Source organism: Oncorhynchus mykiss, chromosome 2 (assembly GCF_013265735.2).
Source record: "Oncorhynchus mykiss isolate Arlee chromosome 2, USDA_OmykA_1.1, whole genome shotgun sequence".
In the NCBI taxonomy this organism is placed as follows: domain Eukaryota; kingdom Metazoa; phylum Chordata; class Actinopteri; order Salmoniformes; family Salmonidae; genus Oncorhynchus; species Oncorhynchus mykiss.
The window spans coordinates 77,774,369-77,846,457 of record NC_048566.1 but is presented as its reverse complement, the minus strand read 5'-3'; the positions used below and the strand labels follow the sequence as shown (position 1 = coordinate 77,846,457).

Genomic DNA, 72,089 nt, shown 5'->3' with positions numbered 1-72,089 from the left:
CTTTCAGACTCAGAAATCTCCAGAATTTCCACATTTGTGAGTTGTCTCTTTTTGAAAGACATTGCTAATGGTACAGCTTAGCTCATTAGCTACATACATTAACAACACACTGAATGGCTCAGAGTGGGAGTGAGAGGTTACGTAATTGACTGTCGGCACGCGTCATTTATATCAATAAATCACTATCAGAAAATGTTTTGTGTGGTAATTATTTATATATTTACTGTTTTATTCACATGTTTTCAATTACAAGTGACAAATCATTCATTCCAATTCTTGCATAGATTGTAATGGGCACATATTATGTGTGTAAAATACTTTTTTGAAGGTTGTACTGATTATGATGAGCCAAGCTAATTCCAGCTAAGTGTGTGGAGCCATGTTTGTTGACTGACATACAATATATTCTGGGTTTCATGTAATCGTCTGTTGGACCAAAGATGCTATAACAAAATGAGGTGAGTAAGGGTTCACTAATTTTTTGAGGACTTCTGGAAATGAATGGTGGGATGTGAACGATGGTAGACAACACCACCCCCCCCCCCCCCCCCCCCCCCATACTATAAACAGACCAAACTCATCGTGTCTCCTCTTATTACCTTTGGTTTCTGTGAGGGGAAAAAAGCATGGCAGCGTGCAGAAACTTTCCATTTCTAGAGAGTGTTTTACTCAATTATTACCCGTGATGTGATGAATTATAAATAGTCATTTCTATTAGCTAATTCATATTGTAGTTTGTCAGCAAGAGTTATACAAATATGACCGCTTGTGTTACTTTCCTCAGTTAGCGCTCGGACAAATGTAGCCTATCTTTTTCCGGTTAGGATGATTGTGTTATGCTATAGATACTTCTGTGAATGTCTGAACATTCTGGACATAGCTTTGTAAGGACTGTGTTTGTGTAAATAGTTTCTGAAAAAAGTGTGGCCAGCTCAAATGCTGGTGGTTGTGTGACACTGGCCGTTCTAAATAAACGTTCTACTCACACCGGTTGGAGCGTACGCTACAGGGACCACTGTAGAATGATCACACCGGTTGGAGCGTACGCTGCAGGGACCACTGTAGAATGATCACACCAGTTGGAGCGTACGCTGCAGGGACCACTACAGAATGATCACACCGGTTGGAGCGTACGCTGCAGGGACCACTGTAGAATGATCACACCGGTTGGAGCGTACGCTAGAGGGACCACTGTAGAATGATCACACCGGTTGGAGCGTACGCTGCAGGGACCACTGTAGAATGATCACACCGGTTGGAGCGTACGCTGCAGGGACCACTGTAGAATGATCACACCGGTTGGAGCGTACGCTGCAGGGACCACTGTAGAATGATCACACCGGTTGGAGCGTACGCTACAGGGACCACTGTAGAATGATCTCACCCGTGTGTTGGTACATGTGAAAAGGTTAACTATTTGCACATCGTTACAACGCTGTATAAAGACATAATATGACATTTGAAATGTCTTTCTTTTTTTTACTTCTGTAAGTGTAATGTTTACTGTTCATTTTTGTTTATTATCTACTTCACTTGCTTTGTTTCCCATGACAATAAAGCCCTTAATTGAAATTTAATTGAGAGTGAGTGAGTGAGTGAGTGAGTGAGTGAGTGAGTGAGTGAGTGAGTGAGTGAGTGAGTGAGTGAGTGAGTGAGTGAGTGAGTGAGAGAGAGAGAGAGAGAGAGAGAGAGAGAGAGAGAGAGAGGATAGAAAGCTAGTAAAACATGGCCCACAAGGGACCTGCATAGATATCTGGCCAATCATCAGAACAGGAGGCTGTGTCCTAATAGTTTTGAATCGCATCTTTTCCTCATCCTCTTTCCCTGACAAGTTTATCTTCTGTTTTGAACACTGATCTGACAGGACTAGATAGGTTAACAGTTAAGAGTGTTGGGTCAGTAACCAAAAGGTTGCTGGTTTGAATCCCTGAACCGACTAGGTGAAAAATCTTTTCATGTGCCCTTAAGCTATTAACCCAGATTAACCATAAACCAGGGAAGAAGAGAGCAATGAAGGGGGAAGTTGTAGAATTGTGATATGACTGTTCCTGGAGTCTCCCATTGAGGGAAGATAACAGATTAAAACCTTTCCATGGGCAGTTTGTCAGCAATCTCACTGTTTCTCTTATGGTCTCCAGGATTAGGAGAGATCTTATGAAACGGTGCTATATTCGCTCTCTCGCATTCTCTGATTGTGTATATGTATGTTGTGTTTGCTCAGGAGGTTGTGGTCTAGCCAGAGTGGTTAGCCACCTGGTATAACCCAGCCTTAGGCCCTAGGACTGACTGTCTGTATCTCAGCAGTCTATAGTGGAATCATCCTCATCTTGTCTCCACACACAAACCGCTCCCCACAGACAGGTGTTTAATACTGTCTGTAGTAATAGTATTCAATTTGAATAAAGAGCTATAAAGCATAACTAGAACAATGTATTAGATGGTATGCTTATAATCAGTTTATAAATCATTATTAGTTCACTTGTTTACCATTTGTAAATTGTTTGTAAATCAATCATTATCATACCAAATCAAAGTGCAAAGGTAAGGATTCAAATAGAATAGGCCTATACTGTTTTGTTCATTGAAGTGAAAGGTAAAGGACCAGTGTAGTGCGCCAGTTTACACACAAAAGTTAGCATTTATAAAAAATTTACTTGATGTGACAATGTGTTCACCTCCCCGCAAAAAATGTAGGCCATGTGTACACACATCTGCTAGTGGTTGAAATATTGTATTGCAAGCTGGCACGTAAGGATTTTGTGCAAATGGGAGATATGATGAAAAGATAATTAATCAAAAAGCTAAAAATAGGAAAATATATTAACAAGAATGCAACCATTTACCATTAGTGAGAAGAGTGAAAATCTGTGTTTGATTTTTAGAATTTAAAATTAGACATATGAATCGTTTTCCTATTTATACAATTATCATAACCTTTGCAGAATATATTCCTCAACCTTTGTGGCCATGTTTACCACAACAAATTACAATGTGCATCTACTTAATTGGACCTAGTATCCTAGTAAATAGATAGGCTATATCTATTTGAAATGTTTAATATCATAGGTATCAGGATTTATAATACAAACGAGCTCTCATAGTTTCATGTCAGAATTAGACGTTCATCCATGTTTCTCAAACAAAAAATGTTGATGTTGTTCCAAACGTCAAATTTCAGAGTGTTTAAGGTTAAGTTTAGGCATTAACTCCGTAATCTCAAGGTTAGGCATTATTAACTCAGAATGGTCAAGGTTAGGCATTATTAACTCAGAATGGTCAAGGTTAGGTATTATTAACTCAGAATGGTCAAGGTTAGGCATTATTAAATCAGAATGGTCGTTAGGCATTATTAACTCAGAATGGTCAAGGTTAGGCATTATTAACTCAGAATGGTCAAGGTTAGGCATTATTAACTCAGAATGGTTAAGGTTAGGCATTATTAAATCAGAATGGTCAAGGTTAGGCATTATTAACTCAGAATGGTTAAGGTTAGGCATTATTAGCTCAGAATGGTTAAGGTTAGGCATTATTAACTCAGAATGGTTAAGGTAGAGTTAAGGTTTGGGATAGGCTTAAAACTAAAATCTCAAAAACAATATTCTATCCTGGATTCTAACATGCAACCCATTGTCACCAGAGGCAGATGCCTACACCCCTCCGCCATCCCTGTCCACAATGGCCTAGCAAAACCGAAACTTACTTGAAGGTAACAGTGCTCACTGTTGCCCCTAGTGGCAGGTTTCCATGTCATCTCCCCGACATCTTCAGACACGGATGGACATCGTATACTGACTTGTATCATGGGTGACCTGGCTGATAATACCAGTATACAGTCGAATTTAACAGCTGATCTTTAACCCTGAATTAGGCCCAGAGATGGAAAAAGTACTCAATTGTCATATTTGAGTAAAGGTAAAGATACCTTATAAAATGACCCAAGTAAAAGTAACCTAGTAAAATACTACTTGAGTCTAAAAGTATCAGATTGTAAATGTACTTAAGTACAGTGGTGGAAAAAGTACTCAAAGTATAAATACATGCTATACATCAAATTCCTTATATATAGCAAACCAGACAGCACAATTTCCTTTTTTATGACTTTTTTTTGACAGACAGGGGCAACTCCAACACTCAGACATCATTTTCAAAGGAAGTATTTATGTTTAGTGAGTACACCAGATCAGAGGTAGTAGGGATGACCAGGGACATTCTCTTGATAAGTGTATGAATTTGACCTTTTTCCTGTACTGCTAAGCATTGAAATTGTAACTAGTACTTTTGGATACCAGGGAAAATGTATGGAGTAAAAAGTACATCATTTTCATTAGGAATGTAGTGAAGTAAAAGTAAAAGTAGTCCAAAATATAAATAGTAAAGTTAAATACAGATATGCCAAAAAACTACTTAAGCTGTACTTTAAAGTATTTTTACTTAATAAGTACTTTACATCACTGAGTAGGCCTATGTATCAAGTTTCAAGTTTGTATTGTCACGTGCACAAGTACAGTGAAATGCCTTTTTTGCTTGCTCTTTCACAACAATGCAGTAATGAATATCAATAGCACTATTTAAAAAAGTAAAGTAGAACAAAAACACAAGATAAATAGAATTGTAACTACTGTTAATACTCTAATTGTATTTTTTTTGGAATAGCCTGACCTACAATTTTTCTGAATTCGCGGGTAGTCCATCATATTTAGGTTGTGGGAAAATTCAAATGTTCTGCTGATAGGTCCATTTCAATTTGCCATTGTTTTCTGGTTCAGAAACGGACAGTCATTTTACAGATACAGCATACACTCCTGCTAAAGATTAAAACATTCTGCCAGCACAGTAAAATGACTGGTAGTTTATGTAAGATATTTGACAGAATGGGTAGGCTACGGTATTTCTGTGCGATAGGAGCAATACCTCATTATGTTTATAAATGAAATATTGTCTACTAGTTAAATGTGACATTACAGTATTAAGATGTAGCCTACAATGCCAACGGAAAGGGCGAACCTCTGTTCTACCGTTAAACTGCGCTTCGGTGGTTGAAATATTGTATTGCAAGCTGGCACGTAAGGATTTTGTGCAAATGGGAGATATGATGAAAAGATAATTAATCAAAAAGCTAAAAATAGGAAAATATATTAACAAGAATGCAACCATTTACCATTAGTGAGAAGAGTGAAAATCTGTGTTTGATTTTTAGAATTTAAAATTAGACATATGAATCGTTTTCCTATTTATACAATTATCATAACCTTTGCAGAATATATTCCTCAACCTTTGTGGCCATGTTTACCACAACAAATTACAATGTGCATCTACTTAATTGGACCTAGTATCCTAGTAAATAGATAGGCTATATCTATTTGAAATGTTTAATATCATAGGTATCAGGATTTATAATACAAACGAGCTCTCATAGTTTCATGTCAGAATTAGACGTTCATCCATGTTTCTCAAACAAAAAATGTTGATGTTGTTCCAAACGTCAAATTTCAGAGTGTTTAAGGTTAAGTTTAGGCATTAACTCCGTAATCTCAAGGTTAGGCATTATTAACTCAGAATGGTCAAGGTTAGGCATTATTAACTCAGAATGGTCAAGGTTAGGTATTATTAACTCAGAATGGTCAAGGTTAGGCATTATTAAATCAGAATGGTCGTTAGGCATTATTAACTCAGAATGGTCAAGGTTAGGCATTATTAACTCAGAATGGTCAAGGTTAGGCATTATTAACTCAGAATGGTTAAGGTTAGGCATTATTAAATCAGAATGGTCAAGGTTAGGCATTATTAACTCAGAATGGTTAAGGTTAGGCATTATTAGCTCAGAATGGTTAAGGTTAGGCATTATTAACTCAGAATGGTTAAGGTAGAGTTAAGGTTTGGGATAGGCTTAAAACTAAAATCTCAAAAACAATATTCTATCCTGGATTCTAACATGCAACCCATTGTCACCAGAGGCAGATGCCTACACCCCTCCGCCATCCCTGTCCACAATGGCCTAGCAAAACCGAAACTTACTTGAAGGTAACAGTGCTCACTGTTGCCCCTAGTGGCAGGTTTCCATGTCATCTCCCCGACATCTTCAGACACGGATGGACATCGTATACTGACTTGTATCATGGGTGACCTGGCTGATAATACCAGTATACAGTCGAATTTAACAGCTGATCTTTAACCCTGAATTAGGCCCAGAGATGGAAAAAGTACTCAATTGTCATATTTGAGTAAAGGTAAATATACCTTATAAAATGACCCAAGTAAAAGTAACCTAGAAAACTACTACTTGAGTCTAAAAGTATCAGATTGTAAATGTACTTAAGTACAGTGGTTGTCTACTAGTTAAATGTGACATTACAGTATTAAGATGTAGCCTACAATGCCAACGGAAAGGGCGAACCTCTGTTCTACCGTTAAACTGCGCTTCGGATCGGATCGGATGAATAGAGAAAAATACTTGAACTAGTTCATCTATTTACTACTGTGAAGTGAGTCTAATTATTAAGTGAGAGACGGGACGAATGGTAGCCTATCCTCACTTGTAGGCCTATAGGCTATTTCTCCAGTACGAAACAATCACAGACGGAAAAGGTGAGGAATTTATTCTGCGATTATCAAGGAAATTAAATAATAAGAAGAAATATATTATTATTTCAAATGCCAAGATAAAATAAATCGATTTTCGCTGTTCTCATTAACGGCAAATTATTGCCTCTTGGTATTATATTTATCTACCTTTTTGTTAGGAATAAGAGCGTCATCATATATCCCCCATTTGCACAAGGCTATGCTACTTTTACGCAACGTTCATAAATGAGGCCCCAGAGCCTTAACAGAAGAGGACAGAATTGTTGTTGGTTTAGTGTAGGCAACTCTACCCCCTACACAGCTGCTTGCAGCTCAGCAGCACATGGCACACCGTTGTGTGTGTGCGTGTGCGTGCATGCGCGTCTGTGAACTCCACCTGCGGGCTGTGTAGGGCCTACACACAACGCAACGTGATCCGCTGTATGAGGCCGGTGGCATTAACTCAGATAAACAAAGTGGTGCTGTTAAGGTCCCGTCTATCTACAGACGAACTCATGTAACATATCACCTGATGCGTATATAGTCTTCATGGAGCAATGCCTTTCCAACCACACGGCTAAACAAAACGTCTTGCTTGGCCCTCTGGCTAAGGACTAGTTTGGCAGCCACTGAACTTCCACAGCAAACATTTACACACAAGCAATTATAGACAATAGGTTGGTCTAGACTTAAATTCTATAATATAATCATACCCGGGTATTAAATTAATCATGTAAAACACACAACAAGATCGAGAGAGATTGAGAGAGATCCATCCCCTCACTACAGACAAAGCACACAGCGGTAACCTAGTCCTCATGAAGAGCAGAGATGAAGACGGCCGAGTCATCATCAGCAGTGTGTATCTTTCCCTCTATCTGATTTAATGAACTTCTGGAGCGATAACACATATTTCACACGTAGGACTACAACATAAATTAACGAGGGGGACACTAAACGCCCATATACTACTTCAATGACTTTAGGCTACTTACCACGTACATGCAAATACTCCTTTTTAAATGAATCCCAGTATAGAAAAATATCCATAGGCTACCGCTGTTCCTTGGCGTAGACTCAAATGAAAGTGATGTGTGAAACAGCTACCGCCTCACACGCACACACACATACACACACGCTCTCGCTCTCTCTCGCTCGCTCCGGCTGCACGATCGAGAGGCGGGTCTTCGTTGCAGAGGGTGGGAGGGCAAGCACCTGCTCAGATGGACACGCCCTTAGAGACACGGCTGCAGACTGACATCGAGGACACAGATTGATAGATCAGATAAGATACACAGCAAATTCTCCAGTGTTAAATCAACACAGAGTATTACAGTGTCTATATGGTCCAACATTTTCAGTGTTTGATTAACATATTGCTTAGTGTAAAGCCTTATTTGCATATTTCCCCGTGTGCCTTTCAAGTGAGTTGTAGATTTACCACCCTTGACTGTATTTGTTAGTGACAGAGACATAGCTGTTGAATGCAATTATGTTTAGCGCTGAAGCCTTCACCAAGTGTGATTCCAAGTTAATATTTTATCATAACAATGTAATTGTTCAGTTAAAGACAATAAGTCCTTATTTTGGGAGCCTAGTTTCACCCTAAGATAGTGGCTCATGGTATACAGGCCACATCCGGCCTGCAAGTTCTATTATGCTGGCTTGCAAAGTGATGTATAAGTCCTATTGGAATCAAGCCAGAGTGGACATATCCAACGTTTGGACATTTTAGGTTACCCGCAACCTGCATTCAGAATGACTTCCAGGCTTGGAGAAACTAAGATATGAGACTAGTTAAAGCATCTAAACTGGAACAACCATTTCAGTAGCGGGTGCAATAAATCCAAGTAACAGATTGGATTCATTTAGAATTTGTTTATTTATATTTGAGTATCATAAGGTTAATGAATCAATAAATGTACATTTAAACACATAGATATTGAAACAAACTATTCTCAAAAATCAACCTGCAACATGGTATGCTGGGAAATATGATAATGATGGGTGTGGGTCTGGTTATTAACACCAACACTGGGGTTATTTTAAACTAATGCGTGTTAATTTAACACTTAAATAGTTCATTTAACTCTTGGATAAACACTATAAATGTTACACTGAAAAACCAACACTAGGTAACAGTGGCCAATTTGATGTGTAGCAACAAAGCCCATTACTGAGAGTCTATGGGCGAATCCCATTGTGAGGAAGACATCATCAGTATTTTAGAATCCTATATTATCATTAGTCATCAGTCGCCACTCTCATTTCTACAAAAACAAAACAAAATGTGTAGGACAAAGAGGCAGGCCCATTGCTTCAAAGGCTATGCTACAGAATTCCAGTGAAAACAAAGTCGCTTACATGTAAATATTATCATTATAATCTCCATGCAGTCAGCCACTATATAGGCTAAAAATGTAGAGAGCGATAGGAGGCAGGGAATAATAACGTTTTACAACCCTGTACAGAGCCAACATGTCTGACTTTAATGTGTGCCAGGTATAGAAGGCCCATGTGTGTTCAAGGGTTATTATAACACTGCTGTAATAGCATGGCCAGGCAGTAACTATCTGATAACACTCACACCCGATACATGTATAACTTATCTCTACGTGCCCTAGGTAAGAGACAGCAAATAGGAAAAGGGCTGTACAGGGCTATACATCAGTTACACTATTAGATTATAGTGATGGACCCTTGGAGAGATTGATGGGTGTTTTATCACAAAACTATTAACAAAACTTACATTTTTGGGGATAAGCAGCATAAGCCATGTAAAATAAAGGAACGAGCTAATGAATAAATGAAAGGATTTCCACTTGCTGATTCCACCTCATGCACTTCATAACCTGCCTCATCCCTTCAATCTCTCCTGAGATGTCTGCCTCCTCATCTCTCTCTCTCTCTCTCTCTCTCTCTCTCTCTCTCTCTCTCTCTCTCTCTCTCTCTCTCTCACACACACACACACACACACACACACACACACACACACACACAGATCAGAGCCCCCCTGCTCTTTGTGAAAACAACAAGTAGCAAACCTCTGAAGGAGTAACTGAGCAGAGGAGAAAAAAGAAAGAGAAAAGAAGAATGTTCAAACATATACACATTCAGGGAGAGAGAGAGAGAGAGAGAGAGAGAGAGAGAGAGAGAGAGAGAGAGAGAGAGAGAGAGAGAGAGAGAGAGAGAGAGAAAAGCATATAGGTAGTAGGATCTGCCACAGAATAGGGACAGGAAAATGTGTGTGTGTGTGTTTGTTTGCGTGCGTGCGTGAGTGTGTGTGTGTGGTGTGCCTGCCTGCAGAGAGTAGCCACAGAGATGATTAATGGTGTAGCTGTGTAGGCAGACACTCTCTATTCCCCTCAGAGAGGTGGGGGTCCAACCTTCTCTACTCCGCTTTGACCTTCTACACACAGGGATCACAGTGTGTTTGTGTGTGTGTGTGTGTGTGTGTGCGTGTGTGTGTGTGTGTGTGTGTGTGTGTGTGTGTGTGTGTGTGAACGCCCTCCTGTAAGAAGTGTGTAACTGAGGCCATTATACTTTGTAAATCTACAGTGGTAATAATAACATTAATAGTCTTACTGCTGCTGGAGACCCAGTCATTAGCCTACTACGCCCATAAACCCCCCCTCATAAACCTTTTTCTCACACACACACACACACACACACACACACACACACACACACACACACACACACACACACACACACACACACACACACACACACACTGTAACTTAGCCTACAGCAGGGGAGGAGGATACACGTAATTGATTTGGCAAATGACAGCAAGCACTGTCACATAAGCTCTCTTTCTCTCACTTTCCATTCTCTATTTTTCATCACATCATTCACCACTGGCAGCTGCAACGTGTTTTGAGAGACACAGAGACAGAGAAAGAGAAAGAGAGAGAGAGTAGTGTGACCTTTAGAGAGTGTTGGAAGAGAACAAGAAAGGGATGTCATGTTAGATTGTTGAGATGCAGTCCAACTAACCCAGCCAAGAGAGAAATGAGACATTACTGTAGCCATTACTAAGGACAGACACGCAGCGAGAATGACAGAGCATTGCTTCAGCAATGTAAACATGCGTCCCATACTAATAAAGCCCTTTTGAGTTTAATTGAGTACAGTAGACTACTTTATCACTGACCTCAACCCAGAGTCTCTCAGAGCGTTCACAGTCAGCCCACAGACACCCCTATCAGATCACAAAAAAAATCACAGCCTGCTTGAACAGAGCAATACTCAATCATGAGGCATCAAAGCCAAAGGAACAGAGTAATATTAAGAAATGCAACAAATTCAATCCCTTTTACTTCCTGAACAAAAAATATCACTTTATAAGTGAATGTGTAAACTTGTTTGTAGAAAACCTAAACAGTATATTATTGGTAGGTTCAACCAGGTACAACCCCAAATCCGTAAACACAGGCACCCTCATAGATATCATCCTAACCAACCTGCCCTCCAAATACACCTCTGCTGTCTTCAACCAAGATCTCAGCGATCACTGCCTCATTGCTTGCGTCCGTAATGGGTCCGTGGTCAAACGACCACCCCTCATCACTGTCAAAAGCTCCTTAAAACACTTCAGCGAGCAGGCCATTCTAATCGACCTGGCCCAGGTATCCTGGAAGGATATCGACCTCATTCCGTCAGTAGAAGATGCCTGGTTATTCTTTAAAAGTGCTTTCCTCACAATCTTAAATAAGCATGCCCCATTCAAAACATGTAGCACCAAGAACAGATATAGCCCTTGGTTCACTCCAGACCTGACTGCCCTTGACCAGCACAAAACATCCTGTGGCGTACGGCATTAGCATCGAATAGCCCCCGTGATATGCAACTTTTCAGGGAAGTTAGAAACCAGTATACACAGGCAGTCAGGAAAGCAAAGGCTAGCTTTTTAAAACAGAAATGTGCATCCTGCAGCACTAACTCAAAAAAGTTTTGGGACACTGTAAAGTCCATGGAGAATAAGAGCACCTCCTCCCAGCTGCCCACTGCACCGAGGCTAGGAAACACTGTCACCAACGATAAATAATTGAGAATTTTAATAAGCATTTTTCTACGGCTGGTCATGCTTTCCCCTGCCACAGGCCTGCACCCCCCACAGCAATTTGCCAAGCCTCCCCATTTGTCCTACACCCAAAACCAGTTAGCTGATGTTCTGAAAGAGCTGCAAAATCTGGACCCCTACAAATCAGCAGGGCTAGACAATCTGGACCCTCTCTTTCTAAAAGTATCAGCCGAAATTGTTGCAACCCCTATTACTAACCTGTTTAACCTCTCCTTCGTATCGTCTGGGATCCCCAAAGATTGGAAAGCTGCTGTGTTAACTCTAGACCCAAACTGCTACAGACCTATTTCCATCCTACCCTGCCTTTCTAAGGTCTTCGAAAGCCAAGTTAACAAACAGATCACCAACCATTTCGAATCCCACCATATCTTCTCCGCTATGCAATCTGGTTTCCGAGCTGGTCATGGGTGCACCGCAGCTCAAGGTCCTAAACAATATCATAACCGCCATCGATAAGAGATAATACTGTGCAGCCGTATTCATCGACCTGGCCAAGGCTTTCGACTCTGTCAATCACCACAATCTTATCGGCAGACTCAACAGCCTTCGTTTCTAAAATGACTGCCTCCCCTGGTTCAGAAACTGCTTTTCAGACAGAGTTCAGTGTGTCAAATCGCAGGGCCTGTTGTCCGGACCTCTGGCAGTCTCTATGGGGGTGCCACAGGGTTCAATTCTCAGGCAGACTCTTTTCTCTGTAAACACCAATGATGTCACTCTTGCTGCTGGTGATTCTCTGATCCACCTCTACACAGACGACACCATTCTGTATACATCTGGCCCTTCTTTGGACAGAGATTCAATGCCATACAACTCTCCTTCCGTGGCATCCAACCGCTCTTAAATGCAAGCAAAACTAAATGCATGCTTTTCAACCGATCGCTGCCCGCACCTGCCCGCCCGTCCAGCATCACTACTCTGGACAGTTCTGACTTAGAATATGTGGACAACTACACATACCTAGGTATCTGGTTAGACTGTAAACTCTCCTTCCAGAATCACATTAAGCATCTCAAATCCAAAATTAAATCTAGAATCTGCTTCCTATTTTGCAACAAAGCCTCCTCCACTCATGCTGCCAAAGATACCCTTGTAAAACTGACTGTCCTGCCAATCCTTGACCTTGGCGATGTCATTTACCCAACACTCTACTCAGCAAATTAGATGCAGTCTATCACAGTGACATCCGTTTTGTCACTAAAGCATCATATACTACCCACCACTGTGACCTGTAGGCTGGCCCTCGCTTCATATTCGTCGCCAAACCCACTGGCTCCAGGTCATCTATAAGTATTTGCTAGGTAAAGCCCTGCCTTATCTCAGCTCACTGGTCACCATAGCATCACCCACCCGTAGCACGCACTCCAGCAGGTATATTTCACTGGTCATCCCCAAAGCCAGTTCTTCCTTTGGCCGCCTTTCCTTCCAGTTCTCTGCTGCCAATGACTGGAACGAATGGAAAAATCACTGAAGCTGGAGACCCATATCTCCCTCACTAACTTTAAGCACCAGCTGTCAGAGCAGCCCACAGATCACTGCACCTGTACATAGTCCATCTGTAAATAGCCCATCCAACTACCTCATCCCTATATTGTTATTTTTTGTTGTTGTTGCTCCTTTGCACCCCAGTATCTCTACACATCTATCACTCCAGTGTTTAATTGCAAAATTGAAATTATTTTGCCACTATGGCCTAATATTGCATTACCTCATTTGCACATACTGTATATAGACTTTTTCCCTATTGTATTATTGACTGTATGTTTGGTTTTCCATGTGTCACTCTGTGTTGTTGTTTGTGTCGCACTGCTATGCTTTATCTTGGCCAGGTCGCAGCTGTAAATTAGAACTTGTTCTCAACTAGCCTACCTGGTTAAATAAAAAGGTGAAATAAAAAATACAAATGTTTGACCTCTCAGCTCACCTATCAAATCAAAAACTTTCAAGCAGACAACAATGACACATGGCTTGATGAAGAATGCAAAAACCTAAGAAAGAAATTGAGAAAAACATAGAGACCCAGAAAAACTGAGCCTATGCCTTCACTGTAGTGAATTACTAAAACAATACAGAAATTATTAACATTATAAAATCCTAGTACACAAACAACAAATGTGCGGTTAAAATTGGCAAAAAACACAAACATTTATTTCCTCAGGGCTTTGGGGTGAGACAGGGATGCAGCTCTTCAACATACATATCAACGAATTGGCAAGGGCACTAGAACAGTCTGCAGCACACGGCCACACCCTGCTACAATCTGAAGTCAAATCCCTACTGTTTGCTGATGATCTGGTGCTTCTGTCCCCAACCAAGGAGGGCTTATAGCAGCATCTAGATCTTCTACACAGATTCTGTCAGACCTGGTCTCTGACAGTAAATCTCAGAAATACAAAAATAATGGTGATCCAAAAAAGGTCCAGGTGCCAGGACCACAAATACAAATGAAATCTAAACGCTGTTGTCCTAGAGCACACAAAAAACAATACCTACCTCAGCCTAAACATCAGCGCCACAAAGCTGTGAATGATCTGAGAGGCAAGGCAAGAAGGGCCTTCTACTCCATCAAAAGGAACATAACATTTGACATTCCAATTAGGATCTGGTTAAAAATACTTGAATCAGTTTTAGAACCCATTGCCCTTTATGGTTGGGAGGTCTGGTGTCCACTCACCAACCAAGAAGTCACAAAATGGGACAAACACCAAATTGAGACCCTGCATGCAGAATTCTACAAAAATATCCTCCGTGTACAACATAAAACACCAAATAATGCACACAGAGCAGATTTAGGCCGATATCAGCTAATTGTCAAAATCCATAGAAGAGCCGTTAAATTCTACAACTACCTAAAAGGAAGTGAATCCCAAACCTTCCATAACAAAGCCATCACCTACAGAGAAATGAACCCGGAGGAGTCCCCTAAGCAAACTGTTCCTGAGGTTCTGTTCACAAACACAAACACACCCCACAAAGCCCCAGGACAGCCAAATCATTAAAAAAAGAGAATTACTTGACACATTACTTGACAGCCTCCAGTATTTATGCTGCAGTAGTTTATGTGTCTGGGGGCTAGGGTCAGTTTGTTATATCTGGAGTACTTCTCCTGTCCTATTCGGTGTCCTGTGTGAATTTAAGTGTGCTCTCTCTAATTCTCTCTTTCTCTCTTTCTCTCTCTCGGAGGACCTGAGCCCTAGGACCATGCCTCAGGACTACCTGACATGATGACTCCTTGCTGTCCCCAGTCCACCTGGCCGTGCTGCTGCTCCAGTTTCAACTGTTCTGCCTTATTATTATTCGACCATGCTGGTCATTTATGAACATTTGAACATCTTGGCCATGTTCTGTTATAATCTCCACCCGGCACAGCCAGAAGAGGACTGGCCACCCCACATAGCCTGGTTCCTCTCCAGGTTTCTTCCTAGGTTTTGGCCTTTCTAGGGAGTTTTTCCTAGCCACCGTGCTTCTACACCTGCATTGCTTGCTGTTTGGGGTTTTAGGCTGGGTTTCTGTACAGCACTTTGAGATATCAGCTGATGTACGAAGGGCTATATAAATACATTTGATTTGATTTGATTTGACATTGGAAAGAATCAACAAAAAAACTGTGCAAACTAGAATGCTATTTGGCCCTAAACAGAGAGTACACAGTAGCAGAATACCTGACCAATGTGACTGACCCAAAATTAAGGAAAGCTTTGACTATGTACAGACTCAGTGAACATTGCCTTGCTATTGAGAGCACAAAATGAGGTGGAAACTGAACTGCACTTCCTAACCGCCAGATGAAATTCTGATCATATTAGAGACACATACTGTATTTCCCTCAGATTGCACAGACCCACAAAGAATTAGAAAACGAATCAAATTTTGATAAACTCCCATATATTTTGGGTGAAATACCACAGTGTGCAATCACAGCAGCAAGATTTGTGACTTGTTGCCACAACAAAAGGGTAACTAGTTGAGAACAAAAACCATTGTAAATACAACCCCACTGTATATAGACATAATACGTCATTTGAAATGTCTGTATTCTGTTGGAACCTTGTGAGTGTAAAGTTTACTGTTCATTATCTATTTCACTTTCTTTGGCAATATAAATATATGTTTCCCATGCAAATGAAGCCAGTTGAAGACTTTGGAGAGAGAGAGAGAGAGAGAGAGAGAGAGAGAGAGAGAGGTGGGTGGGTGGGGGAGAGAGATAGAGGGATAGTTCTTGATATTTTCAACAGTCTTTGTTTCAACCAATGGGTTTAGCTGCTTGTGCTGTTTATCTTAAGCAACACACACACACACACTGCCACACACACTGCTGTTAGATGAGCTATAATCCTGTTCATTACCCTTCCCCACACACCCCTGCCCTCCACACACAAACAGCTTACTCCTGGGGGCTAAGGGAGAAAAAGGGGAGGAGCGTGTGTGTGTGTGTGTATGTGTGTTTTCTCTGCTTTTTTGAAGTGTACTCTGTCCTATAGAGAGAGAATTACCTTCCTTTGTTTGTCTGTGCAGCAGATACAGTGGCAATATCACACACACACGCACACATGCACGCACACACACACACACACACACACACACACACACACACACACACACACACACACACACACACACACACACACACACACACACACACACAAAGATAGAGGGAACGAAGGAGTGTGTGAGCTGAAGACTAGAGAGATATAAATAAATTAAGTAAGAGTGAGATGAAGAAGAGCGATAGAGAGATGGATCCCTGTACTATAGTCTTATGCAGATAGATTTTTCTGCATGACAACAGCAGTACATTAGAGGGATTCATTCTATAATTTTCTCTCCTTTTCCCTCCTCTCTCCCTTCCCATTCTTCTCTGACTCTTCTCCTTTCTCCATCCATCTTCCTCCCCTTGTCCTTCCTTCTTCACCACCCTCCCTCTCCCTGCTCCATCCCACCCTCCCCCCTCCTCTCCCTGCTACATCCCACCCTCCCCCTCCTCTCCCTGCTCCATCCCACCCTCCACCCTCCTCTCCCTGCTCCATCCCACCCTCCCTCCTCCTCTCCCTGCTCCATCCCACCCTCCCTCCTCCTCTCCCTGCTCCATCCCACCCTCCCCTCTCCTCTCCCTGCTCCATCCCACCCACCCTCCCTCCTCCTCTCCCTGCTCCATCCCACCCTCCCCCCTCCTCTCCCTGATCCATCCCACCCTCTCTCTTCCTCTACCTGCTCCATCCCACCCTCCCCCCTCCTCTCCCTGCTCCATCCCACCCACCCTCCCCCTCCTCTCCCTGATCCATCCCACCCTCCCTCCTCCTCTCCCTGCTCCATCCCACCCACCCTCCCCCCTCCTCTCCATGATCCATCCCACCCTCCCTCCTCCTCTCCCTGATCCATCCCACCCTCCCTCCTCCTCTCCCTGATCCATCCCACCCTCCCTCCTCCTCTCCCTGATCCATCCCACCCTCTCTCCTCCTCTCCCTGATCCATCCCACCCTCCCCCCTCCTCTCCCTGATCCATCCCACCCTCCCTCCTCCTCTCCCTGCTCCATCCCACCCTCCCTCCTCCTCTCCCTGATCCATCCCACCCTCTCTCTTCCTCTCCCTGAGCCATCCCACCCTTTCTCTCTCCTCCTCCTCTTCTCCAACCCACCTTCCTCCTTTCCAGATGAGGTAGATGTAGAGGAGCAGCTTGTAATGGTCAGGCCAATTAGTGAAATCATTATCATCTCCTACTAAACCACATGATCTCCTATACCTGACCATGGCCAATTACAACCAGGCTCGTTATGCAGATTATGCAAATTAAGTCAGAAGCGGAAAGAGGTGGTGAGAGATCACACGAGTGTGCGCACACATACACATGCTGCAAAACTGCACACTGACACACGCTGTGTAAGTCTATGCTCCTGAGTGTGTTTGTGAGAGTATGTGTGTATATATATATGTGTGTGTTTGTGTGTGTGTTCAGTGATAACAGTAACCTCCTGCATGCTGTGGCCAGGTGGCAGGCACTCAACAGGCTGAATATTGAAGCAACACGGTGTATAATTTTTATGTGTATCATTGTGTTTTGTATCATTTTTCTGTGTATCATTTTGTTTTGTATCATTTTTATGTGTATCATTGTGTTTTGTATCATTTTTCTGTGTATCATTTTGTTTTGTATAATTTTTATGTGTATCATTGTGTTTTGTATCATTTTTCTGTGTATCATTGTGTTTTATATCATTTTTATGTGTATCATTTTGTTTTGTATCATTTTTATGTGTATCATTTTGTTTTGTATCATTTTTATGTGTATCATTGTGTTTTGTATCATTTTTCTGTGTATCATTTTGTTTTGTATAATTTTTATGTGTATCATTGTGTTTTATATCATTTTTATGTGTATCATTTTGTTTTGTATCATTTTTATGTGTATCATTTTGTTTTGTATCATTTTTATGTGTATCATTTTGTTTTATATCATTTTTATGTGTATCATTTTGTTTTGTATTATTTTTGTGTATCATTTTGTTTTGTATCATTTTACACACAGACACAAACACAACATTAACACTGTTCGTAACTGAAAGGTAGACCCCTGCACGCACGCACGCGCGCGCGCACACACACACACACACACACACACACACACACACACACACACACACACACACACACAGTTAATTCCACCTTGAAATGCTTCATGAACATGCAGATGGTGCAAATAGGACCTGAGGGATCACTGTGTGTGTGTGTGTGTGTGTGTGTGTGTGTGTGTGTGTGTGTGTGTGTGTGTGTGTGTGTGTGTGTGTGTGTGTGTGTGTGTGTGTGTGTGTGTGTGTGTGTGTGTGTGTGTGTGTGCATGGGGTCTATCTCCCTGTCAGATATTAACAGTGTTAATGTTAGCCAGTGTATTTTCATTTGGCTAATCCTGCTCCCATCTGCTCCCCGTCACACAATGAGCTGCTGAATTAAAAAGTTACTGCCTCTATGTGTGTGGTGTGTGTGTGTGGTGTGTGGTTTGTGTGTGTGTGAGCACACCAACGAGGAGCTGCCATTATCATCTCAGGCAAAAGATCACACACTCTGTGCCACATGCCCTCCCCATTTCACTGAGTCAGTGCGTGTGTGCGTGCATGTATGTATGTGTGCGTATGTGCGTGCGAATGTGTGGGTGTGTGTGTGTGTGCGCGAGCGTGTTCGCGCTCATTTTGTAAACTGTGTGTGTGTGTGTGTGTGTGTGTGTAAAACTCTCTGAGCCTGTGTTATACCACGGTTATATAAATGCAACATACAGTATACAATACAATGTCCTATTCTCTATATGACAGAGGTTCTTGTCATTTCTAGACAATGCATCGCTGTTGACTAACTCCACCTATCAAAACTCCTGTTATCAGTGTGTGTGTGTGTGTGTGGGTGTGTTTGTGTGTAGATCCTCTTTAATTAATTGGTAACAGTGGATCCTCTTTAATGAATTGCTTCAAAGCATTTTGTTTGTTACAACTTCAAGTAAACACAGAGTAGTGGACAGAATAGAGAGTGAGCGTGTGTGCTTGCATTTGTGTGTGCACATGCGTTTGTGTGTGTGTGTGTGTGTGTGTGTGTGTGTGCGAGTGAGTTTGTGCGTCTGTGTGTGTGTGTGTGTGCGAGTGAGTTTGTGCGTCTGTGTGTGTGTGTGTTTCAAAATGTATTTGTCACATGCTTCGTAAACAACAGGTGTAGACTAACAGTGAAATCCTTACTTACGGACCTGTCCCAACAATGCAGAGAGAGAAATTAAAAAACAATAGAAAAGCCCCCCCCCCCCCCCCACAATGAATAAATACCCAATGAGTAACCATAACTTGGCTATATACACAGGGTAACAGTACCAAGTCGATCTGGAGGGGTACGAGGTAAATGAGGTAGGGGTAAAGTGACTAGGCAGCAGGATAGATAAACAGCAGCAGTGTATGTGATGAGTCAAGAGGTAGGGCAAAGGAGGATCAAATGCAGATAGTCTGGTAGCTGTTTGGTTAAGCTTTTACTGCAGTGGCCTAAATCATGGTCACAAAGACAGATCGTTAGTAGTCTTGAACAAGTCTACTTTGAAGCAAAAGTATACATATCACACACATGGCTATGGGCTTAAAAGAAGAAGACGCCTGCGTGTACCATGTCAGATATAGAGTTGAAAAATATTACATTTTGAGTTTGCATCCCAATTATGCACTTTATATACATCACAGAAGACTGAAATATAACAAAACTGTTTGACATAGAAACATCATTGTTGTAGTTAAAAAAATAAAAATAATTTATGATATTATGAAAAATATTAATAGCGTTCCACCATTGAGACCAAAGAGGGTGCTTTTGGTCATTGACTGCAGGAAAGGGATAACTATTTAGCAGTCGTATTGCTTGGGGCTAAAAGCTGTTCAGGGTCCAGACTTCGTGCACTGGTACAACTTTCCGTGCAGTAGCAGAGAGAACCGTCTATGGCTTAGGTGGCTGGAGTCTGTCAATTTGTAGGACCGTCCTCTGACACCACCTGGTATAGAGGTCCTGGGTGGCAGGGAGCTTTGCCCCAGTGTTGTGCATGACCATACGCACTACCCTCTGTAGCGCCTTGCGGTCGGATGCCAAGTAGTTTACATACCAAGTGGTGATGCAGCCAGTCAAGATGCTCCTAATGGTGCAGCTGTAGAACTGTGTGTGTTTTTGCATGTGTGTGTGCTAAGTGAAATGACAGTTAATTAACAGCTCGTTAGAGACAGCAGCTCCTTTGATCAATTAGAGCTGTTTGGATGCTTGTTTTTCGGCCCCAAGACGTTACCCAAACACACTTGTTTAGTCATCCCTCTTCTGTGCATCCTTTCCGTCTTTGAAGGATAGACAGTGTGAAAATTCTTTACGTTATGTTCATCTTGGTGAGAGGTGTCTTGTTCACACATGATTGGGGCGCTGTGTGTGTGTGTGTTTTCTGTACCCTGTGTAATAAAGCTGTTGTCATGGTCTCCTATATATATATATATATTTTTTTTTTTTACCTTTATTCAACTAGGCAACAAATTCTTATTTACAATGACGGTGTCACGTTCGTCGTAATGAGGAGACCAAGGCGCAGCGTGATTGGAATACAATCTCCTTTTATTAAAACGAAGAACACTTAAACTAACAAAAACAATAAAACAAACGTGAAGCTATAAACAACTAGTGCTGACATGCAACTACACATAGACAATAACCCACAAAACCAAAATGGAAAATAGCAACCTAAATAGGATCCCCAATCAGAGACAACGATAAATAGCTGTCTCTGATTGGGAACCAATTCAGGCCACCATAGACCAGATATACATAGACTTACCAAAACCCCATATATATACAAAAAACCCTAGACAAGACTAAAACTCACATACCACCCTCGTCACACCCTGACCTAACCAAAATAATAAAGAAAACAAAGATAACTAAGGTCAGGGCGTGACAGTACCCCCCCCCCCAAAGGTGTGGACTCCCGGGCGCAAACCTAAACCTATATGGGAGGGTCTTGGTGGGCATCTAACCTCGGTGGCGGCTCTGGTTCTGGACCCCACCCCCCTTCTTTACCCGGAGTCCGCTCTTGTAGCACTGACCGGTGAATCATCGTCTGAGGTTCTGGACTGCGGATCCTCGCCGTAGGCCCTGGGCTGGGGACACTCGCTGCGTGGACCATCGCCGGATGTTCTGGACTGGGGACCGTCGCTGGAGACCCCGGGCCGTGGCCCGTCGCTGGAGACCCCGGGCCCTGGCCCGTCGCTGGAGACCCCGGGCCGTGGCCCGTCGCTGGAGACCCCGGGCCCTGGCCCATCGCTGGAGACCCCGGGCCCTGGCCCGTCGCTGGAGACCCCGGGCTGTGGACTGTCGCTGGAGACCCCGGGCTGTGGACTGTCGCTGGAGACCCCGGGCTGTGGACTGTCGTTGGAGACGCCGGGCTGTGGCCTGTCGCCGGACACTCTGGACTGGGTACTGTCGCCGGACACTCTGGACTGGGTACTGTCGCCGGACGCTCTGGACTGGGTACTGTCGCCGGACGCTCTGGACTGGGTACTGTCGCCGGACACACTGGACTGGGTACTGTTGCCGGACGCTCTGGACTGGGTACTGTCGCCGGACACTCTGGACTGGGTACTGTCGCCGGACGCTCTGGACTGGGTACTGTCTCCGGACGCTCTGGACTGGGTACGGTCTCCGGACGCTCTGGACTGGGTACTGTCTCCGGACGCTCTGGACTGGGTAGTGTCGCCGGACACTCTGGACTGGGTAGTGTCGCCGGACGCTCTGGACTGGGTACTGTTTCCGGACGCTCTGGACTGGGTAGTGTCGCCGGACGCTCTGGACTGGGTACTGTTGCCGGACACTCTGGACTGGGTACTGTTGCCGGACGCTCTGGACTGGGTACTGTCGTCGGACGCTCTGGACTGGGTACTGTCTCCGGACGCTCTGGACTGGGTACTGTCGCCGGACACTCTGGACTGGGTACTGTCTCCGGACGCACTGGACTGGGTACTGTCGCCGGACGCTCTGGACTGGGTACTGTAGCCGGACGCTCTGGACTGGGTGATGTCGCCGGACGCTCTGGACTGGGTACTGTCGCCGGATGCTCTGGACTGGGTACTGTAGCCGGACGCTCTGGACTGGGTAGTGTCGCCGGACGCTCTGGACTGGGTACTGTCGCCGGACGCTCTGGACTGGGTAGTGTCGCCGGACGCTCTGGACTGGGTACTGTCGCCGGACACTCTAGACTGGGTAGTGTTGCTGGACACTCTGGACTGGGTACTGTCGCCGGACGCTCTGGACTGGGTACTGTCGCCGGACGCTCTGGACTGGGTACTGTATCCGGACGCTCTGGACTGGGTACTGTCGCCGGACACTCTGGACTGGGTACTGTCGCCGGACGCTCTGGACTGGGTACTGTCGCCGGACGCTCTGGACTGGGTAGTGTCGCCGGACGCTCTGGACTGGGTAGTGTCGCCGGACGCTCTGGACTGGGTACTGTATCCGGACACTCTGGACTGGGTACTGTCGCCGGACGCTCTGGACTGGGTACTGTAGCCGGACGCTCTGGACTGGGTAGTGTCGCCGGACGCTCTGGACTGGGTACTGTCGCCGGACGCTCTGGACTGGGTACTGTCGCCGGACACTCTGGACTGGGTAGTGTCGCCGGACGCTCTGGACTGGGTACTGTCGCCGGACACTCTGGACTGGGTAGTGTTGCTGGACACTCTGGACTGGGTACTGTCGCCGGACGCTCTGGACTGGGTACTGTCGCCGGACGCTCTGGACTGGGTACTGTATCCGGACGCTCTGGACTGGGTACTGTCGCTGGACACTCTGGACTGGGTACTGTCGCCGGACGCTCTGGACTGGGTACTGTCGCCGGACGCTCTGGACTGGGTAGTGTCGCCGGACGCTCTGGACTGGGTAGTGTCGCCGGACGCTCTGGACTGGGTACTGTATCCGGACACTCTGGACTGGGTACTGTCGCCGGACACTCTGGACTGGGTACTGTCGCCGGACACACTGGACTGGGTACTGTCGCCGGACGCTCTGGACTGGGTACTGTCGCCGGACACTCTGGACTGGGTACTGTCGCCGGACGCTCTGGACTGGGTACTGTCGCCGGACGCTCTGGACTGGGTACTGTCGCCGGACGCTCTGGACTGGGTACTGTCGCCGGACGCTCTGGACTGGGTACTGTCGCCGGACGCTCTGGACTGGGTAGTGTCGCCGGACGCTCTGGACTGGGTACTGTCGCCGGACGCTCTGGACTGGGTACTGTCGCCGGACGCTCTGGACTGGGTACTGTCGCCGGACGCTCTGGACTGGGTAGTGTCGCCGGACGCTCTGGACTGGGTACTGTCGCCGGACGCTCTGGACTGGGTACTGTTGCCGGACGCTCTGGACTGCCGAGGCGCACTATAGGCCTGGTGCGTGGTGCCGGCATTGGTGGTACCGGGCTGGGGACACGCACCTCAGGGCGAGTGCGGAGAGAAGGAACAGGGCGTACTGGACACTGGAGGCGCACTGGAAGAAGAGTGCAAGGAGTAGGAACAGAACACACCGGGTTGTGAAGGTACACTGGAGTACACTGGAGACCTGGTGTGTATTGCCGGCATCAATTGTTCTAGAACTTTAACACGTTTCAGGATGAGTACGAGGAACTGACACAGGTGGCATCGGTCAGCTAACACACTCCTCAGGGCGAATGCTGTGCATACTACGCCAAACCAACAGCTCTCTCTTCACTCTCCTCCAATTTCATCAACAACTCCTCAAATGTCTCATAATCTCCCCTTCGTTCACTCTCCTCCAATCTGTCTAATAACTCCGACAATCTCAGACTCACCCCTCAACTTCGCCGACTGCTCCATGTCCCCCCCCCCAAAAAGATTATTTGGGTTTCTGTGGCCTACCTCCCCGACATCGTTGATGTCCTCTCTTACTTCGCCGTTTCTCCTGCACAGTTTCCACCTGCCTCCATGGTAGGCGATCCTCTCCTCCCACGTCCAGGATCTTTTACCGTCCAGTATTTCGTCAGGCCCATTTTTCCACAAAGCGCCGTTCCTCCCTTTCACGCTGCTTGGTCCTGGTTTGGTGGGTTATTCTGTCACGTTCGTCGTAACGAGGAGACCAAGGCGCAGCGTGATTGGAATACATTCTCCTTTTATTAAAACGAAGAACACTTAAACAAACTAACAAAACAACACCACGACCGCGACGCTATAAACAACTAGTGCTGACATGCAACTACACATAGACAATAACCCACAAAACCAAAATGGAAAATGGCAACCTAAATAGGATCCCCCGATAAACAGATGTCTCTGATTGGGAACCAATTCAGGCCACCATAGACCTACATATTCCTAGACTTACCAAAACCCCATAGATATACAAAAAACCCTAGACAACTAGGGTGAGCAGTCAGTGACTGTCACTGTCACTGTCAGTGAGCAGCAATTGCTTCGTGACATATTGTGTCACTGTCGACATTAACAGCATGATAACCCATTGTGTGTGTGTGTGTGTGTGTGTGTGTGTGAGAAAAAGGTTTATGGGGGTGGGGGTGGGGGGGGGGGGGTTATGGGTGTAGTAGGCTTGGTGTCCTTGTAGCTCTCACACATCATGGGAATCCATGCAGGGGTCAAGTCATACACAGCCACCCAGCTCCTAGAAATGCCACAACAGCTAATAAATATGGCTGACTAACATACACGTCAACCATTCTGCTTTTTGACCTTATTGACTCGTGATAAATTATCTGGTGTGTGTGTGTGTGTGTGTGTGAGAGAGAGTCTGCACAGTCAAACCACCACTGGGGTACAGTCTGTAAAGGTCACATAGAGCTCTATCCTATCGGGGCCACTTCTCTGTTCTCCCTCTCTCTCTCTCCTCCTTTTTACCTCTCCCTATCTCCCCGTCCATCACTCCCACTCTCTGCTGTTGCCAAATAATCATTGTGGAGCCTTAGTAGATGTGGCTGACGCACTGTCTCCACAGCAACCACACTTAGACCAGGAGGGGGGCTGGGAGCCCATTCACTCTGTAGACAAGGAGAGAAACACACACACGCACGCACGCACAGAGACACACACACACCACACTCACACACACACACATGCACACTCACAAGATGACAAAGCATCACATAATCACTTTGGTTCAATCATTTATGAAAGCAGATGTATAATTCAATAACCAGCATGAAAGATTCAGGAAGTAAAGAGCATTGTTTAATCAAACTCTGCCCTTCCTCCCTCCCTCTCTCTCTGTCACTCTTTCTTTCTTTCTCCCCCCTAACTCTCTCTTTCACTCACCCCCCTTCCTCCCTAGGCTCTAATACCATATTGGTAGTGTACACCAGTCTCCCTGTGTGTGTGTACAATTGCACCTCTACTCCCCATAACCTCCCCATCAGACCATGCAATTAATTGGCTGGAGAATAAAATAGGCTTCACCTGCTGAGCCAATGACAGACAGCACAACCTGCAGGAAGCACAGGTATCACCTTACTGTATCTTCACACAGCACTCCAGTTACACAGTTAAACACAGCTCAACACAGTCAAACAGTTAAATTACAGCTGAACTCAGCAAACCACACAGCACTCTGGTTTGTTGCTACACACCTATAGTTAGCACAGTCCACCCCCCTACCCCTCACTCCTTGTGTGTGTGTGTGTGTGTGTGTGTGTGTGTGTGTGTGTGTGTGTGTGTGTGTGTGTGTGTGTGTGTGTGTGTGTGTGTGTGTGTGTGTGTGTGTGTGTGTGTGTGTGTGTGTGTGTGTGTGTGTGTTTGTGTGTGTGAGTGAGTAGAGATCCTCCAGGAAAGGTGGGGAGGAGTCGCAGGACATACTGCTCACCCCAGACCAGGCCCTAATCCCCGAGACTCGAGAGGAGAAAGAGACTGCGCAAGAGAGGCCGACGTGTGGACACCCTGGCTAAACTATGTTGGCTAGTAGATAAACCTACATTCTATTGGCAAACATACAATCACTGGAGAAGAACTGGATGAGCTCCATTCGAGACTATCCTATCAACGGGACCTGAAGAACAGTAATATCCTATGTTTATCAGTCGGGGCTGAACAAGGACAGGGATAATTTACATCTAGATGGTTTGTCTCTGTATCAGCAGGACACAACGGCAGCTTCGGGTAAGCTTAAGGGTGTTAACAGCTGATGCGTGATCTTTAATATTAAGGAAGTCTTGAGGTTCTGCTCACCTCAGCTTGCCAATTATCATGAATTGCAAAGGGAAACCCAGCCACGAGCTGCCCACTGACGCGAACCTACAAGATGAGCTAAATGCCTTATATGCTCTCTTTAAGGCAAGCAACACTTGAACCATGCATGAGAGCACAGCTGTTCTGGATGACTGTGTGGTCATGCTCACGGTAGCTGATGTGAGTAAGACCTTTAAACAGGTTAACATTCACAAGGCTGCAGGGGGAGATGGATTACCAGGATGCATACACAGAGCATGTGCTGACCAGCTGGCAAGTGTCTTCACTGACATTTTCAACCTCTCCCTGACCCAGTCTGTAAAACCTACATGTTTCAAGCAGACCACCATAGTCCCTGTGCCCAAGAACACCAAGGTAACCTGTCTAAATGACTATCGCCCCAAAGCCCTCACATCTGTAGCTGTGAAATGATCATGACTCACAACACCATCATCCATCATCATAGAAAAAGCCTAAGGCTCATTGCTTAAAACAGATTTTTTGATGCTGGTTGAATTAATTTGGGATCTATCGCATCCCGCAACTGTCCCAGACTATGTTTGGAATATTTATTTCTCGCACAGAATAGGTAAAATGTTGTACTATGGAGGATAGTAGATCAAAGGTTAGTGCTTTTGCTGTTCATTAGGCCTACTCATCTTGTTGGCTGACAAAAAGTAAATGTGAACATTTCTTCCAATATCTTCCTCGGAATTAAATAAGGATGCATGCAGTTGTGGCCTGTGAGAAAGACCCGATCATGTGACGGTGAGCCATGTGAGTGAGAGGTGCTTCGGCACACAGCCGGAAGAAGGGAATACTCATTTTCAGCCCAGGGGCACAATGGCCACTGGCCACAAAAAAACATGGATTTTTTGGGGGGGCCTTACGGTCACACAAAGGGGATGCAGCTGGGATATTCGAGGAATTATCGAGTGCTTGTCAAATTTGGTGAATGAGAGACTGATGAAGTGTGTACAGCCTGCGCAAAAAAAACAAAGCAGAGCTCATGCCCTTAATGCAACTTCTTTTCAAATCATCATTAGAGTCACGTCATGTAGCCTTAGAATGAATTTAAAAAAAAACATATAGCCTAACATTTGTATCACAACTAAAGTAACATAAATAACTCTAAATTAAGCACATAATATAAGGACACAAGGCGAGATGCAAATGCAGACACAGGAAGAAGATGGTTGAGCTCCGATATTTATTAATCCAAGGGGTAGGCAAAAGGTAGGTCGGGGACGGAGGAGAGTTCATAAATCAAGTCAGAGTCCAAAACAGTGCCAGATGAAGGGCAGTCTCGAGGTCAGGCCAGGTAGGGGTTCAATAACCAGATCCGAGTCCAAACAGCACAAGGGGATAGACAGAACAAGCAGAGTGGTCAGGCAGGTGCATTCGGAGTCAGGACAGGCAAGGGTTGAAACCAGGAGGACTAGAACCAAAAGAGGAGCAAGGAAAACCGCTGGTTGACTTGGCAAACAAGACGAACTGGCTCAGAGAGACAGGAAACAGGGATGTATACACCGGGGATAGTAAGCGACACCTGGAGGGGGTGGAGACAATCACAAGGACAGGTGAAACAGATCAGGGTGTGACACATAGGTCAGCTATCATAAGGTACTCTACCTCAGGCGAGCAATACCTCGAGACTTCTTTAACATTAGAAAACAACAGTTTTCAGCTGTGCTAACAATATTGCAAAAGGGTTTTCTAATGATCAATTAGACTTTTAAAATGTTAAACTTGAATTAGCTGGGGCGGCAGGGTAGCCTAGTGGTTAGAGCGTTAGACTATGTAACTGAAGGTTCAAGTTCAAACCCCCAGGCTGACAAAGTACAAATCTGTCACTCTGCCCCTGAACAGGCACTGTTCCTAGGCCATCTATGAAAATAAGATTTTTTCTTAACTGACTTGCCTAGTTAAATAAAGGTAAAAACAACATGCCATTGAAACAAAGGAGTGCTTAGAATTACAGGGGTTTGAACTTGCAACCTTCTGGTTACTAGTCCAACACTCTAACCACTAGGCTACCCTGCACACCATAAGCAAAGAAGAAAATGCTCACCCAGAAGTAGTGGTTCTTAGTGGCCTGGGACTTTAATGCAGGCAAACTAAAATCAGTTTACCAAAATTATTACCAGCATGTCACATGTGCACCCAGAGAAAAACAAATATTTTACTCCACACACAGCTCTCCCCCGCCCTCCATTTGGCAAACATGATCATAATTCTATCCTCCTGAATCCTGCTTACAAGCAAAAACTAAAGCAGGAAATATCAGTAACTTGCTCAATACAGAAGTGGTCAGATGACGCAGATGCTACACTACAGATGCTACACTGTTCCGGGATTCATCCAATGGCATTGAGGAGTACACCACCTCAGTTATTGGCTTCATCAAAAAGTGCAATGACGACGTCATCCCCACAGTGACCGTACGTACCTATCTCAACCAGAAGCGTGGATTACAGGCAACATCCGCATCGAGCTAAAGGTTAGAGCTGCCACTTTCAAGGAGCGGGAGACTTATCCAGATGCTTATAAGAATTCCCGCTATGCCCTCAGACGAACCATTGCCCAGTGACGCGAGCCTGCCAGACGAGCAAAATGCCTTTTATGCTCGCTTTGAGGCAAGCAATACTGAAGCATGCACGAGAGCACCAGCTGTTCTGGATGACTGTGTGATAACGCTCTTGGTATCGGATGTGATCAAAACCTTTAAACCAGTCAACATTCACAAAGTCGCCAGGCAAAACGCATTACCAGGACATGTACCCAAAGCATGCGCGGACAAACTGTAAAGTGTCCTCACTGACATTTTCAACCTCTCCCTGACTGAGTCTGTAATACCTACATGTTTCAAGCAGACCACCATAGTCCCTGTGCCCAAGGAAGCGAAGGTAACCCGCCTAAATGATTACCGCCCCTTGGCACTCAAGTCGGTAGCCATGAAGTGCTTTGAAAGGCTGGTCAAGGCTCACATCAACTGCATCCTCCCGGACACCCTAGACCCACTCCAATTCGCATACCTCCCCAACAGATCCACAGATGACGCAATCTCAATCGCACTCCACACTGCCCTTTCTCAACTGGACAAAAGGAAAACCTATGTGAGAATTCTGTTCATTGACTACAGCTCAGCGTTCAATACCATAGGGCCCACGAAGCTCATCACTAAGCTAAGAACTCTGGGACTAAACACCTCCCTCTGCAACTGGATCCTGGACTTCCTGAAGGGCCGCCCCCATGTTGTAAGAGTAGGCAACAACACGTCTGCCATGCTGATCCTTAACACTGGGGCCCCTCAGGGGTGTGTACTAAGTCCCCTCCTGTATTCCCTGTTCACCCATAACTGCGTGGCCAAACACGACTCCAACACCATCATTAAGTTTGCTGACGACACAACAGTGGTAGGCCTGATCACCGACAACGATGAGACGGCCTATAGGGAGGAGGTCAGAGAACTGGCAGTGTGGTTCCAGGACAACATCCTCTCCCTCAATGTGAGCAAGACAAAGGAGCTGATTGTGGATTACAGGAAAACGCGGGACAAACAGGCCCCCATTAACATCGACGTGTCTGTAGTGGAGCTTGTCGAGAGTTTCAAGTTCCTTGGTGTCCACATCACCACCGAACTATCATGGTCCAAACATACCAAGACAGTCATGAAGAGGGCACGACAAAACCTTTTCCCCCTCAGGAGACCTCAAAAGGTTCTACAGCTGCACCATCGAGAGCATCCTACCGGTTGCATCACCACCTGGTATGGCTCCTCAACAGCTTCTACCCCCAAGTCATAAGACTTCTGAAAAATTAATAAAATCGCCACCCCTCCCTTTTGTATATTGCTGCTATGCATAGTCACTTCACCCCCACCTACATGTACAAATTACCTCAACTAACCTGTACCCCCGCACACTGACTCGGTACTGGTGCCCGCCTCGTTATAGTTATTCTTATTGTCTTACTTTTTATTATTACTTTTTATATTAGTCTACTTGGTAAATATTTTCTTAAGTAAGCATTTCACTGTGAAATCTACACCTGTATTCGGCGCATGTGTCAAATAAAGTTTGATTTGTTTTGATTTGTCCTGATTAAAGAAACAATTTAAACAGGCCTTCTTTAGACTAGTTGAGTATCTTGAGCATCAGCATTTGTGGGTTAGATTACAGGCTCAAAATGTCCAGAAACAAATAACTTTCTTCTGAAACTCATTAGTCTATTCTTGTTCTGAGAAATGAAGGCTATTCCATGCGAGAAATTGCCAAGAAACTGAAGATCTCATACAACGCTGTGTACTACTCCCTTCACAGAACAGCGCAAACGGGCTCTAACCAAAATAGAAAGATGAGTGGGAGGCCCCGGTGCACAACTGAGCAAGAGGACAAGTACATAAGAAGTACAGCATCCCGGAGTCGCCTCTTCACTGTTGACGCATGAAGCCCGTTCAGACTACCTGCACCGTTTTCTCGTCAGTCAGCAGATATTCACGTTTTGTGATCACATTAGCTATACTTACCGTGGCTTCTGCACTGCTACCTTCGGCCTGCATACCTCTAAGTACCATGAATCACAAAGTAGACCGTTTGTAAGAATTCCTTGCGAGCAGCTTCTCATCTAAACCATTACACACTTCAATAATACCACATGATACCTGGGGTGATATGAATTGTGTACTATCGTCCAATCTTAGCTCTCCTACAGTATCATCTCCATCAAAGACAGTACTCGCAATTTACAGTACTCGCGTTTCCACAATCCCACAGGGAGTATTATTTATTCTCGCCAGTTCATAAGACCTTCTCACTCATAGACTACTTTTCCCTAGACAATAGATTTCTGCCACTTATCATGGAGTGTAATTACCAAGCTATAGTCATTTTGGATCTTTCTCCCCTTACCATGAAATGACTTATACCAAATACACAGCCTAATTATTGCCCTTGGCGGTTTAACTCGCTACTGCTATCAGAAGAAACCTTTGTTGCTTTTATATAATCTCAAAATTAGCAACAACAGTATGGTAATCAATGAAGGCTTATCTTAGGGGTCAAATGATTTAGTACAACGCAAGAATAAATCTTCTTGAAACTCTGGGGGCGGTATTTCATTTTTGGATAAAAAACGTTCCCGTTTTAAATGGGATATTTTGTCACGACAAGATGCTCGACTATGCATATAATTGACACCTTTGTATAGAAAACACTCTAACGTTTCCAAAACTGCAAAGATATTGTCTGTGAGTGCAACAGAACTGATGTTACAGGCGAAACCCAGATAAAAATCCAATCAGGAAGTGCCCCATATTTTGAAAGCGCTGCATGCCAATGACTCCTTATATGGCTGTGAATGGGCTACGAATGAGCTTACGCTTTCTACTATTCCCCAAGGTGTCTAAATCTTGCATAAAGTACAGAGGTAGCCATTATTCTAATCGCTTCTAATGAGAAACCAATTGTCCCAGTGGATATATTATCGAATAGATATGTGAAAAACACCTTGAGGATTGATTCTAAACAACGTTTGCCATGTTTCTGTCGAAATTATGGAGCTAATGTGGAAAAAAGTTTGCCGTTGTAGTGACCGCATTTTCCGGTCGATTTCTCAGCCAAACCTGAAGAACAAACGGAGCTATTTCGCCTACAAAAATAATATTTTTGGAAAAAAGGAACATTTGCTATCTAACTGGGAGTTTTGTGAGTGAAAACATCCATTTGATTGCTTTTATTATTTTCGTGAAAATGTTGCCTGCTGCTAGCAGGGCATAATGCTATGCTAGGCTATGATAAACTTACACAAATGCTTGTCTAGTGCTGGCTGTAAAGCATATTTTGAAAATCTGAGATGACAGTGTGATTAACAAAAGGCTAAGCTGTGTCTCAATATATTTCATTTGTGATTTTCATGAATAGGAAGATTTTCTAGGGATATTATGTCTGCTGCGTTATGCTAATTCGTTTCAGGCGATGATTATGCTCCCGGATCCGGGTTTGAGAGTCGCAAGAAGATTATAAGGCAGTGCAATATTCAATGCCTTTGCCGAATTTACAAATAAAATCTTGGATTTGGATATAGCACATTCACACTCTTCATCCACAGACCTACTAAAACGTTTGACACTTCAGACAGAATTTCATCTTCTTTCAACTCGACAAGCTGAAAGTCATATTTATTACATCTCAATACCAATGTTGTGTCTTTGCTATGCCGGATTAAGTGATATGACATGCTATTTTATAAAATAATTTCTCTGTAATTAATATTACCTGATTAAAGTAATCGTGTAAATGTAATTAACTAGAAAGTCGGGGCACCACGGAAGAATGTTTATAGAGCTGTTGTCTTCCGAATAAACTCTTTAAGACCTGGTAATCTTTTATATCAATAGCAGTCAATTAATAATCGTCACCTTATTCAGTCTCTTCTGAACGTTGTAAAATTCTTGGTTATCTTCACAAACCCTGGCTAACAAGTTGAATCAGCAATACAAAATTTGGCTTAATTATTTATTTACTAAATACCTAAATAATCACAAAGAATTACATATACACAGGATGGATCATACATTGATTACTAATTATCGCATACAAGAAAACGTCCCTAGCAGACGGAACCGATATGACGGCTCGTTACATAAAGAAAGGGGGTTGGGTTTGAATGAAAGCACGGGAAGTCTGAGGAACAAAAGGATTGGGTCGCTATCGGACCTTATGAAGCTATGCTATCGTAAATACAGAATCTTATGCATTCTAAATATCTGCCCATTTGGAAAAGGAAAATGCAATAAATATTTACTCTGAGCTGCACTTCGATAGATTGGTCGTAGATTGAAGGCTGGGTTGCCCAGCAGAGATCTCTCTTGTCCTTTGAAGAATATGTGTTGTGGTAGAACGAATACGTTGTAGTACCGTCGTCGTGTGGTAGAACGGATACGCTGTAGTACCCTGTCTTTCTGAAGAAATTGTCCGTCCTCTCCTAGCCCACGTTTACATCTGCTGCTGCTAACTCGACGTCTAGGATGTATCACTTCTTTAGTGAATAAGAGTTCAAAGTTCATACCAAGTTGCCATACTATAAGCTCATGCTATATTCTGGCTGGTATAGTCGAAATTCATTCTTCCAGCGTGTCGATCATCACCTCCACGTTGAAATTTGCCCTTTTAAGCATTGGGACATCAGTCCTGACATCAATGTTAATTTCATTAGGTTGTAGTCATTCAACCATTCGCAACCAGAGCTCACGCTGAGGTTGGCTTAGTTCTGTAGTTGATATTAGCCCTTTTAAATGTATGGACAGCAGTCCTCATGTCATCGGGAACACAAGGTTGACTTTTCGTCTACGGGCTTTTGTAGTGGTGTGTTTCATAGGGCATGTTTCATAGTTTACAGCCAATGTCTGTTCTCATGGGCGGGGCCACTTAGTTGAGTATAGTTCTCTTATGAAAACAATTCTCTCATTTAGAAGCTAAAATTTCATCTATTAATTTCAACATTTCATCTTTTCACAAATAGTTTCATATTTAAACATTTAAATTGCACAACAATTCCATGTGGATCTGATACCTAGAATGTATAGACTTTCCAAGATACAGTTTATGTCATTCTATCATCAGTAATAAAGTCTCAGACGACAACTGATCTGACATCATATTCTTTAAGTACCAACTGATATTTTCAACTGGTTGGATTACCAAAATATGGTTCCGTTCCCCACACTTTTGATGTTACCAGACTCTCTCTATGTTAACAAAGGGCTTTCCAAGAGTCAAATCTGTAGTAGCCTGAGGAAATGGGGAAAGGTATTTATGGGGGTCATAAACCTCACCAACAGGGCAACGCCATGACACCAAAATTATGAACATGGAAAGAAATCAGGAAATTAGCACTCCCGCTGCGTCAGAGAACCGCAAATCAAACCATACCTGAGAAAAATGACGAGCTGGGTAACAATTCAATTGATCATTTAGAGCTCAATTCATGGTTTCATAACAATTCATGGTTTCACAAGTATACACTTCGTAATCAACTTAATGCTACCTTATTCAACACCTTCTTTGAGAACTTAGATATTCCCATATTTGAACCTGAGATAGCTGCTGAACTAGAAGAACAGTCCTCTGTAGAATAGATTGTGTTGGCAATTAAATCTATGCCGTGTGGTAAATTCCTTGAGCCCAAAGGATTTCCGAGCGAATTCTTTAAAGAATTCTCAGATCAACCTTCTCCTCTTGAGTGTGGTTCATATATGCCAATTTCTTTATTCAATTGTGATGTAAAGATATTTTCTAAGACTTGCCTGTCGTTTTGAGTCAGTCCTTCCCTCCATTATCTCTACAGATCAAGCTGGTTTCAAAGACCTCTGTAAAGCCAATTTCCCTCCCTTGATACTCCGCCTGAAACACTATCTTGAACACTGGGATTAACTTTCTCTTTCTTTTGGCGGAATAAATAACACTGTTAAAATGTATGTATTACCTACGTTTTTATACTTATTTCAATGTATTCCTATCTTTCTGACATTTTTTTTTTATCTCCATAGATAAACTGATATCTGCTTTTATCTGGAACAACAAAAACCCTTGGATACGTTAAAACGTGTTGCAGAGATCTCGCCCCCAGTGGGGTCTAGCACTCAATATTATTACTGGGCAGCTAATATAGGAATCATTCTATATTGGATGACAGAATTCCTTGATGTTACAGGACCGAAATGGTTGACCTTAGAGAGTTCATCCCGTGGCCCCACCTCCTTAGCTGCCATACTCTGCTCAAAACTCATCTTAGCTGAGCCTGTTTCCAAATACACTAAAACCCCTATTGTGAAACATTCTCAAAAATATCTAGAAACAGTTCAGGTGATCGTTTGCACTCAGTGAATTTTCAATTTCTGCCTCGTTATTATTATTATTACCGAACCATACCTTGTCTCCATCATTATTAGACAGGGCGTTTCATATCTGGTCTGGAAAAGGGATCTCCTCACTGAACGACTTGCACATGTATATGGATTTTTCATCTTTTGAGCAGTTCAATATCCTTAGATCCCATGTCTTTAGGTACCTGCAACTGCATGGTTTTGTATCTTCATGCTCTAGTCACTTCCCATCATGCCCACCTTCCAGACTATGTTTTAAAGTGAATCCTTATATCAAAGGGGGCATAGGCTTGGTCTATACGTTATTAAACTTGCACAATTTGGAATCCATGGACTCTCTTAAGAACCGATGGGAAGATGATTTAGGTGAACAACTTTCAGATGAAATTTGAGTATGCTTCAGAGAATACATTCTTCATCCATATGTCTAAGACATGCTGTAATTCAATTTAAAATAGTTCATCGACTGAATTAGTCAAAGGCAAAATTATCCAAGATTAGACCAGAAATACGTAGATCTCACTTGTGACCAATGGAAGCAGGCTCCTGCTACTTTACTGTACATGTTTTGGACATTCCTGAAATTGACAGATTTCTGGATGTCCATTTTTCAGACATTATCTAAGATACTGGAGAGACCTGTAAAACCTTCTGCCTTTATTGCATTATTGGGAGTGGCACCACAGGAGGCCCCTCTAAACAGTTATATGGGCAACATGCTGGCATATACTACTCTTCTAGCTAGACTTCTCATACTATTTAAATGGAAGGATCGGTTTCCTCCTACTTTTAGCAATTGGATAAAGGAAGTTATGCAACATCTAATATTAGAGAAAATGCGCTACTCCGTTAGGGCATCTGCAATTACATTTTATAATATCTGGCAACCTTCCCTATCCTTTGTAGAAGACATAGACCCAGCTAATTTCATTTATTGATCGTATCCCAATGTAATCAAGGTTTGAAATGATAATTTTTGAGCAAATACTATATCTGTTTGTGGTCCATATGCAGTGTACAAATTATGTTCCTGCCCCCTGACCTTCTGCTCAAGGAAAAATCGGCCCACGGCTGAGTGTAATTGGAGACCTTTGAGGTAAGGGTTATGGTTTGGGATAGGGTCAAAACAAAACATGTATAAACGATTGCCTATCACTGGGATTGAACACGCAATTCTCGGAGCCGCAGCTCACAGCTTATGCCCATCCACCATCCCTGTCCACAACGCCCTTGCAAACCGCCTGATAATAGGGCTCCCCGTTGCCCCTAGTGGACATTTTTTAAATCATCTCCAGACGTCCTGGGTACCTGCACATACGTCGAATCTCGCCTTGGATCCTGAGAGACCTGGCTGCTAGCAGAGGGTATTTTCTCAAAACATCTAGAGAATCTCTTGTAGTGAGAATTTTCTTAGACTTTCTATCCATCTCTCCCTCTCTATCTGTCTATCCCACTCTCTCCTCCTCTTCTCGCTCTCTTTCTCTCCTTCTCTCTTTCCCCCCTTCTCTACCATCTGTACATCTGTCAGTCCAAACGTGTGAGCAGAGCCACAGTCAAACTGAACATGAAATTAGCCTACTGTGTGTGTGAGTGTGTGTGTGTGTGCGTATGTGTGTCTTTGGCCCTGCTCTGTTTGTCCAGATGGTGTATCACTGCGGAGCCAATGGCCATATCACTCTCTGTCTTTTTATAATTACCTCTCTTTATTTCTCTGCCTCTCCCTGTCTCACCTTGTCAGGCATTTTGTCTCACCCTGTCCTGACCACCATTCACTGTGCAGACTGGAAACACAAGAGTCACTACTATATAATGTGTCACATCAACAACGCTCCCCAAGTGGCTTTTGAACTTAACTCCGCACCCTGACCACTGACCCCTAACCTTTGACCTGAGCCTGTGACCTCTGAACTGGGCTCTATTACTGCTCTCCCTCTGTCCCTGGAGAGACATTAATCACTTCACTTTCGGAGAGTGAGAGGAAGAAAGAGAGAAAGGGAGGAGAGAAATTGATGACAATGTCAGACCTCCTCTCCTAAACAGGGTAAAATAACACTGCAGAAACAAAGTGATATAGAAACTCCTACACCACCAAATACTAGTTTGCTCATGGCCACATTTATCCACAGTTTTGCTTTTCTAGCTCTATTTCCTAGAACTCAATCAACGTCTATTTGTGTACAGCCAAGCATATTCGGACAGACAGTTTGACAGACAGTCAGTCTAACCTGGGTTGGCCCTGATCTATTATTGACAGTGAACATAATGTGCCAGTCAGTCATTCTTCTAAGTTCATTCTCTGACTTCAGTTATTACCTAAGGGGGGTCTCATCCAACACGCTACTCTCAATTAATCAGCCTGCAAAACAGATGTCAGGGACAATGAAAGATATAGAAAGATCTGGAAGCCTCGGGGAGGGGTGGCTAGGGGAGAAGGGATGAGGAGGAGGAAGGAAATATGGGGGAGGGTGGTTGGTGGGAGAAGGCGTGTGGGATGGAGTGATGGGGGAAGGAAGGAAAGAGAGGGGGAGGGGGAGTGAAAAAGAGACAGTTGGTTTGAAGTAACTGTCAGGGTCTGTTGTGTGTACTGTATACTGTATAGGTGTAGAGTGCCTGATGAGGGTGGGGCCTGTATATGGAGGGAGTCTTGTACACCAACCTGGTCTCAGAGCATTTTATATTATTCTGTACGTAAACCAAGACTCTACATTTAGTATGATATGTTACATTTCGTATGGTGTGTATTATGTTGTGGATGTCCACCATCCATGTGATATGTTATTAATTACAATTAGTATGATATATTACGAATTTGCTAAATGTTTGATATGTTACGAATTTGCTATTGTTAGCTAGGCTTAGGGTTAAGGGGTTAGGGTTACGTTTAGGGGTTAGGTTAAAGGGTTAAGATTAGGGTTAGGGAAAGGGTTAGATAAAAGGGTTAAGGTTAAGAGAAGGGTTAGCTAACATGCTAAGTAGTTGCAAAGTAGCTCAAAAGAAGTAAGTAGATGAAAAGTTGCTAATTAGCTAAAATGCTAAAGTTGTTCATAATGAGATTCCAACTCACAACCTAACATATCACACTAAATGGAGTGTCTCAGATTTATGTACAGAATAATACAAAAAGCTCTGAGATCAGATTGTGTACACATGCACGCATAGACATACACACACAGATGCAAATACACACCTCCGGCCCATTTCCGCTGGGGGTGCTAGCCTGACTTAGGAGCTAGCAGCTAATCATTAATGAAGAAGGGAAGAATGGAGGAGAGAAATAAACCACCCAGTTATTATAGTTTTTATTAATCGCGTACAGGTATTTTTTGGAACAATGCTGTCGATTTTCAAAACAGAGTCCACAAGACACAGAACTCAGTGGCCTTTTGCAAAACATAAATACATTCATCGATACTATATTATACCGTCAAAATTGCAAATAATGGGCCTCCCGGGTGACAATTCGCTGATGACATTTGTATTTTAAGTTTTGCAAAAGGTGGTTTAAGATACAGTGCCTTGCGAAAGTATTCGGCCCCCTTGAACCTTTTGCCACATTTCAGGCTTCAAACATAAAGATATAAAACTGTATTTTTTTGTGAAGAATCAACAACAAGTGGGACACAATCATGAAGTGGAACGACATTTATTGGATATTTCAAACTTTTTTAACAAATCAAAAACTGATAAATTGGGCGTGCAAAATTATTCAGCCCCCTTAAGTTAATACTTTGTAGCGCCACCTTTTGCTGCGATTACAGCTGTAAGTCGCTTGGGGTATGCCTCTATCAGTTTTTCACATCGAGAGACTGACATTTTTTCCCATTCCTCCTTGCAAAACAGCTCGAGCTCAGTGAGGTTGGATGGAGAGCATTTGTGAACAGCAGTTTTCAGTTCTTTCCACAGATTCAAATCAAATCAAATCAAATTTTATTTGTCACATACACATGGTTAGCAGATGTTAATGCAAGTGTAGCGAAATGCTTGTGCTTCTAGTTCTGACAATGCAGTAATAACCAACAAGTAATCTAACTAACAATTCCAAAACTACTGTCTTGTACACAGTGTGAGGGGATAAAGAATATGTACATAAGGATATATGAATGAGTGATGTTACAGAGCAGCATAGGCAGATACAGTAGATGGTATCGAGTACAGTATATACATATGAGATGAGTATGTAAACAAAGTGGCATAGTTAAAGTGGCTAGTGATACATGTATTACATAAGGATACAGTCGATGATATAGAGTACAGTATACGTATGCATATGAGATGAATAATGTAGGGTAAGTAACATTATATAAGGTAGCATTGTTTAAGGTGGCTAGTGATGTATTTACATCATTTCCCATCAATTCCCATTATTAAAGTGGCTGGAGTTGAGTCAGTGTCAGTGTGTTGGCAGCAGCCACTCAATGTTAGTGGTGGCTGTTTAACAGTCTGATAGCCTTGAGATAGAAGCTGTTTTTCAGTCTCTCGGTCCCAGCTTTGATGCACCTGTACTGACCTCGCCTTCTGGATGATAACGGGGTGAACAGGCAGTGGCTCGGGTGGTTGATGTCCTTGATGATCTTTATGGCCTTCCTGTGACATCGGGTGGTGTAGGTGTCCTGGAGGGCAGGTAGTTTGCCCCCGGGGATGCGTTGTGCAGACCTCACTACCCTCTGGAGAGCCTTACGGTTGAGGGCGGAGTAGTTGCCATACCAGGCGGTGATACAGCCCGCCAGGATGCTCTTGATTGTGCATCTGTAGAAGTTTGTGAGTGCTTTTGGTGACAAGCCGAATTTCTTCAGCCTCCTGAGGTTGAAGAGGCGCTGCTGCGCCTTCTTCACAATGCTGTCTGTGTGAGTGGACCAATTCAGTTTGTCTGTGATGTGTATGCAGAGGAACTTAAAACTTGCTACCCTCTCCACTACTGTTCCATTGATGTGGATAGGGGGGTGTTCCCTCTGCAGTTTCCTGAAGTCCACAATCATCTCCTTAGTTTTGTTGACGTTGAGTGTGAGGTTATTTTCCTGACACCACACTCCGAGGGCCCTCACCTCCTCCCTGTAGGCCGTCTCGTCATTGTTGGTAATCAAGCCTACCACTGTTGTGTCGTCCGCAAACTTGATGATTGAGTTGGAGGCATGCGTGGCCACGCAGTCGTGGGTGAACAGGGAGTACAGGAGAGGGCTCAGAACGCACCCTTGTGGGGCCCCAGTGTTGAGGATCAGCGGGGAGGAGATGTTGTTGCCTACCCTCACCACCTGGGGACGCTCCGTCAGGAAGTCCAGTACCCAGTTGCACAGGGCGGGGTCGAGACCCAGGGTCTCGAGCTTGATGACGAGCTTGGAGGGTACTATGGTGTTGAATGCCGAGCTGTAGTCAATGAACAGCATTCTCACATAGGTATTCCTCTTGTCCAGATGGGTTAGGGCAGTGTGCAGTGTGGTTGAGATTGCATCGTCTGTGGACCTATTTAGGCGGTAAGCAAATTGGAGTGGGTCTAGGGTGTCAGGTAGGGTGGAGGTGATATGGTCCTTGACTAGTCTCTCAAAGCACTTCATGATGACGGAAGTGAGTGCTACGGGGCGGTAGTCGTTTAGCTCAGTTACCTTAGCTTTCTTGGGAACAGGAACAATGGTGGCCCTCTTGAAGCATGTGGGAACAGCAGACTGGTATAGGGATTGATTGAATATGTCCGTAAACACACCGGCCAGCTGGTCTGCGCATGCTCTGAGGGCGCGGCTGGGGATGCCGTCTGGGCCTGCAGCCTTGCGAGGGTTAACACGTTTAAATGTCTTACTCACCTCGGCTGCAGTGAAGGAGAGACCGCAAGTTTTCGTTGCAGGCCGTGTCAGTGGCACTGTATTGTCCTCAAAGCAGGCAAAAAAGTTATTTAGTCTGCCTGGGAGCAGGACATCCTGGTCCGTGACTGGGCTGGATTTCTTCCTGTAGTCCGTGATTGACTGTAGACTCTGCCACATGCCTCTTGTGTCTGAGCCGTTGAATTGAGATTCTACTTTGTCTCTGTACTGACGCTTAGCTTGTTTGATAGCCTTGCGGAGGGAATAGCTGCACTGTTTGTATTCGGTCATGTTACCAGACACCTTGCCCTGATTAAAAGCAGTGGTTCGCGCTTTCAGTTTCACGTGAATGCTGCCATCAATCCACGGTTTCTGGTTAGGGAATGTTTTAATCGTTGCTATGGGAACAACATCTTCAACGCACGTTCTAATGAACTCGCACACCGAATCAGCGTATTCGTCAATGTTGTTGTCTGACGCAATACGAAACATGTCCCAGTCCACGTGATGGAAGCAGTCTTGGAGTGTGGAGTCAGCTTGGTCGGACCAGCGTTGGACAGACCTCAGCGTGGGAGCCTCTTGTTTTAGTTTCTGTCTGTAGGCAGGGATCAACAAAATGGAGTCGTGGTCAGCTTTTCCGAAAGGGGGGCGGGGCAGGGCCTTATATGCGTCGCGGAAGTTAGAGTAACAATGATCCAAGGTCTTTCCACCCCTGGTTGCGCAATCGATATGCTGATAAAATTTGGGGAGTCTTGTTTTCAGATTAGCCTTGTTAAAATCCCCAGCTACAATGAATGCAGCCTCCGGATAAATGGTTTCCAGTTTGCAAAGAGTCAAATAAAGTTCATTCAGAGCCAACGATGTGTCTGCTTGGGGGGGGATATATACAGCTGTGATTATAATCGAAGAGAATTCTCTTGGTAGATAATGCGGTCTACATTTGATTGTGAGGAATTCTAAATCAGGTGAACAGAAGGATTTGAGTTCCTGTATGTTTCTTTCATCACACCATGTCACGTTAGTCATAAGGCATACGCCTCCGCCCCTCTTTTTACCAGAAATATGTTTTTTTCTGTCTGCGCGATGCGTGGAGAAACCTGTTGGCTGCACCGCTTCGGATAGCGTCTCTCCAGTAAGCCACGTTTCCGTGAAGCAAAGAACGTTACAGTCTCTGATGTCCCTCTGGAATGCTACCCTTGCTCGGATTTCATCAACCTTGTTGTCAAGAGACTGGACATTGGCAAGAAGAATGTTAGGGAATGGTGCACGGTGTGCCGTCTCCGGAGTCTGACCAGAAGACCGCCTCGTTTCCCTCTTTTTCGGAGTCGTTTTTTTGGGTCGCTGCATGGGATCCACTCCGTTGTCCTGTTTGTAAGGCAGAGCACAGGATCTGCGTCGCGAAAAGCATATTCTTGGTCGTACTGATGGTGAGTTGACGCTGATCTTATATTCAGTAGTTCTTCTCGACTGTATGTGATGAAACATAAGATGACCTGGGGTACTAATGTAAGAAATAACACGTAAAAAAAACAAAAAACTGCATAGTTTCCTAGGAACGCGAAGCGAGGCGGCCATCTCTGTCGATTCTCGATGGGATTCAGGTCAGGACTTTGACTTGGCCATTCTAACACCTGGATATGTTTATTTTTGAACCATTCCATTGTAGATTTTGCTTTATGTTTTGGATCATTGTCTTGTTGGAAGACAAATCTCCGTCCCAGTCTCAGGTCTTTTGCAGACTCCATCAGGTTTTCTTCCAGAATGGTCCTGTATTTGGCTCCATCCATCTTCCCATCAATTTTAACCATCTTCCCTGTCCCTGCTGAAGAAAAGCAGGCCCAAACCATGATGCTGCCACCACCATGTTTGACAGTGGGGATGGTGTGTTCAGGGTGATGAGCTGTGTTGCTTTTACGCCAAACATAACATCTTGCATTGTTGCCAAAAAGTTCAATTTTGGTTTCATCTGACAAAAGCACCTTCTTCCACATGTTTGGTGTGTCTCCCAGGTGGCCTGTGGCAAACTTTAAACAACACTTTTTATGGATATCTTTAAGAAATGGCTTTCTTCTTGCTACTCTTCCATAAAGGCCAGATTTGTGCAATATACGACTGATTGTTGTCCTATGGACAGAGTCTCCCACCTCAGCTGTAGATCTCTGCAGTTCATCCAGAGTGATCATGGGCCTCTTGGCTGCATCTCTGATCAGTCTTCTCCTTGTATGAGCTGAAAGTTTAGAGGGACGGCCAGGTCTTGGTAGATTTGCAGTGGTTTGATACTCCTCCCATTTCAATATTATCGCTTGCACAGTGCTCCTTGGGATGTTTAAAGCTTGGGAAATATTTTTGTATCCAAATCCGGGCTTTAAACTTCTTCACAACAGTATCTCGGACCTGCCTGGTGTGTTCCTTGTTCTTCATGATGCTCTCTGCGCTTTTAACGGACCTCTGAGACTATCACAGTGCAGGTGCATTTATACGGAGACTTGATTACACACAGGTGGATTGTATTTATCATCATTAGTCATTTAGGTCAACATTGGATCATTCAGAGATCCTCACTGAACTTCTGGAGAGAGTTTGCTGCACTGAAAGTATAGGGACTGAATAATTTTGCACGCCCAATTTATCAGTTTTTGATTTGTTAAAAAAGTTTGAAATATCCAATAAATGTCGTTCCACTTCATGATTGTGTCCCACTTGTTGTTGATTCTTCACAAAAAAATACAGTTTTATATCTTTATGTTTGAAGCCTGAAATGTGGCAAAAGGTCGCAAAGTTCAAGGGGGCCGAATACTTTCGCAAGGCACTGTATATGCAAGTCATGTACAAAGGCAAAGAAATGATCAGAAGTTCTGTGAATGTCTTTGAGCATTTGATCATTACTGTTCTGCTATAGATACGTTTCAACACGGATCCAAACATGGCTTGTATGAGAAAAATCCACTACACCATGCTCCATAAACATGGTCTGAGCCCTACAGCATACCATAATGAAATGGCTTATCTCTTCAGCTGCTCCACACCTGCTACAGCTGCGTGTTAGTGTGTGTGTGTGTGTGTGTGTGTGTGTGTGTGTGTGTCAGGAAAACAAACACTGAACATTTTTCCTTTGCTACACCGAAGAGAGAGGATTGAAAACCTGCCAAGACGAACTGTGATAGTGTCAAACAGATAAATACCATTCTTGACAGCTTTCTGCTGAGAGAGAATCATGTCTTATTCAGTACAGCAGACGTACACATTTCATAGGTTAAGAATAAGCAGTGGTGGAAAAAGTTCCCAATTGTCATTCTTGAGTAAAAGTATAGATACCTTAATAATAGAAAGTTACTCAAGTAAAAGTGAGTCAGCCAGTAAAATACTACTTGAGTAAAAGTCTAAAAGTACTAAATATACTTAAGTATCAAAAATAAATGCAATTGCTCAAATATACTTAAGTATGAAAAGTAAAATTATAAATCATTTAAAATTCCTTAAATGAAGCAAAGCAGACATAACCATTTTCTTGTTTAAAAATTGTATGGATAGCCAGGGGCACAATCCAACACTCAGACTGGGGATTCTAACCAGCGACCTTTCAGTGTCACGAATCCCGTTTCCTGAGTCTGTTTTTTGCCTATGTTCTGTCCTGGAGAGTTTTTCCGGCGTCCTGGAACGCACCCTATCTGGTTGCCGGGCAATGTAGCCAGTTGGGGTTTCTGATTACCCGCACCTGTATCCCATCAGCTATCTGCACACCTGGTCCTGATCATCATCTCTCCTCTTCATAAGCCCGGACCTGACATCCATTCCCTGCCGGATCGTTAGCCATGAACAGTATGTTGTGCCATAGTATCAGCCTCAAGTTGGATAGAAGTTGTTTTGTTGTTTGTTATGTATTGCTTGCCTTGAACTTACCTCTGTTTGTTCTGTCTTCAGTTACTCACCCGGATCATTTACCCCATTCCCGCCTGGTCGTCAGAAGATTCCGCTTCCCCATTGGATCCACCTATTTACTCCCATCAACTCATCACCGCTACCCGCTACACCACCTGGATATATCTACCCATTCACTTGTAAATAAATACTCACCTTTTTCCTACTCTCCTTGTCCTGGTCTGCTTCTGGGTTCGACTTTGAAGAATCGTGACATTCAGTTACTGGCCCAAAGCTCTTAACCGCTAGGTTACCTGCCGCCCTAATGAAGTCTAACAACAAACTAAGGTTCCAATGTGTAGTCTCAGTGCAGATTGTGGGCTGCTTTCTAAAGTACATAACATGCTGTCCATATTCAGTGAGGGTACAAAACATTAGGAACATAAGAACACCTTACCAATATTGAGTTGATTGTTGACTTCAGGAAGCAGAGGTGGGAAAATGCCCCAATCCACATCAACAGGACTGCAGTAGAGAGAGTCAGCGGTTTTAAGTTCCTCGGTGGACACAGAGGACTTGACATGGACCAATAACACCACCACTCTTGTCAAGAGGATGCAATAGAGTCTCTACATCCGATGGCGGATGAAGAAATTCAGCATGTCCCCCCTGGGTCCGTCCAAATACTGCCACTACGCCATCGAAGCGTGACTGGTTGCATTACGGCCTGGTTGTGGAATTGCTCTGTCCATGAACGCAAGGTCCTCCGGCAGGTATGTGAAGACACACCCCAGCCCCGAGCCGTTCACTCTCTCACCATCAGGTAGACAGTATCTGAGTATGAGGTCTGATACCAACAGGCTCAGAGATAATTTATATCTACAAGCCATCAAACTGCTGAACACTTGAACTGGACTGACCACCTTCTCTGATTCTCCGCTACTTAGCACACATTCACTCACTCACACACCCACACAGACATACACACACACACACAAATACATTCATGCTACACACACTACAAACTGCTGCTAGCAGACTCTTATAATGATTGCTAAATATTGCACAATTTAAACACTTGCCCCCCAATCCCCCCTTCCCCAAAACACATGTAAATATTGTAAATTGTGTATCTATAAATTGTGCCTTCCTTAAAATGTTTATTCTATTCTACCGAGCCATTTACTTTGTTCGTATTCTTAGCCTTTTTTATTTCTAATTGTTGTTGCATTGTTGAGAAGGAACCTGCAAGTAAGCATTTCATGTGTATCCCGTACATACGACTCATAAAAATTGAAATGTTTCAGTATCAATAAACCGTTTTTCTCTGGTTGTGATGGACCACATGTGCCTTCTGCTAGCCAGACACGGTCTTATATCTCAGTTCACACAGAACCAGGCAGAAAGCCAAGTTTCAAGTTCAGTGGAAGCCACTCCTACTGCTCAGAACAAACAGGGAAACTAAACGTATTTCTGAGACTCTGCTGCTTAGTCTGTTAGTCTGTGTATCACCATGGCAGAAACAATTTTAGAAGATAAGGATTTGATTACCTGTTCAATCTGTCTGGACCTACTGAAGGATCCAGTGACTACTGCCTGTGGACACAGTTACTGTATGGGCTGTATTAAGGACTGCTGGGATCAGGATGATCTGAAAGGTAACTACAGCTGTCCCTTGTGCATGGAAAGATTCACCCCAAGACTTGTTCTGAGGAAAAATCCTCTACTGAATTAGTGGAGAAACTGAAGACAGGACTCCAACCTGCTCCTCCTAATCTCTGATAAGATGGACCTTTAGGTGTGGGGTGACATCTGCACTGGGAGAAAACTCATAGCTGTCAAGTCCTGCCTGCTGTGTCCAGCCTCTTACTGTGAGTCTCACCTGAAACTTCATAATGACCTCAACCCGGGAAAAAAACATGAAGCTACTGGACAACTACAGAAGATCTGCTCTCATCACAATAAACTGCTGGAGGTTTACTGCTGTACCGATCGGCAGTGTATCTGTCTGCTGTGTGTGATGGATGAACATAAAGGCCATGATACGGTCTCAGTTGTAGCTGAAAGGACTGAGAAACGGGTAAGGATTGGAACAGTTAAATATCATACATCTACATATAAACATTTGTTCATCTATTTTACTCTAGCATCGAGACCAGTGACTGAGAATAGTGTAATACGAAGAGTAGAGAGACTCACACGTAAATGTTTTGTTTACGCAACCTGTTGCTAACTTTTTGCTACCTCATGTTCCATCTGGTTAATATTACATTTACATTATTATTATTAGGTTTACATATAAAACAGAGAATGATAGGTTCAATTTGAAAAGAGGTCATCCAATCAGTGTAAAGCCCAACCCATTTGAGCTGAGAATGGAGTGTTTTCTGTCTGTTCAGTAATATCACCAATTGTACAAAAAAAGCCAGATTTCTCACATAAAGAAGAAACTCCAATGGCAAGGCAATGGGAGGAGATGGAGCAAGATGAAACAGTGACAACATTCAGATACTACCTTGTCAGATGCACAGCAGCCTGTCTGATAGCAATTGAATCATCCTATGGGTATGATACATTTCTTTGCAGAAGCAGTTGGAGGAGAATCAGCAGAAATCTGAGCTGAAAACCCAGGATAGAGAGAAGGAAATGCAGAAGCTGAGACAGGCTGTGGTCTCTCTGAAGGTGAATGTTAGGTCCATATATAGTGAAATTACAGTCAGGCTGTCTGAGGTCCTGGCGAGAGCTGAGTGAATAGGGTGGTTGAAATCGACCCCATCCTCTCTGGGTCGTAAAAATGCTCTGCACAGGCGTAATTGGAAGACAGTGAGAGGACCTTTACTGAGCTGATTCGCTCCATTAATGGAAGGCGCTCCGAGATGAAGGAGCTGATCAGAACCCAGAAGAAGGCTGATGTGAGACAGGCTAAAATGTGACTGAAGCAACTGGAGCCGGAGGTGGCTGAGCTAAGGAAGAGAGATGCTGAGCTGGAGCAGCTTTCACACACAGATCACATCTATTTCCTTCAGGTGACTTCTCTATCCTAGATGTCCCTCACAAATGACTTTCCAGTGACTATCTCTAGACTTCTTTCTCAGTGAAATGTACTTCAAAACACAACCTTTGTCTTTGTCAATATCGTAGAGTTTCCAGTCCCTCTGTGTCCCTCCTATATCTGAGGCTATACCCACAATCATTAAGTTCCCGAGTGGTTCAGCGATCTAAGGCACTGCATCCCAGTGCAAAAGGCATCACTACAGTCCCTGGTTCAAATCCAGGCTTCATCACAACTGGCCGTGATTGCGAGTCCCATAGGGCGGCGCACAATTGGCCCAGTGTCGTCCAGGTTGACCTGGGTAGGCTGTCATTGTAAATAAAAATGTGTTCTTCACTGACTTGCCTAGTTAAATAAAGGTTCAGTTAAAAAATGTATTGTCTCATTTTAGCATGCAAGGAAATTTGACTCTGAACTGAAAGAGTGACTGCAAGCCATCTGCAAGGAAGAAATGGACAGGATGTCTGTGGGAAAGCGCTAAAGTCTTATTTTTGTAAATTAGTTTTTGCTAGATATTAAATAATTTGTGCTATTTGATGGCTAAATTACCATCACCCAGTGATGTTGCCCTCCTAAAAGTTGTTGTAGCCAACTGATGATGGGTGTCTGTGGCTAAAGTTCCAACTGTTCGCCCTTCTGAGCAAAAGACCAGAGAGAATGTGAGTAAAGTGCAAACACGCATGCACACACATACTTCATGTTCACTGACTGTAAAAAAAAAAATGTTTAAATAAAAGCTAGCTGGAACCGTTCTGAGTGGTCAGCTTCTGAACCACCCGCTAAATGCTGAATGCTAAGGATCCACAGAGGGTTCAATAGGAACCAGGCAGTTGTATGAATTTTTTGTCACGACTAACCAACGCATTCCATACGATCAGTGACAAATCTGTATTATAAACATGCATATGAAAAAGTAAATAATAGCAGAGAAATATAAACCCAGATAAATCCAGGCTACACATGCTAATGGCAAAATGTATAACGTTACAACTGTGGATATATAAAGGCTATAGGCCTATAGAGGCCAGTAAAGGCAAATGTGTAGGTCTGCCTGCTGATAATATCTGGAAGAAAACATAATGGATGGACCACATTCAGAAGCTAACCCAATGCAGAAACCCATTAAATAATAGAGCTGCGAGCAGCAATGAACAGGTTTCACACAAAGACAAAAAGGACTCAAGATCAGTTGGTTAACAAAGAAAGCACTCTATCATGTAGGAACTACCTTCCTTTATGTGCAATCATGAGTCTAAATACAACATCTGGAGGGAATCTGACGTATGTTTCCTGACGGGAAGATGATTTTGAGCATTAGTGTTACATGTGCAAAGAATAAGTTGTTAATAGTTGCCTTGTTTTTTGAGAAATCAATACCAAATTCAGTGTAGTTCATTTTAGGGACATCCATGATAGCGATGACAAGTTGATAGGCCACTGTGTATTTACATTGGCTTAAATTGACACGTAAAATCTGATTTCCTGATTTATCGATGACTCAGCCATCTCTTAACCAATCCCTTGACTTTTCTCAAACTAAGTTAAAAGTGTTATGGTATGATATAATAATGGCTCTGGAGGAGATGGTTGCCGTTTTATGGTCCCCTAACCAATTTCTATTGTTGAGTGGATAATCTGCCTTTACCATCGGTCCTATTAGCCAATAATAAAAGGGATAATATGAATAGACGAGCTACGAGCACGTATATCCTACCAACGGGACATTAAAAACTATAATAGCTTATGTTTCACAGAGTCGTGGCTGAACGACGACATGAATAACATACAGCTAGATGGGTTTTTACCTTTTTCGGTAGGATGGAACAGCGGCCTCTGGTAAGACAAGGGGTGGCGGTCTATGTATATTTGTAAAAACAGCTGGTACACGAAATCTAAGGAAGTTTGGAAGTATTGCTCGCCTGAGCTAGAGTATCTCGTGATAAGCTGTTGACCACACTATTTACCAAGAGAGTTTTCATCTATATTCTTTGTAGCTGTCTATTTATCACCACAAACCGAGGCTGGCACTAAGACAGCACTCAATGAGCTGTATACAGCCATAAGTAAACAGGAAAACGCTCATCCAGAGGTGGCGCTCCTAGTGGTCGGAGACTTTAATGCAGTGAAACTTAAATCCATTTTACCTCATTTCTGCCAGCATGTTAAATGTGCAATCAGAGGGAAGAAAACTCTAGACCACCTTTACTCCACACACAGAGACACGTACAAAGATCTCCCTCCATTTGGCAAATCTGACCATAATTCTATCCTCCTGATTCCTGCTTACAAGCAAAAACTAGATGAAGCAGATACTAAGTTACAGGACTGTTTTATTAACACAGACTGGAATCAAATCAAATAAAATTGCATTTGTCACATGAGCCGAATATAACAGTGAAATGCTTACTTACAAGCCCTTAACCAACAATGCAGTTATGAAAAAAAACTAGCAAAAATAAGAAATAAAAGTAACACATAATTAAAGAGCAGCAGTAAAATAACAATAGCGAGGTTATATACAGGGGGTACCGGTACAGAGTCAATGTGCGGGCCATCGGTTAGTTGAGGTAATTGAGGTAATATCTACATGTAGGTATAGTTATTAAAGTGACTATGCAAAGATAATAACAGAGAGTATCAGTGGCGTAAAATAGGGGGGGGGGGGGGGACGACAATGCAAATAGTCTGGGTAGCCATTCGATTAGCTGATCAGGAGTCTTATGGCTTGGGGATAGAAGATGTTTAGAAGCTTCTTGGACCTAGACTTGGCGCTCCGGTACCACTCGCTGTGAGGTAGCAAAGAGAATAGTCTATGACTAGGTTGGCTGGAGTCTTTGACAATTTTTAGTGCCTTCCTCTGACACCGCCTGGTATAGAGGTCCTGGATGGCAGGGAGCTTGGCCCCAGTGATGTACTGGGCAGTACGCACTACCCTCTGTAGTGCCTTGCAGTCGGAGCCCAACCAGTTGTCATACCAGGCAGTGATGCAACCAGTCAGGATGCTCTTGATGGTGCAGCTGTAAAAGGCTTCTTAACAGCTTATACTCCCAAGCCATAAGACTCCTGAACAGCTAATCAAATGGCCACCCAGACTATTTGCATTGCACCACCTATTTTACGCTGCTGCTATCCTCTGTTTATTATCTATGCGTAGTCACTTTAACTCTACCTACATGTAGATATTACCTATATTACCTCGATTAACCGGTGCTCATGCATATTGACTCTGGACAGGTAACCCCCTTGTTATTTTACTGCTGCTCTTTAATTACTTGTTACATTTTAAAAAAAAATTTTTTTACTTATCTATTCTTTACTTAACACTTATTTTTTCTTAAAACTGCATAGTTCAGGGCCTCCCGGGTGCGACCGGGTTAGGGAGGGTTTGGCCGGTAGGGATATCCTTGTCTCATCGCGCACTAGCGACTCCTGTTGCGGGCCGGGCACAGTGCGCGCTAACCAGGTCGCCAGGTGCACAGTGTTTACTCCGACACATTGGTGCGGCTGGCTTGTAAGGTTAAAAAAATGTCCATGATGGTGGAAAATCTAGCCTGACAGACCTTATGGATCCTTGATGCACATTTGTTCAGCATTAGGAAAGACACCTACAGTACATACATAGTTTCAAGTCTCTATGTCAAATTAGGCAGCAGATATGAGTGTTTATGTGGGACTGCTTATAAAAAGAATACAGAATGCAAACCATGGCTGTGAACCCCTAATTATACTAAGTCAAACAAAACATCTTAGATAAAAAAAATTGCGCAAAAATTGGTTGAATCAATGTTGTTTACATGTCCTTTCAACAAAATAAACCAATGTGGAAAATGTATTGGATCTGCAAAAAGTCATCAACATAAGGGAGTTTAGTATTTTTTTCACCTAACTTTTAACCTAAATCCAATGACATAGTGAAATGTTTTGTTGAGTTTATATTTGGTCAACTATTATCTCTACTTGCACATCATCATCTGCACATCTATCATTAATTTGCTAAATTATAATTACTTGCTACTATGGCCTATTTATTGCCTTACCTCCTCACGCCATTTGCACACACTGTATATAGACTTTCTTTTTTTCTATTGTGTTATTGACTGTGCGCTTGTTTATTCCATGTGTAGTTTTGTAGTTTTGATTTACATTTGGTTGAGTTGTCAACTAATGCGAATTCAAGAGATTAGTGATGCTAGTCGGGCAGGCGGGTGCGGGCAACGAACGGTGGGAAAGCATGCATTTCGTTTTACTAGTATTTAAGAGCAGTTGGAGGCCACGGAAGGAGTGTTGTATGGCATTGAAGCTCGTTTGGAGGTTTGTTAACACCGTGTCCAAAGAAGGGCCAGATGTATACAGAATGGTGTCGTCTGCATAGAGGTGGATCAGGGAATCACCCTGATCCAAGAGCGACATTGTTGATATATACAGAGGAAAGAGTCGGCCCGAGAATTGAACCCTGTGGTACCCCCATAGAGACTGCCAGAGGTCCGGACAACTGGCCCTCCGATTTGACACATTGAACTCTGTCTGATAAGTAGTTGGTGAACCATGCGAGGCAGTCATTTGAGAAATCAAGGCTGTTGAGTCTGCCGATAAGAATACGGTGATTGACAGTCGAAAGCCTTGGCCAGGTGAAGACGGCTGCACAGTACTGTCTTTTATCGATGGCGGTTATGATATCGTTTAGGACCTTGAGCGTGGCTGAGGTGCACCCGTGACCAGCCGTAAAACCGGATTGCACAGCGGAGAAGGTATGGTGGGATTCGAAATGGTCAGTGACAGTTTGGGTCTAGAGTGTCACCCCCTTTGGGGATCTCGGACGATACGAAAGAGGGGTTGAGCAGACTGGTAATATGGGTTGCAACAATGGTGGCGGATAATTTTAGAAAGAAAGGGTCCAGATTGTCTAGCCCAGCTGATTTGTACGGGTCCAGGTTTTGCAGCTCTTTCAGAACCTCCACTATCTGGATTTGGGTGAAGGAGAAGCTGGGGAGGCTTGGGCAAGTAGCTGCGGGGGGTGCGGAGCTGTTGGCCGGGGATGGGGTAGCCAGGAAGAAAGCATGGCCAGCTGTAGAAAAATGCTTATTGAAATTCTCGATTATCATAGATTTATCACTGGTGACAGTGTTACCTAGCCTCAGTGCAGTGGGCAGCTGGGAGAAGGTGCTCTTGTTCTCCATGAACTTTACAGTGTCCCAGAACTCTTTTGAGTTAGAGCTACAGGATGCAAATTTCTGTTTGAAAAAGCTAGCCTTTTCTTTCTTGACTGACTGCGTGTATTAGTTCCTGACTTCCCTGAACAGTTGCATATCGTGGGGATAATTCTATTGTATTGCAGTCCGCCACAGGATGTTTTTGTGCTGGTCGAGGGCAGTCAGGTCTGGAGTGAAGCAAGGGCTACATCTGCTCTTAGTTTTACATTTTTTAGTAGGATATTTAGTAGGATATTATGTATGAAGTATCCTACTATGAGTCTAACAAAAATGAGACAGTGATTTGTTGTGAGATTTCGGCATCTCTATTCTCAGTCCAGCGACAGACCACTTGCACCCTCTTCTGGGCAGACCTGGTACCTATCATCACGGACAGAACCAGGAAGCAACAGGAAAAGAAGGAAACGTATATGATGGTCTTTGTTACTTCTACTACACACACTGTCCGTTAGTGTAGTGATTTAAAAAAAAATCCTTATTAAAACTGGAAACTTGTTAGAAACAGGTTTTAATCGGTGGTGCACTAAATAACTATACGTTTTAGGTAGGTCTTTTTAAAATATCGGGTTCAGTTCAGCTGTTGGGTGGGTATAATTTGTTGAACGTTTCAACAGGAATCTGTTCCAAAAACTTCGTAAATAGCAAGGTTGCCTACAAATAACGCATACAAAGTTGCGGCAGTATTGCTGCAGAATATGATACCTATTAGGTAGTATACTAATTCATTACGTTTTTCACTCGCCATGATTATTCCGAAAAAATGTCTGTCCTCACTCTGGTAGCCTATTGACAAACATTAAGAATACGTTACGTGGTGAGTTTGCCTATATGGCAGCTATTTCGCTAACGTTAGGTGAATTGATAATGTTACTTTGTAGGCATTTGTTGGCAACCGTGTACTTTACGAAGTTTTTGGAACAGATTCCTGTTTTAACGTTCCACAAATGATACCCACCCGTATTCAGGGCTGATGGGATCAGGATGACCCGATGGCTGTCTACAGCTATCCCATGTGTAAGGAAAGCTTCATTCCCAGGCCTGTTCTGAAGAAAAACACTCTTCTGGCTGAATTGGTGGAAAACTAAAGAAAACAGGACCCTGAGCTGCTCCTCCAGCTCGCTGTTAAACTGGACCTGGAAATGTAGAGTGTGACGTCTGCACTGGGAGAACTCAAAGCAGTCAAGTCCTGTCTGGTGTGTCTGGCCTCTTACTGTGAGACTCATCTCAAACTCACAATAAATCACCTGCCTTTAAGAAGCACAAACTGGTCAAAGCATTGACACAACTACAGGAGAAAATATAATCTCATCATGACAAACTGCTAGAGATGTACTGCTGTACCTGTGTACGATGGATGAACATAAAGGCCATGATGCTGGTTCAGCTGCACCAGAAAGGATAGAGAAACTGGATAGGAACCCCACTGTAAGATCTCACACAGGCTATTTACAAAAATGTGTCTATCTTCTAGCTGTATACATCATCTAAACAGATAGCATGCCACCCCACACTATTTAATTTCAGCCTAAACTATATGTATACATGGTCTCTCATTAAGTTCACATAGGGCTGTTTGATGTATTAGACAGTACATTTGTTTCAATGTGGTATGATGTATTTCTCTGCACAAACACATTGGGAAGAATCATCAGAAATTCAACCAGATAATCCAGGAAAGAGAGGAGGAGATACAGGAGCTGAGACAGGCTGTGGAATATCTAAAGGTGAGTGTTATACCATAAGTACAGTACCAGTCAAAAGGTTGGACACACCTACTGTCATCAAGGCAATGGGTGGCTACTTTGAATAATCTCAAATATAAAATATATTTTGATTTGTTTAACACTTTTTTTGGTTACTACATGATTCCATATGTGTTATTTCATAGTTTTGATGTCTTCACTATTATTCTACAATGTAGAAAAAAGTACAAATAAGGAAAAACCCTTGAATGAGTAGGTGTTTCCAAACTTTTGACTGGTACTGTATATATTACAGGCTGTCTAGGATCCTGGTGAGAGCTGAGTGAATGGGCTGTTCAAATGGACCCCCCCTGCTCTCTGTGTGTCCTAACAGGACTCTGCACAGGCAGCAGTGGAGGACAGTGAGAGGATCTTTACTGAGCTGATCCACTCTATTAAAACAAGGCACTCAGGTGAAGGAGCCGAACAGAGCCCAGGAGAAGGCTGAAGTGAGTTGGGCTGAAGGACTCCTGGAGCAACTGGAGCAGGAGGTGGCTGAGCTGAGGAGGAAAGATGCTGATATAAAGCAGCTCTCTCACACAGAGGTCCACATCCATTTCCTCCAGGTGACAACCTAGGTTACATCACTGGTTCTTTACAGGCCTGAGCAGTCTCACATGATCCCTGAATACCAAATCATCCCATACATAGGCGCGTGTGTAGATCAGAGAGGATTGGATAGGTAAGGCAATATGGTGTTTGCTCCATCTTGTCCTCTGAAAGACCATGTGGAATTGTTGTCATTTTATGGGACACCTGTCTAATTTTCCCTGATCTCAAAAAGTTTTAGATTGTAAATGCCTTTGCTTCTCAGTCTTTTTCTTTCATTTATTTATCTCTCAGTAGTTTCCAGTCTCTCTGTGTCCTTCCTGGATCTGAAGCCTTACCCAGCATCTCTGTCAACTCACACAAATCTTATGATTTATGATGAAGAAATGTGTCTCTGACCTGAAAAAGCCACTACTAAACTTGATGAAAAAGAACATGGTGAAGATATCTGGAGCAGGTAATGATGAACACATATTGACAGAAATATATCTGGGAAATTGAATATTTTTACAAGAATATACACCATGTTACCAAGTGATAATTGTGGACAATGACCATTAATAATAATTTTTCTTCATTAGTGAAAAAGGTTTACATTGTTCCACTTACTGATCCCAATACCAGAGAGTTCTTGAAATGTAAGCAATTTTTTTCTAATTCTACTACGAAATATACATACAGTACAGTGTATATACCCCAGAAGTATGCATACTCATGACCATTTACTAGCAATCACAGAAACACAAACCCACACACCTAACGGCATTTCATAAAACATTTTTATATGTTTTTCTCAGACTCCCGCTGGCTCACTTTGGATCCAGACCCAGCCAATGAGTACCTCTGGCTGTCTGAGGGGAACAGAAAGGGGATATGTAGAAGAGTCTCAGTCCTATCCTTACCATCCAGACAGATTTATCAACATTGACTGGTGTTGTGTAGAAAGGGTATGTCTGGAGCCTGCTACTGGGAAGTAGAGTGGAGCAGGGAGAGAGTTGAAGTAGCTGTCTCATACAAAAGCATCAGCAGGGATAGAGAGGAATATGAGAGTTATTTTCGATGGAATGATCAGTTCTGGTGTTTGAACTGCAACCCACCCATTCACACTTTCTGGCACAATCAAAACATGACGGATATCCCTGTCCCCTGCCCCTCCAGAGTAGGAGTGTACATGGACCACAGGGCAGGAACTCTGTCCTTTTAGTGTCTCTGACACAATGACCCTCCTCCACAGAGTTCTGACCACACTCACACAGCGTTTGGGTTTTATTATGATGACTCATCTGTGAGGATACTGACACCTATTCAATGATAAGCATATACAGTTTAGTTATTCACACACAAAACAACTAGTGAAAGACATACAGTGCAGGTGACGTTGGAAACCAGAGGATTTATATGAAAACCACAACAGCAGCAAAAATATGTATATGAAAACCACAAAATGATATGTTACAAAACAGATTGTTCAATCAACAAATATGTATAAGCAAATTAAGTATAAACAAAGTGTAAACAAATGAGTCATATGTGCACTTCAATGGTGGAGGGAATGATGGTGAAGTCTGAGAGGGTAGTAGTCAATTATACATACTTGATTATTAAGTTGCTTGGCTGTTTCACTATAACTGAAATCTGTGTTTTCGGGACGTTAGAAAATATTTGTAATAAAACTAATACTGTATATTGATTATGTGCCTTCGTGAAGATAACTGCTTGATTGTATTGTATCATGTTTGTGTTAAATGATGTAGAATAAACTTGAAATGGAGGTAGTTTGGTTCATATTCAGTGTCATATTTTTAATTTCTATGTAGAATTGTTGTTAGTTTATTAATATCACAATACAAGATCCTCAATAATCCAAAGACAAAGTCTGCACATTAACACTGTGCTTGTTTAACTGATGACCAACATATCCATATTTAATGACCTACCATGCAAATAAATAGCTAAGTATTAGAGAAACATTGTAAAATGTGAAGAAAAAAATTAAGTCCAATTAAAGTGAGCCAATGATTTGTGAGCTTGTATTGTAGTTCCATTCAAAAACCTGTAACCTGAGGAGAGGCACATGTAGACCACATGCCTCACCTCCAGCAGTAGTGGCTGTGGTGGATATGCACTTGTTTTGGTCACTAGTAACATTTTCATCATTGGGCAAGTGTGTTTTGCATTACCCGGTGCCCCAGGTGGGTGGAGATTTCGGTTAAGGACCAATGGATTGGTCTAAAATGTACAAACGCCGCCTACCCGGGGCACCGTGCAATGCAAAACGAATTTGCCCAATGTTCTATACATGATAACACCCACATACAGGAAAAATTCTGAACATTTGTTTTCAAGATGTGAATATCACAGCACTGAGAATGCACAGTGACAGCCCATGTATGCCCTCTACTGGGCCGTCCTGGTATTTGATTTGAGTTCACGCCATAGAATAATAAACTCAGCAAAAAAAGAAACGTCCTCTCACTGTCAACTGTGTTAATTTTCAGCAAACTTAACGTGTAAATATTTGTATGAACATAAGATTCAACAACTGAGACATAAACTGAACAAGTTCCACAGACATGTGACTAACAGAAATTGAATAATGTGTCCATGAACAAAGGGGGGGGTCAAAATCAGAAGTAACAGTCAGTATCTGGTGTGGCCACCAGCTGCAGTAAGTACTGCAGTGCATCTCCTCCTCATGGACTGCACCAGATTTGCCCGTTCCTTGCTGCGAGATGTTACCCCACTCTTCCACCAAGGCACCTGCAAATTCCGGGACATTTCTGGGGGGAATGGCCCTAGCCCTCACCCTCCGATCCAATAGGTCCCAGATGTGCTCAATGGGATTGAGATCCGGGCTCTTCGCTGGCCAAATCACGCACAGAACGAGCAGTATAGCTGGTGGCATTGTCATGCTGGAGGGTCATGTCAGGATGAGCCTACAGGAAGGGTACCACATGAGGGAGGAGGATGCCTTCCCTGTAAAGCACAACATTGATTGCCTGCAATGACAACAAGCTCAGTCCAATGATGCTGTGACAAACCGCCACAAATCATGACAGAACCTCAACCTCCAAATCGATCCCGCTCAAGAGTACAGGCCTCGGTGTAACTCTCATTACTTCGACGATAAATGCGAATCCGACCATCACCCCTAGTGAGACAAAACCGTGACTCATCACTGAAGGGCACTTTTTGCCAGTCCTGTCTGGTCCAGCGACGGTGGGTTTGTGCCCATAGGCTGCGTTGTTGCTGGTTATGTCTGGTGAGAACAGGCCTACAAGCCCTCAGTCCAGCCTCTCTCAGCCTCCGTCCTGTCTCCCTGTAGCGCTATCTTAGGCGTCTCACAGTACGGACATTGCAATTTATTGCCCTGGCCACATCTGCAGTCGTCATGCCTCCTTGCAGCATGCCTAAGGCACGTTCACGCAGATGAGTAGGGACCCTGGGCAACTTTCTTTTGGTGTTTTTCAGAGTCAGTAGAAAGGCCTCTTTAGCATCCTAAATTTTCATAACTGTGACCTTATTTGCCTACCGTCTGTAAGCTGTTAGTGTCTTAATTACCGTTCCACAGGTGCATGTTCATTAATTGTTTATGGTTCATTGAACAAGCATGGGAAACTGTGTTTAAAGCCTTTACAATGAAGATCTGTGAAGTTATTTGGATTTTTACAAATTATCTTTGTAAGACAGGGTCCTGAAAAAGGGATGTTTTTTTGTTGTTGCTGAGGTAGGTATACTAGTGGGGTATTCCAGGAAGCAGGATTATTAAATTACCCAGCTAACGTTGATAAAACAGCCACATATGACTTGATTTTCTGGTTGATTAAGAAAGCTACATTTGTATATGGGTTGTTGAGTCAATTACAAGTCTATATTTCTCAAAAAGAGGAACTTATTTCAAGCAATTTTGTTAGCTGGCTAACTCATTTATCCAACATTCTAGAACAGTGGAATATAAACAAAACATATCCGATACGGCTGCTCAGTGATAGAGCTGTAAAGTTTGGTCAGAGTTGTCTCCAACACACCAACCTTCCTCCAAATTAACACTGATTAAAGGAAATCAGATTCAGACAATAATCTCTACCCTCCTAATATAGACTGTACATTCTTCAGTATCCAAGATGGCGTAGCAGTCGGACGTGTGTTTTGTCTTGTCCCGTCCTGTCTGGTGTAAATATAGTTTTCCTCGTTTTTTTCTGTATATATTTCGTACATATTTTAATTTCACTTTCCAACTACGGGCTGAATATACTCTCCTGCAACCCGCATCACCCAATGTGGTACGGATCTGCTATTTCTATACTTTAGAACCGGAACCCCCATCAGAAGGTAGCCAGCTAACTAGCTACTAGCTAGTACTCAGTTAGCCACTGCTAGCCGTCTTCAAAGTTAACTAGGACACCAGCGCGACATCAACCCAGAGCATATCGGACTGCTTTTTCTCTACCACATCTCCGGATTCCTACCGCAAGCTCTGAACCTTTACACCGGATCATCGCAACTAGCTAGCTGCAATCCGAGTGGCTACTCCTGGCTAACGTCTCTGTTCCAAAGCAAGCACCAGTTAACCTTGAGCTAGCCTCGAGCTAGGCCCATCTCCCGACTAGCCGAAGAGGTCCAACAGCTAATTGTTGGGATACAATACCTCTTTTGCCAATTGGCCTGATCCCTTTACTGCCGACACGGAGCCCCGCCGATCCATCACGACGGGTCTGCCGACATAATCGTCCGAGGTGGTTTCAACAGGCTTTTCCGTTGCGACATCGCCAAAGATCCATCTGCTGGCCAAGGCCCGCTAGCTTTCTGAATCGCTGTGTCTCCAGCTCACCTAGCGTACTAGCAACTACAGAAATGCCCCGACTCACTTATTGCTGCTCATTGGACCCTATGATTATTCGGCTACTCATGCCTCTCCTAACGTCAATATGCATTGTCTACTGCTGTTTAGGTTAGTTATTATTGTTTTATTTCACTATGGAACCCCCAGCCCTGCCCTAAATGCCTTAGATAACTATTTTGTCGCACCCTCCACACATGCAGAGACCTCACCTGGTTTTACTGTTGCCTCCAGAGACGCAACCACTCTCATTGTCATTCAATGCCTAGGTTTACCTCCACTATACTCACATCATACCATAACCTTGTCTGTACATTATGCCCTGAATTGATTCTACCACGCCCAGAAATCTGCTCCTTTCTTTCTTTGTCCCCAACACACTAGACGACCAGTTCTTATAGCCTTTAGCCGTACCCTTATCCTACTCCTCCTCTGCTCCTCTGGTGATGTAGAGGTTAACCCAGGCCCTGTTGCCCCCAGCACCACACCTATTCCTAAGGTGCTCTCATTTGTTGACTTCTGTAACCGTAAAAGCCTTGGTTTCATACATGTTAACACCAGAAGCCTCCTCCCTAAGTTTGTTTTATTCACTGCTTTAGCACACTCCGCCAACCCTGATGTCCTAGCCGTGTCTGAATCCTGGCTTAGGAATGCCACCATAAATTCTGAAATGTCCATCCCCAACATTTTCAGACAAGATAGAAATGGCAAAGGGGGCGGAGTTGCAATCTACTGCAGAGATAGCCTGCAGAGTTCTGTCATACTATCCAGGTCTGTGCCCAAACAATTCGAGCTTATACTTTTAAAAATCCACCTTTCCAGAAATAAGTATCTCCCTGTGGTTGCTTGTTAAAGACCCCCCTCATCCCCCAGCTGTGCCCTGGACACCATATGTGAATTGATTGCCCCACATCTATCTTCAGAGTTCGTACTGTTAGGTGACCTAAACTGGGATATGCTTAGCACCCCGGCCGTCCTACAATCTAAGTTAGATGCACTCAATCTCACACAAATTATCAAGGAACCTACCAGGTACAAACATAAATCCGTAACCATGGGCACCCTCATAGATATCATTCTGACCAACTTGCCCTCTAAATACACCTCTGTTGTCTTCAACCAGGATCTCAGCAATCACTGCCTCATTGCCTGCGTCCGTAATGGGTCCACGGTCAAATGACCACCCCTCATCACTGTCAAACGCTCCCTAAAACACTTCAGTGAGCAGGCCTTTCTAATCGACCTGGCCCGGGTATCCTAGAAGGATATTGACCTCATCCCGTCAGTCGAGGATGCCTGGTTGCTCTTTAAAAGTGCTTTCCTCACCATCTTAAATAAGCATGCCCCATTCAAAAAATGTAGAAATAAGAACAGATATAGCCCTTGGTTCACCCAAGACTTGACTAACCTTGACCAGCACAAAAACATCCTGTGGAGTACTGCATTAGCATCAAATAGCCCCCGCGATATGCAACTTTTCAGGGAAGTCAGGAACCAATATACACAGTCAGTTAGGAAAGCTAAGGCTAGCTTTTTCAAACAGAAATTTGCATCCTGTAGCACTAATTCCTCCAAAATTTGGGACACTGTAAAGTCCATGGAGAATAAGAGCACCTCCTCCCAGCTGCCCACTGTACTGAGGCTAGGAGACACTGTCACCACCGATAAATCTACGATATTCGATCATGTCAATAAGCATTTTTCAAAGGCTGGCCATGCTTTCCACCTGGCTACCCTTACCCCACTCAAGAGCCCTGCACCCCCACAGAAACTTGCCCAAGCCCCCCCCTCCTGCTTCTCCTTCACCCAAATCCAGACAGCGGAGGTTCTGAAAGGGCTGCAGAATCTGGATCCCTACAAATCAGCAGGGCTAGACAATCTGGAACCTCTCTTTCTAAATTGATCTGCCGAAAATGTTGCAACCCCTATTACGAGCCTGTTCAACCTCTCTTTTGTATCGTCTAAGATCCCCAAAAATTGGAAAGCTACCGCAGGCATCCCCCTCTACAGAGGGGAAGACACTCTAGACCCAAACCGTTATAGACCTATATCCATCCTGCCCTGCCTTTCTAAATCTTTGAAAGCCAAGTTAACAAACAGATCACCGACCATTTCGAATCCCACCGTACCTTCTCCACTATGCAATCTGGTTTCCGAGCTGGTCATGGGTGCCCCTCAGCCACGCTCAAGGTCCTAAACAATATCATGACCTCCATCGATAAAAGACAGTACTGTGCAGCAATCTTCATCGACCTGGCCAAGGCTTTGACTCTGTCAATCACCGCATTCTTATCGGCAGACTCAATAGCCTTGGTTTCTCAAATGACTGCCTTGCCTGGTTCACCAACTACTATGTATGTCAAATCAGAGGGCCTGTTGTCCGGACCTCTGGTAGTCTCTATGGGGGTGCCACAGGGTGCAATTCTCGGGCCGACTCTTTTCTCTGTATATATCAACGATGTCGCTCTTGCTGCTGGTGATTCTCTGATCCACCTCTACGCAGACAACACCATTCTGTATACATCTGGCCCTTCTTTTGGACACTGTGTTAACAAACCTCCAAACGAGCTTCAATGCCATACAAAAGTCATTCTGTTGCCTCCAACCACTCTTAAATGCTAGTAAAACAAAATGCATGCTCTTCAACCGATTGCTGCCCGCATGCGCCCGCCTGGCTAGCATCACTACTCTGGACGGTTCTGACTTATATGTGGACAACTACAAATACCTAGGTGTCTGGTTAGACTGTAAACTCTCCTTTCAGACTCACATTAAGCATCTCCAATCCAAAATTAAATCTAGAATCGGCTTCCTATTTCGCAACAAAGCCTCCTTCTCTCATGCTGCCAAACATACCCTCGTAAAACTGACTATCCTACCGATCCTTGACTTTGGCGATGTAATTTACTAAATAGCCTCCAACACTCTACTCAGCAAATTGGATGTAGTCTATCACAGTGCCATCCGATTTGTCACCAAAGCTCCAGATCCTACCCAGCACGGCAACCTGTATGCTCTCGTTGGCTGGCCCTCGCTACATATTCGTCGCCAAACCCGCTAGCTCCAGGTCATCTAAGTTTTTGCTAGGTAAGGTCCCGCCTTATCTCAGCTCACTGGTCACTATAGCAACACCCACCCGTAGTATGCGCTCCAGCAGGTATATTTCACTGGTGATACCCAAAGCCAACATCTCATTTGGCCGCCTTTCCTTCCAGTTCTCTGCTGCCAATGACTGGAACGAATTGCAAAAATCACTGAAGCTGGAAACTTATATCTCCTTTTCCAACTTTAAGCATCAGCCGTCAGAGCGGTTTACGAATCACTGTACCTGTACACAGCCCATCTGTAAATAGCACGCCCAACTACCTTATCCCCATATTATTTATTTATTTTCTCTTTTGCACCCAGTATCTCTACTTGCACATCATCATCTGCACAGCTATCACTCCAGTGTTAATGCTAAATTGCAATTATTTCACCTCTATGGCCTATTTATTGCCTTTACCTCCCTAATCTCACTGTACATAGACTTTTTCTATTGTGTTATTGACTGTACGTTTGTTTATCCCATGTGTAACTGTGTTGTTGTTGTTGTTTGTCGCACTGCTTTGCTTTATCTTGGCCAGGTCGCAGTTGTAAATGAGAACTTGTTCTCAACTGGCCTACCTGGTGAAATACAGTGCCTTGCGAAAGTATTCGGCCCCCTTGAACTTTGCGACCTTTTGCCACATTTCAGGCTTCAAACATAAAGATATAAAACTGTATTTTTTTGTGAAGAATCAACAACAAGTGGGACACAATCATGAAGTGGAACGACATTTATTGGATATTTCAAACTTTTTTAACAAATCAAAAACTGAAAAATTGGGCGTGCAAAATTATTCAGCCCCTTTACTTTCAGTGCAGCAAACTCTCTCCAGAAGTTCAGTGAGGATCTCTGAATGATCCAATGTTGACCTAAATGACTAATGATGATAAATACAATCCACCTGTGTGTAATCAAGTCTCCGTATAAATGCACCTGCACTGTGATAGTCTCAGAGGTCCGTTAAAAGCGCAGAGAGCATCATGAAGAACAAGGAACACACCAGGCAGGTCCGAGATACTGTTGTGAAGAAGTTTAAAGCCGGATTTGGATACAAAAAGATTTCCCAAGCTTTAAACATCCCAAGGAGCACTGTGCAAGCGATAATATTGAAATGGAAGGAGTATCAGACCACTGCAAATCTACCAAGACCTGGCCGTCCCTTTAAACTTTCAGCTCATACAAGGAGAAGACTGATCAGAGATGCAGCCAAGAGGCCCATGATCACTCTGGATGAACTGCAGAGATCTACAGCTGAGGTGGGAGACTCTGTCCATAGGACAACAATCAGTTGTATATTGCACAAATCTGGCCTTTATGGAAGTGGCAAGAAGAAAGCCATTTCTTAAAGATATCCATAAAAAGTGTTGTTTAAAGTTTGCCACAAGCCACCTGGGAGACACACCAAACATGTGGAAGAAGGTGCTCTGGTCAGATGAAACCAAAATTGAACTTTTTGGCAACAATGCAAAACGTTATGTTTGGCGTAAAAGCAACACAGCTGAACACACCATCCCCACTGTCAAACATGGTGGTGGCAGCATCATGGTTTGGGCCTGCTTTTCTTCAGCAGGGACAGGGAAGATGGTTAAAATTGATTGGAAGATGGATGGAGCCAAATACAGGACCATTCTGGAAGAAAACCTGATGGAGTTTGCAAAAGACCTGAGACTGGGACGGAGATTTGTCTTCCAACAAGACAATGATCCAAAACATAAAGCAAAATCTACAATGGAATGGTTCAAAAATAAACATATCCAGGTGTTAGAATGGCCAAGTCAATGTCCAGACTTGAATCCAATCGAGAATCTGTGGAAAGAACTGAAAACTGCTGTTCACAAATGCTCTCCATCCAACCTCACTGAGCTCGAGCTGTTTTGCAAGGAGGAATGGGAAAAAATGTCAGTCTCTCGATGTGCAAAACTGAGAGACATACCCCAAGCGACTTACAGCTGTAATCACAGCAAAAGGTGGCGCTACAAAGTATTAACTTAAGGGGGCTGAATAATTTTGCACGCCCAATTTTTCAGTTTTTGATTTGTTAAAAAAGTTTGAAATATCCAATAAATGTCGTTCCACTTCATGATTGTGTCCCACTTGTTGATTCTTCACAAAAAAATACAGTTTTATATCTTTATGTTTGAAGCCTGAAATGTGGCAAAAGGTCGCAAAGTTCAAGGGGGCCGAATACTTTCGCAAGGCACTGTATATACATATATATTTTTTAATCATATCATACAGGTGTGGACATCGGAAACAGGAAAAAAAGGACATCCAGACATACAATTGTTATGACATCCTTGTTTATTGTTTTGAATTGACAACAATGGCTAAGAAAGATAATTAGTATATAGAGTAAGGCATCATATTGCAGAGTTTCAAAAGTAGACAAAGAAAATACAAAGAAAGCAAAAAGTGTGGTTCAGTTAAACAAAACATATATTCTTGAGAAAGATCAGTGTGTGAGGAGCTATAGCCTGACTCTCACAGGAACATCCTGGGGCTATTCACTGGGGTTCTGGATGACTATCAATAGATACTCCTTGTCTGGAAGAGAGGAGAAAACAAACTGTAAAACCACTGAATGTGTCTCATTACAGTTCACTGAATGTGTTTTATTAAATGTAATTGTTTCATTAACTTTACCTTAAACAATTAATGAAATAGTTCATAAATTAACCGCACAATATCGATGTGTCAGATATATTGATGTTCACATGTGGTTCAGGTTCTCGAGGGAGGCCCAAACACCTCTGCTTCACTCACCAGGTGCCACCATGATCTCATGCTTCTTGGAGCGGATGCGGAGGAAGGTCAAGTCGTTCTGAGGGTCGAGGTCTCGGACTGTGCTCCTGGCTTTCATAGTGAGCTGGTGCAGCAGACCAGCATACTGCACCGTAGTGGAGTTGTCTAAGGTAGTTCTGATTGGGATACCTGAGAATGACCAACACATAGCATCAACTTTAGTAGAGGTGATGAGAGTAGTACTGATTAGTTAGCCTGCTAGATATATTCAAATTGTATGTCTAAAGTGTAAAATTGTCTCCACATATTTGTGGCTATAGGTACAGCTCCTATAAGAGAATGTAGGCATGGGATTGTATTGCTTACCCTCGGCATTAACAACTATTGTTCCAATTACACCTTTGTGAGTTTGAATTCTCTTTAGTGTCTCCTCAACTTCTGCCTGTTTAGGGGAGAAAATAAAACAGCACGAAATCTTTATGCTTTAGCAAGCAGCTTTAGCACGCTCATCTGACCAAGACCCTCAAGACAGTCAACAGTTAGCATAAATGTTACCGCATTCATAGAAGCTAACCACTTTAGCGACTATTGATGATAGTATCTTCTGACTGGGGAAGTTTTGTTAAGAGGCTTGAAGCTTGCTCTAAACATTAACATGCCTCGCTTGCGGTATGTTTTTGGAAATATAAGCAATATATCTTCAGAAATAAATATATTTACAAAAAACAAAAGCTTAAATTGCTACACACCTTTATAGGGTTAGTGTTCCCACATGGCCATATCCACATGTAACATCACTGGTTGATGGAAAACAGACGGAAGACATAGTCGGCCAACTGTGATAATTGGCTACTGTATCTAGCATGCTCCGAACACCTGTGTGTAAGTGTAGTTCGTCAACTGGAGCCACACAAATTGTGGATCTGCGCAAAACTGCTACAAAACTGCCCAAGGTAACCTGCCTAAATGACTACCGACCCGTAGCACTCACATCTGTAGCCATGAAGTGCTTTGAAAGGCTGGTCATGGCTCACATCAACACCATTATCCCAGAAACCCTAGACCCACTCCAATGTGTATACCGCCCCAACAGATCCACAGATGATGCCATATCTATTGCACTCAACACTGCCCTTTCCCACCTGGACTAAAGGAACACCTATGTGAGAATACTATTCATTGACTACAGCTCATCGTTCCAACACCATAGTGCCCTCAAAGCTCACCACTAAGCTAAGGACCCTGGCACTAAACTCTGCAACTGGATCCTGGACTTCCTGACAGGCCGCCCCCAGGTGGTAAGGGTAGGTAACACATCTGCCACACTGATCATCAACACAGGGACCCTCAGGGGTGTGTGCTCAGTCTCCTCCTGTACTTCCTGACTGCATGGCCAGGCACGATGCCAACACCATTATCAAGTTTGCCGATGACACAAGTGGTAGGTCTGATCACCAACAACGATGAGACAGCCTATAAGGAGGAGGTCAGATACCTGGTCGTGTGGTGCCAGGACAACAACCTCTCCCTCAACGTGATCAAGACAAAGGAGATGATTGTGGACTACTGGAAAAGTGTCCTAGACCACTGCGCCACCAGAGACTCTGGGTTTGCGCCCAGGCTCTGTCACAGCCGGCCGCGACCGGGGAGGCCGTGGGGCGACGCACAATTGGCCTAGCGTCGTCCGGGTTAGGGAGGGTTTGGCCGGTAGGGATATCCTTGTCTCATCGCGCACCAGCGACTCCTGTGGCGGGCCTGGCGCAGTGCATGCTAACCAAGGTAGCCAGGTGCATGGTGTTTCCTCCGACACATTGGTGCGGCTGGCTTCCGGGTTGGAGGCGCGCTGTGTTAAGAAGCAGTGGTTGGGTTGTGTTTCGGAGGACGCATAGCTTTCGACCTTCGTCTCTCCCGAGCCCGTATGGGAGTTGTAGCGATGAGACAAGATAGTAATTACTAACAATTGGATACCACGAAATTGGGAAGAAAAGGGGGGTAAAAATGTCATTTTAAAAAATAGAAAAAGGAAAAGGAGGACAGAACACGCCCCCATTCTCATCGACAGGGCTGCAGTGGAGCAGGTGGAGAACTTCAAGTTCCTTGATGTCCACATCAACAAACTATCATGGTCCAAACACACTACGACAAAGGCACGCAAAGCCTATTCCCCCTCAGGAGACTGAAAAGATTTGGCATGGATCCTCAGATCCTCAAAAGCTAGAGGGTAGTGCGTACGGCCCAGTACATCACTGGGGCCAAGCCTCCCGCCATCCAGGACCTCTATACCAGGCGGTGTCAGAGGAAGGCCCTAAAAATTGTCAAAGACTCCAGCCACCCCAGTCATAGACTGTTCTCTCTGTTACCGCACGGCAAGCAGTACCGGAGCGCCAAGTCTAGGTCCAAAAGGCTTCTACCCCCAAGCCATAAGACTTCTGAACAGCTCATCAAAGGGCTATCCAGACCCCTCTTACACTGCTGCTACTCTCTGATTATTATCTATGCATAGTCACTTTAACTCTACATATTACCTCAATTACCTCGACTAACCGGTGCCCCGCACATTGTACTGGTAACCCCCTATATAGCCTCGCTATTCATATTCTTACTGCTACTGTTGAATTATTTGTTACTTTTATTTATTTATTTTACTTATCTACGTTTTACTTAACTTCTTAAAGCATTGTTAAGGGGCTTGTAAGTAAGCATTTCACTGTAAGGCATCCTCTTATATTCGGCGCATGTGATAAATAAAATTAGATTTTAACTATAGCTATGATTTTTATTTGAAAGACTCTTCCTGATATAAAAGATAAGGGGAATATCATAATATGTTTCGAAAACAGGTTTGAAATCGATGATTGCCTTTCCTAAACATTTAAACACAGCGTCGGAATTGTGGTTCACATGGAGCTAAATGCGGGCGAACGTAACCGCTGAAACCCCGTTAGGAAGGGTTTTCGAGAGCTAGCATAACGTTAGCTAGCAAGCTTAAGTAAAGTGGGATGGTTGATAATGGATATTTGCTGTTGTTGCCGTCACGTATCTACCCTTTACATAACTATTATTAAACACTTTACATGAGGCAAAACATGTCATGTTAAAATTATTAATTATATTTTTTGTACCATATTTGAAGGTGCTGTCAATGTTGTTGTTGTCCAGCAGGCAGATTCCTTTCTTCACTCCTGTCGCCTTCTGTTCTTTCTTCCTCAGTGATACCGCTGTGAAGCAGGCAAGAATAACTAAGTACTTCTGGGTCACGGATTTTTGGAATCCTTCAGAATAAGAGTCCCGTCCTGTAAACTTTGTAAGTGAATCATTTGGGCGAATATTAAGGAAAATGTGCACAATTATCGATATATTTTTCATAGAAAAACGAATTAAACGTATTTCTATGAAATATTATTTGATTTATTTGCAGATTTTTTTTTAAAATTTCAAACCTACATGGTTAACAATGTTTTTGTGTGTGTACGCCACAGGAGGTTGGTGGCACCTTAATTGGGGAGGACGGGCACGTGGTAATGGCTCGAGCAGAATAGGTGGAAAGGTATCAACAACATCAAACACATGGTTTCCATTCCATTCATCCATCCAGTCGTTCCAGGCATTATTATGAGCAGTCCTCCCCTCAGCAGCCTCCTCTAGTGTACGCCTATCATTTATTGCACCATACATGTGTCTCAGTGTTCTACTCAGAAGCACTTCTAGATTCCACATCCACAGATTTTACATCCCAATGAGTGTTGCTGCTCATTCTGCGGCCCTTAAAGAGTGGCTTATCAGCTTAAATCCAATCTGTTTTCATATTGGACATATTACATATTGCACTGTACACAATTTTCTGTATGTTGTGTCGCAGTTAATGGGGGGTGCTTCTAGTTTCCAAATCCACAGACTATACATTACGAAGAGCATTGCTGCTCATTCTACAAACAAACAATCGGTTTATTCAAAAAGTCAAGAGAGACGCAATTTGGTAAAAAGCATGATTTATTCATAACAAATATCATGATGAAGTAAATTAATTAAATACTTTTCGTGAAATTGATCATCAACAGTAACACAGAAGTTTCAAATTATATGTCATCTAACAATTCCACAACAACTACCTAATACACACAAATCTAAAGGGCTGGAATAAGAATGTGTACATATATGGATGAGCGATGACCGAGCGGCATAGGCAAGATGCAATAGATGGTATAAAACACAATATATACATATGAGATGAGTAATGTAAGATACGTAAACATTATTTTTAAAGTGGCATTATTTAAGTGACTAGTGATCAATGAATTAAAGTGGCCAATGATTTTGAGTATGTATGTAGGAAGCAGTTTCTCTGTGTTAGTGATGGCTGTTTAACAGTCTGATGGCCTTGTGATAGAAGCTGTTTTTCATTATTGGGCAAACCAAGAGTGCAAGTCTGGTTCCAGAGTGCACACTGGAAGCAAGAAAATAGTAAACTAAAATAGTAAATTTATTGTTTTGTAATTAACATATAGTCCTGAATTATTCAGTCCGCAGAGAGTTAAGGCGACAGTTCAAAAGGGCAGACTGGATCTTGATTTTATGAACACAAACAATGGATAGTTTTTCCTGTACAGGGCTATATTTATGTATGGAAAGGAAAGGGGGATACCTCGTCAGTTGTACAACTGAATGCATCTGAAATGTGTCTTCCGCATTCAGCCCAACCGCTCTGAATCAGAGAGGTGCAGGGGCTGCCATAATCAACATCCAAGTCTTCGGCGCCCGGGGAACAGTGGGTTAACTGCCTTACTCAGGGGCAGAATGACAGATCTTTACTGGCCCAACGCTCTAACCACTAGGCTACCTGCCGCGTGTAATTTGTATCTTCTAATATGTATGTCCAATATGAAAAACGGATTGGATTTAAGCCAGTCACGGCGCAGTTTCGTGGGAACCCCCAGCAAGGTCCAAGCAAGGCCAGAGAGATAAAATGCAGTTTTATAGCTAATCTCATGCTATTTTACACATTTCGCGATGAGGTTGAGAAAAATAGATGCTCATGGATTCTTCAAAGATTGGACAATGTAAACTTTTTCTCCACAATATTTGCCTTAATATGAACAAAATGTGAAATATATATTTTGATAGACCAAAGTATCAGCTATCACACCATGTAACCAAACAACCAATTTTTAATGTGTATTTTTTTAAATAAAATGCAACTAACTGGATTTATGTCAACTCTGTCAGACACCAGAAAAGGCATTTCATTTTTACTATCAAATCAAATCCAATTTTATTTGCCATAACTGACGTTAGCATATGTTAATGCGAGTGTAGTGAAATGCTTGTGCTTCTAATTCCGACAATGCAGTAATAACCAACGAGTAATCTAACCTAACAATTTCACAACAACTACACTATACACACAAGTGTAAAGGGATGAAGAATATGTACATAAAGATATATGAATGAGTGATGGTACAGAAAGGCAAGATGCAGTAGATGGTATCGAGTACAGTATATACATATGAGAAGAGTAATGTAGGGTATGTAAACATTATATTAAGTGGCATTGTTTAAAGTGTCTAGTGATACATCTATTACATAAAGATGGTAAAATGCAGTAGATGGTATCGAGTACAGTATATACATATGAGATGAGTAATGTAGGGTATGTAAACATATAAAAATGACATTGTTTAAAGTGGCTAGTGATACATCTATTACATAAAGATGGTAAGATGCAGTAGATGATATAGAGTACAGTATATACATATGAGATGAGTAATGTAGGGTATGTAAACATTATATTAAGTGGCATTGTTTAAAGTGGCTAGTGATACATTTTTTTACATCCATTTTTCCATTATTAAAGTGGCTGGAGATTTGAGTCAGTGAGTGTTTAAAGGCCTTGATTGTTCAATTCTAACATTAGATTATTCAAATATCTAATACAAATCTTGAAACTTCCTTTTGTTTTGTTTTATAGCAC

The 72,089-nt window shown here is 43.3% G+C and overlaps 2 protein-coding genes, 1 long non-coding RNA gene and 1 pseudogene across 4 annotated transcripts in view; 2 read left to right on the top strand and 2 right to left on the bottom strand.

Moving 5' to 3' along the window:
- LOC110502056 (genetic suppressor element 1-like) overlaps window positions 1-7,690 on the bottom strand; it is a 43,441-nt gene extending 35,751 nt beyond the window's left edge. The window contains exon 1 of the mRNA XM_036956070.1: window positions 7,557-7,690. The gene's annotated coding sequence lies outside the window, so the exon portion shown is untranslated. The remainder of the gene's footprint in view (window positions 1-7,556) is intronic.
- A 38,652-nt stretch (window positions 7,691-46,342) lies between these two features.
- LOC110502034 lies at window positions 46,343-48,233 on the top strand (annotated as a pseudogene).
- A 5,270-nt stretch (window positions 48,234-53,503) lies between these two features.
- LOC110496772 lies at window positions 53,504-57,225 on the top strand. Of its 2 annotated transcripts, XR_005037972.1 has the most exons (5): window positions 53,504-54,884; window positions 55,237-55,468; window positions 55,746-55,908; window positions 56,033-56,089; window positions 56,249-57,225. It is a non-coding gene; the product is annotated as an uncharacterized LOC110496772 (long non-coding RNA). The 2 variants fall into 2 exon arrangements; XR_002469610.2 differs by having other exon boundaries at window positions 55,237-55,908.
- Window positions 57,226-65,662: 8,437 nt separating this feature from the next.
- LOC110496763 (dynein light chain roadblock-type 2) lies at window positions 65,663-69,392 on the bottom strand. The gene is made up of 4 exons (XM_021572799.2): window positions 69,244-69,392; window positions 66,488-66,563; window positions 66,143-66,310; window positions 65,663-65,923 (listed from the first exon to the last, which is right to left on the bottom strand). The coding sequence occupies exons 1-4, from the start codon at window positions 69,244-69,246 to the stop codon at window positions 65,880-65,882; spliced, it is 291 nt and encodes a 96-aa protein (XP_021428474.1). The 5' UTR covers window positions 69,247-69,392; the 3' UTR covers window positions 65,663-65,879.
- Between the last annotated feature and the right edge of the window lie 2,697 nt (window positions 69,393-72,089).

Coding starts and splice junctions, on each gene's coding strand:
- LOC110496763 (XM_021572799.2), bottom strand. Junction 66,311..66,487: donor AATAGTTGTTAATGCCGAGG/GTAAGCAATACA, acceptor GGTCATTCTCAG/GTATCCCAATCAGAACTACC. Junction 65,924..66,142: donor TGAGATCATGGTGGCACCTG/GTGAGTGAAGCA, acceptor CCTCTCTTCCAG/ACAAGGAGTATCTATTGATA.